The following is a 72,089-nucleotide window of genomic DNA, read 5'->3' on the forward strand; positions in this document are numbered from 1 at the left end:
TTATCTTCTTTTTCTTTCTTCTCGGTAATGGTATTTCCTGCTCTTTCTCAATCTCTCTCTCTTCAATCTGGGATTCAGGCTCTTTAGGAGTAAGTTCCTTTTCCACTACTTTGGTAGCTATCTCATGAGTAGGGTCTTTGACCAAATCAGAAGGAGAGACAGCCACATTTTTTCTCTTTGTTCTCTGTAATGGTATTTCTTGCTTTTTCTCAATCTCTCTCTGTTCAGTCTGAGATTCAAATTCTTTAGGAGTGAGTATTAGCTTCCTTTTCTTTTTCTACTATTGTTTGTCTTTGAGAGCAGCTAGAGTTTCAGCTCTCTTAGGGGATTCTTCTTGTGGAGACCCTGCACCAAGATGTATAAGTGTAAAGGAAACAAACAAAAGAGTCTAAAAGAAAAAGGAACCTGAAAATACTTACCATTTTTCGAAGCAGCTCTAGTAACTCTAGCTAGAGGGGGTGAGGCTGCAGGAACAGTTTGGGCAGCTGTGGAAAGAGAATGAATGTTCTCGACTATTGTTGGTTTAGCCTTAGAAGGCACTCCTAGCCCTATCAGCAAATCATGAGGGTGTACTGCTAGGCGCACTTCCATATTGGGTGTCTACCAGTTTTGAAATCTTTTCAAAGCCAAGCCAGAGGGAAGAAAAGGGACAAATTTGAACTCATTCATTCTTTCAACAGTTTAAATGTTGTCACCTCTAGTTTTGATTTGGGCATTCTCAGGTCTCTGGCCGTAAGATGGACATTCGAGAGGCTGCAAAGTGGAACGGGAATCCCCTGAGTAAACCCAAATTGCCTGGCAAACTGAGAAGGGCAGTATACCTTAGATATACACTTATAAGCTCGAGGGTTTAAAGTACCAATGAACAGCTCCCGTAGTAACAAAATAGAAGCCTACATATCTTTGCGTAGTGGGGTGGAGCACTCTTTATCAGCCAAGAATGTTTGCAGCCAAGCAGGTCCTTTGTTGGCATCAAAGGGGCAAAAAAAGGTGGCAGATGGAGAAATAGGAAGTTGATGGAAAAATGTGAGGTAATAGGCAAAGAAAGTAAGATAAAGAACAATTCTCGCATATTTCTCCCCATAAGTGCTAGGATCCTGAACAAGGAATTTTAAGCATTTGGGATGCAAATCAGTAAAGTAAGCAAAGAGCTAGAGTTGGAGTACCCAAAGGGGACCTCCTTGGTTAATATCAAGCGGTTTTTCACAAAATTAGGAGCAGACTCTATACACATGGCCTAAGAGATATGGGGCCAAGGCTATGCGTTTCTTCAAAACAAGGGCCTTCGCAAGTGGGGCAAACTCAGGCATAATCCGCTGAGATGATGTACAAAAAAGAAATTTACACAACCAGTATAAAATAAAGGAAAAGAGTTCTCTATCTCTCACGGGGCCTTCCTTTTTGTTTTTAACCTTTAGAAAATCACTGTAGGAGGAATTTAAAGGTGGAAGGGAAAACTTAACAGAAAGGTCCGAGTAGCTGGGTGTAAAAGGAGTACCAAGGGGTGAAAGCCCTAGGAGATGGCAGATATCAAGAACGGTGGGGGCCATAATGCCACACCGAAATTGAAAAAAATTAAAAGCCATGTTCCAAAAGCAAAGAGCAGTAGGAATCAAAAAAGGGTCTTCAGGAATGATAAGCCTGGAAAGACAAAGGGCGTCGAGAATACAGAGCTCTTGCAGGTCATCTTCTCTTGCAGGCACAACTCTGTCATACCATTCCTCTCACTCAGCTCTCAACGTTGGCCAGCAACGGTGAGGACAGATCATTCTCTAATTTCCTCAGTCGAGCCCCCCTTCATAGAGAAGAAAGTGGTCCTCCAAGCGAGGGTATAAAGCTGGAAGTTGAGCGGGAGCTTCTCGAAAGATGGGACCTAGGACATATTCTTGTTTATTGCTATGGCGAGGAACAAAGAGGCGTCCGTCTATGGCACTTGACCCATCAACTGTAAGTTTGGCGATCTCTTCCTCAATACATATCTTCAAAGCCATTGTTGGGGTTATACGATCGCCAGTTGGTACTTTTAGAGAAGAAGAATCTATTGGTGGTAAGTAGCAAGGAAGAGAGGGTTAATAGAGGGGAAGGGTTTGTGTGTTGAGCAAACGAGTGATTTCAGAATACGAAATAAAAGGGTTCTAAAAATTTTTGTGTCTGGAAAATATATCGTGTAATTCGTAGAGAAGTACTAAAAGTACAGATACGAAGAGTTTCCTTCAATATTGATACTTTTGGAGGGAAAAACACATCCCAAATGTTGCTGTCAGCTTCGAAATAAAATATTTGGCTTTGAAGCTAGTTTTTAGCGCCATAATGAAATGACAAACGGCTTCGAATGTCGAAAGCCTGCTTCAAAGCACATTCCACACCTAAGGATGTAAAAATGTACAAGTATTTGTTTACTTCGAAGGGGTTTAAAGACCTGTTTTAGGTTTCTTAGTGAGAGTAGTATCCTTCGAAGCAAAACTTGTGATCCCTTATGGATAGGAATTGTTGTTCGAAGTATCAAAACCAATAGTTAGTTTGATAGTATACATAAGAGATTGTTTCTCAGATTAAAACAATACAGCCCTTGAGAGGAGCTTCCATATTTTTGAAAGTATGAACTGTTGTTCGAAGCAAAAACGGTCAATTTAAAACTGATTGATCGTACTAACCATGACCATATGTTGGATATGATTAAAACAAGCTTTAAGGGGAAAGATTATTAAATTCGAAACATTGATTCTAAATAGACATCAGCAAAAATTGTCAACTGTATTCCATAAATTGGAAAAGTTCATGTTGGTTTTCCAGTGTTTCATTTAAGACAATTGAATCCAGATTCGAAGGATAAGATTGTTGAGTTCGAAGCCCTAAATTTGCTTGTAAAGACAAACGGAGATAAGATCAAACAATGCCAAATAAAGGAAAAAGTCTTAATTGTATTGAAAACAAAAGCAATTACATCGAAGGGCCCTCTTTGGGTACAAATTCGAGTTCAAAAAAGTAAGGAATAGAATAAATAACAAGATCATGGAATTTGGTCCAGCTATGGTCAATAAATTTCTATTTTTTTTTTATTCTGTCCTCTATTTTCTCCAAGCTTGGCTGCTGAAGTTGATGTGCTCTCACTTGATAAAAGAGCTCTTCAGCCTTTATTTCGAACGCTGTTTCTCTTAACCCTTGTTCCAGCTCATCCATATCCAAGTCATCCCAGTACGTAGAGTCTTTATTCTTGAAGTCATTATATTCTTCGATGAGGATCTCTGCTTCGTATTGGGCATGAACTCGAAGGGATGGAAGTTGGTCCAAAGATTGGGTGATGGCCACAGAAGTCCAGTGCCAATGGAGAAGCAACGGGAGTTGGTCCAAAAACATTTGAAGTTCTGCTTGGGTAATGGGGTTGAGAACGTGACTCTGAGTCATAATATCACAAGCCCATCGAAAGTTCTTGAGAGGAACATCGTCTTCAAGAACTTTGAAAGGCAAGTGAGAAAAGGCCACAAGATGAAGTTGGGCTTGCTTCTGCTGAGCTGGAATAGGGGAAGGTGGAGGCTTGTAAGGAGGAAAAACCTTGTCCTCAGAGAGGGCAAGCCTCAGTCTCTCTGTCCAGTAAGGATTTTGCGGAGGAGGAGGTATAGGGGCTTCCATCTTGAAAGTAGGAGGAAACTGAGGGGCATTAACATAATCAAGCCAGTCAGAAAGGCAAAGCTTCACCTTCTGGGCTAAGAACGATGGGTTATACCCTTGTACCTCTTATGGGTGTCGGGTAGCTTGTACTATCTTTGTAGATATGGAGGATGTGTACCATGCTACGAGCAGATTGTCCTCTAAACTGCGTCGACGATCGATGGACACGTAAGGATAAACCACCGAACTTCGAGCATCAGAAGGGAATTCTAGAGGATCAGTGAACTCGACAAAGTGATGATTAACTTGCTCCCTCAATTCACATGCCTCAGGTTTTGACCAGCTTCTCCAACCAGAAGCCCTAGAAGAAAAAGAAGCCACGGCCTCATCCCATGCAGAAGATTGTGAATTAGAAGAAGAGCTTCCCAGATCCATATTTGTAAACTTCTGAATTAAGGGATTGTGGACAGTATGTTTGTAATCCAAAGGTTGATAATTTGCGAATGCTTCCATGACTTGAAAAAAGGAAGGTGGGTAAATGTGGCTAATCAATGCATGAAGATTCTTTCGAGGACGAACGGTTTTATCAAACAACTCTTCATATGCTTGATCGAGATAAGAAAAGGTATGTTTCTCCATTGAATTGGACTTTTCGAATACTGAGATAGTAGGCGTGTTTAAGGGATCAAAGAAGAGTTAATGCAAATGTTCATCAATGAATGACGATTGTGTTTCTAAAAATATAAAGCTCATGCACGTTCTAAAACGTGGATAAAAGACCTTGATCCACTAATATCACCAAGTATTGGGCATATTAGTGCGAAGGGTAATGTTGGCTACATATTTTGTATAAGCCAATTACAATTCAACGCGTGGCAGGATAAGGGCAATACATGAAGACTATTCAAGTTTTCAATCATGATCGAACACGTGACAGTTTGTATTGGTTTTACGAGATCTGCGTAGTATTGGATCAACAAAGAGATATAAAGTGATGTGGCTTCAACGGTTACTCACATTCAAATTCAAAATCAAGAGGGAAGCCTAACTGCAAGTGATGGCATAATGGGGCTAACTATAAGGCAACATGATCAGCGATCATGGAGAAGCGATTCGATGGTTGGAAGTGCAATTCGATGGTCATCCTTGAAAAGTATAAATAGCAGAGAAGGCCCTAGAAAAGATCCCCAGACTCAGATCCAAAAAACTAGTCTTATTCTACTTTATTTCCTTTCCAATTTTACATTTCCTGTTCTTTACATTTCTGTACTTTAAAATTCCTACACTGCACTGCGTTTATAGGAGTAGTTTCAAGTAGATTGTTACTGTAAACCTTTACGAGGCTGAATTGGATCGTTGCAAGTTTTTTCTTTTAATGAAATGCTTCAATTGTTCTTCATTTGATTGTTATTTGCTTAATTCTTCTAAATCAAACCACCAGTAAAAGTCCTCTTCATTGAGCCTGAAAGAACTAAAATACAATCGTTTAATAATTGGTTAGCAATTAATTCTCTGTAAAGACTGACTGATCCTTACTGGCACGCTCATAATTACAATAATAACCTTTAAAAGCCAAAAAATCAACACAATTAAAAAGAAAAAGAATTAAAATAAAATTTAAGTGAACATTCAAGAATGAAAATATGTAATTAGGATTTTACAAATGACAATCATTATGTGGCGTTTTGCTTGAGATTTGTCCAATTCATGTGGATGAGGCATTTTGCGTAAATTTCAAAATTAGTTAAGATGCACGTAAGTTGATCCAAACATTCCGTCATTTAAAAAAAAAAAAAGCATAACAAAATGTCAAAATATGAAATCTCGGGTGATTATTGGGTATTCTTGGAGTTCGGTCACGTGGTGTTTTATGATATTATGATTGATGAAAAAAATAGAATATTATAATTTTGTATCTAATAATTAAAAAATCAGCAATGATTGAGGGCCACAATTTTGTGGCTCAAATGGCTCAAAATTGCTAAAACGACGTCGTTTTGGCAATTTTGAGCCATTTGAGCCACAAAAATTGTGGCCCTCAAACATTTTCCTTAAAAAATATGAAAAAAATATAATAAATGATGTGATATCGTGGGAATTATTAATATTTTTCTAACAATCCCACAATAAACACATTCATATATATCTTCTCAGTTCTTTTGACTCATTAAGATAGAGATCACTAAATATATAAGAACAAATCTAGTGCCAAACTCTCTCTTCTAAATTCCCTTCCCCCACCCACCCACCCACCCACTCAATTTCTACAAGGTGTCAGAAGACAGTCAGCTTAGGAGAGATAGAGAGAAAGCGAATGGAAGAGAGTTTGTTGTTATTGAAAGATGGGGAAAAGAAAGGTGGTGGTGGATTAAAATGGCGTGTGTTGGGTGAGGAGGTGAAGAGGCTCGGCTGCATAGCCTCACCCATGGTGGTGGTGGGTCTATCCCAGTATTTGTTGTAAGTTATATCCACCATGATGGTTGGTCACCTAGGTGAACTCTCTCTCTCTAGCAGCTCCATCGCCATTTCTTTCTCCAGTGTCACTGGCCTTCGTGTTATCGTAAGCCTCTTTCTCCCATGATTTTAAATAACATTACCCAGATAAGTATCAATATAGATTCATATCAGTTGATATATTGGTAAAAAAATGTATCAATACATGTTATGAATTGACGGAACATAAACAAATAGGAACAAGAAATGAAAAATCAATCACATGCGAAAAATTCAAAGATTTACCTAGTTTACCAAAAAATTAGAGTTACGTTTTCGACTATAAGATTTTTTTATTGTAATCGCAGAATTATGGTACAAAAATAGTTGTCTCCCCTCTGTTGATGCTTATCCTAGTGAGTTTCTTCGATTTTCATCATTAAGTTTTTCAGAGATGATCCAGACCTCCACTTGGGATGACCCCCACCACGCGCACATATACGCGGGGGGCAACGAGAAGAGGACAAAAAAAAAAAAAAAAAAAAAAAAAAAAAAAAAAAAACTGAATTGGTGGATAAGAATCAATTGAGATAATTAATAATGTGGTGATCCTGTTTATCAAAGGAATTGACAACCTCTTCTTTTTATTCGTAGTGGGAAGAGGGGTCCCCATCGTGCCATCGTGGCCATGCTATGAGTGCTTGGATCAGCCCATTTCGATATATGCCATGTTTTTATGGACAAAATTTTATAATGGGTTAATCTTAATCAATTTAATTATTATTTTTTTGTCAAAAATTTTAACGATGTTATCAATTGAACCAAAATGATACAAAATTTAAATTAAGAATCAAAATTGAGTCAATTAAAAATGTAAAAACTAAAATAACAGAAATTGGAAAATACAGAATTACTGGTATAATTTAGGGCTGTTCAAAAATCCGTTCAAACCGGTAATCCGGACCGAACCAGACCGAATCGTACGGTTTGGTTCGGTTCTATTAAGAATTGGTTCGGTTTTTGATTAAGAAATATAAGAACCGTAAAAACGGTTCGGTTAATGGATTTTATGAAAAAATCGCGGTTCGAACCGAACCGAACCGAACCGAACCGAATTTTAAAAGATATATATATATATATATAATATCAAGTTTTATTTTTATTAATTGGTTTTTTATAATTTTAATGATATTAGGATGGCATAGATATGTAATATTAAGTAATGCCTTAATATTATTAGTTTTTATCATGAGTTAAATGTAATTAGTTTGAGTAATTATTTTGCTAATATTAACAATTTATTCTTATAAATAAAAAATTTTTGAATCGTAAACCAAACCGAAACCAAACCGTTTTTTCGGTTTGTGTAGACGCGCCCGCGTGGGCCTCATGCTACAGTTCGGACTCGATTTGTGTCACGGTTCTAAATCTGAACCAAAGAGTCCAAATCTGGCAAATCGTTTTGAGAAACAGATTTTTGAAAAAGTAGTGCCAAACATGGACTGCTTTGCCAGATACAGAGTCGCCACCTAAATATTTTTTTATGGGAGAATTTAGGAAACCCTGACTCGGTGCCGAAGGCCACATGTCCGTCATCACCGGAGTTGTCTCGGCTCGGGAGCTTGGGTACGATCGGGGAAGGTCAGCTATGAGCACCCCTTTTCGCCCGGTCCGAAGACCGGCCTCTACTAACCGTGATATCTAATTTTGAAAACGTTATGTGTTCTTAATCCGGTTATTAGCCTAGAATTACTATGTTGTGCGCGCAGCAAACAAGTATAGACCAAATCGCCCAAATTGGAACAAAACATTTCATGTTTGTTTTGAAAATGGTTTGCTACTCGCGAGTAGGCTAAAATGCAGATTTTGCCACCCTCAAGTGGGCTTTTAGAAAAGATGATTTTGCCACTATCTAGTGGGCTTAAAACTCACAGTTTTAATGCATTATTCCAATTTAGGTAATTCAACCTCCATCCACAGGCATTCAAGCAGTTATATCACATAAGCAGCTAGCCTCATGGTAATCATATTGTCATGGCAACACTCACACGCATGCGATATGCTAAAGCACGAAAGCTTACCTAGTACTCCGAGCCAAAACAGAAACTAGTCAGTAATCATATGCATGATCCTAGTTCATGTTAAAAATGGCTAATGCAACACATGCAAAGATGCAATCTAAACAGGCTCGGCTAACCCTAAAATGGCATATGAAATGCTACAAGTAACATGTATTCAATTTGGAATTGAAAAGTACAATGTAGTTTGTATGATGTATCGAGCCCGGTGCATGTCAACAAATGCATGAATGCACGCATGCATAGCATAAGGTATGCTAAAATAAATGTGCCCTAATCTACCATCATAAGCAGGTAAATAAAAGGGAAGAAAGAAGTGGAGGTTGGAAGACATGCACACCACGCACACACACTTATTACAGACACGCCCTCACTCGGAGGGACCAAAATAATAATACAAATTAATTAACTACGCAAGCTAATTAAATATTACAAATTGCTTAATTAATTAACAAATTAACTAAACTAAAGAAAAACAGTAAACCGCCTCGGGGCGAGGGCCAGATGCAACACATGCTCGGGACTGGCTCGGAATCGCACTGCCATGCGTAGTTTGCCTCTGTTTTCCCTGCTCTGCTCTTCTGAAAACTGCCAAAGTCTCAGGGATGCCTCTCAGGACACTGGGGGATATCATCGGCTGACCAGAATTTCCACCGGCAGTAGCATTTAGTCACCGGAACAAAATAGATCCATCGGCCATCTATTGACTGCCGGTCGGCACTAAATACTGCCGGCCGGCAATCAATTCCTGCAGAACCTGCAACTCACAGCAGCAGAGGGCAAAGTCTTGCATGGCAATGCAATTCAAACAATTTATGCACCAATCACATTCCTTATCATGTTAATGACTTAAAGGAGGATGTGCCCCGATTCTCGGACCACCAATCACGCATTTCCATGCATGATGGCCCAAAGAATCAAGTGTGCAACTTCAATTTCAAAATGCATGCAAGCCAAATAAACACACAAGGAGGCCTAACCTCTATCATACTCATCTCAAGAGGCAAGGTGATGCATGCAAGATGCAATGCAACTTAGGCATACGAGCTAAGGATGCAACATGCCGATACAAGCAAACATGCAAGGTGAGCATGCAAATAAGCAAAGGATGGTCTTAAACATGAATTAGGTAGCTCTAGTTAGGCCCAAAACAGTGGCCAAAATGCTAAGTGCATGGAGGCAAATGACATGCAAACATGCATAGATACATGGTCCAAGACTTAAGCATAATGAAGCGACTTTTCGACGCATTTGAAAGGCACAAACATGGACAATTCGCATGCAAATTTCAGAGGCGATAGGTGATGCAAAACAGCCCCGAAACATAACAAAACAACACTCACCGCATGGAATGAATCCCGAAATGCGAAATTAGGCACATGAAATGGCTTACAGCTATACAAAGCATGCATAATATGGACATGGAGCATGAAGACAGAAGCAAGGCAGCCTTGAGATAAGCATTTTTACAGTTTATGGAATGGCCAAACAGCAAGCAAAGATGGGGCTAAAATGGCATACAAAAACGGGGCTACCACATGGATTTCAAAGCAAGTAGCACATAGAGTATCCAAACAGTGTTGAGCCCTTCTTCAATGTTGAAGAAGGGCTCAAAATAAGAAACTTCACAGTTTATAACATGCCTCAAAACAGATCACACACAAGCCAAAAATATTATGTAAAATTATGGCATAAAGAGGGCTAATGAAGGAAGTGCTAGCTACTGTCCTCAAACAGCAAGAGGTTCTCAATCAAACATGAAGAGGACCTCAAAATATGATGATTTGAAGGTTGGGTCGGAGCCCAAAGATGTAACCACAAGGGACTAAGATATAGGCCAATAAAATGCACAAAAGAGGGAAAGTGGGACTCACCCTTGTAGAACCAATCTTTAGCAACCTTTGGACCGGGTTTGGGAGCTTTTAACCTCTGGAGGATAGCCTCAAGCTGCTAGAATGGGCGTTGGATGCCTTGTGCTATGAGTTGATGAAGAAATGGCCCAAGAACAAGGGTGTTTGATGGTTGAATGGGAGAGATATAGTGAGATGAAGGGATATATGTATGTATATATCAGATATATCTATATATCTCTGGTTTTTTTGTCCTAAAAATCCAACCTAAACAAAGGAGGAGGAGAGGTGCTTATATAAGGCAAGGAAAGCACTTAACTTACAAGCTAAGTAAAGGGAAAGGGGTCAAAGGGGTTCAAGGCTTATTGGAGAAGCTTGGACAGCTGGTAGGCTTCTTGAGGAAGCCAAGATAAGGGGTCAAGGCTTCCTCAAGAAGCCTTGAGCAAAGGATGCAAAAGAGGGGTCCAAAGGTGGTCAAGGGTTCAAAATAGCAACATATATGCACGGGGGAGTGTGCTGGTGCATTCCAACTGGCACAGCTGGGATGCACCAAGCTTGGAGAGTGCAAATGGTGCAAACCGGCCAGAAAATTTGGTCGTCGGCCAAAATAAAGTGCCGGTCGGCATAATATTTTTCCGTTCAGAAAAATAGATTGCCGATAGATGATTCCAATGTCAAAAAACGGCCGGTGGGTATGCAAATTGAAGCCCCGGAAGTTAGCTTTCCAATGGCGCAAACCTTGCATCAAAATTCCTCCTATGCAAAAAGTTATTCCCTTTTTCGTGAAGCCGCGCAGATTCAATCCAACCGGGATGATGCCCGACTTCAACTGATCATATCTCCCCCACCCGGACTTGGATCTAGGAGATTCTTGAGTGCAAAATCAAGTCCCGGAAGTAAGATTTCCGATGGTGGTGGCCCCATAGCTAAACTCCAAGTGTACAGACAGATAAGCCCGATTCAGCGAGGGCTGCTCGACTCGCTTCTACCCGGATTCATGCCGAACTTCTCCCAAACTAGTTTTCTCCTCTCCTTTCCTCTTTTCTTCAACTCCAAAACCCTAAACAAAGTGTTTTGAAAGATTTTCCTCTCTTCTAGCTGAAGAAACTGATTCTTTGCCCTGCACATCTCTCAACACCGAGCAAACCATCAGTAGTGCCCAAGTCTTAAGGGCGGTCAAAAATGGGGTGTCTACAGTTTGGTTCTGGTCCGGTTTTACAAGTGTAACGGTCTGGTCTGGTTCTCAAAATCACAGAACCGTTAGGATCGGTTCGGTTCTTGGATTTTCACAGAACCGAACCAATCCGGACCGTGTACACCCCTAGTATAATTTGCCCAATATTATTGGTATATTTACAACTAACTCCATTTTCTACTGTCAAACTACAGTTGGGGATGGCTAGTGCCTTGGAAACTCTATGTGGACAAGCTTATGGAGCTCTGCAATACCAAAAACTTGGGACTCAAACTCAGACAACTATTCTCTGTCTCATCATTGTTTGTATCCCTCTCTCTTTAATATAGATCTATATGGGAAAAATACTCATTCTCATAGGCCAAGACCCATTAATTTCACATGAAGCGGGTAAATTCACAACCTGGCTTATTCCATCCCTGTTTGCTTATGCTATTATTCAACCCCTCACCAGATACTTTCAAATGCAAAGTTTGACCATTCCCATGCTCATAAGCTCATGTGCCACTGTTGTTTTTCACATACCTCTCTGCTGGGTTCTTGTGTTTAAGTCTGGATTGGATAACTTAGGAGGTGCATTGGCAATTGGGATTTCGAGCTGGTTGAATGTGATCTTCCTCATACTGTACATGAACTACTCTTCTGCTTGTGCAAAAACTAGGATCCTGGTTTCAATCAAGCTGTTTTGAGGAGTTGGAGAGTTCTTCAGCTTTGTTGTTCCTTCTGCTGTAATGATTTGGTAAATTTTTTTGTTAATTACTTGGAAGAATGTCTTTATGATATGTTTAGATTACAAATTTGGATAACGATTTAGAAAAGAATGGGAATTTGGAAGGGAAAAAAAAAAAGAAGAACTTTATGTTCCGTTCACATTTTGTCCTTCTCTTTCCAAAACCAGATATTATAATGTATAAGAGTTTTAGTAATCAAATTTTTTTTTTCCTAAAAATAAAAATTTTGCTGCAAAAAATATTAGTAGTGTTGAGGAATATAGTTCAGCCAGCTCAGGTTCAAGTAGTGCAGCAGCTCAGGTGCAAGTAGTGCATCCAGCTTAGGTGACTCTGGCTCAGATTGCAGTTCAAGAAATTCATCTGTTTAGGAGTTAGTTACACAGTTGAGAAGACAACTAGTTTGTTAGAAGATATTTTGTTCTAGATGACTAGTTGAGCTCCTTATTATTTTGTATATAAATATAGCTGATGTATTATCAAATGGGTTGTTGAATAAGAAAAGTATATTGGTTTCAGTTTTGTTTCATGGTATCAAAGCCTCTGAGCTCCAACGAACAACTAATCCATGGCATCACCATTATCATCCTTGCTTTTTTCAAATCTCACTCTGTTAATTTCTAATCTTTCATCCTTTGTTACTATCAAACTTGATGGTTCCAATGTCCTTGTTTGGAAGACTTAGCTCTCAAATATTCTTCGAGCCACAAATCTGCTTGGTTATGTTGATGGATCGATTCCATGTCCAGCCTCTACAATCACAGATCCAGAGGGGGCTTCTGTTTCAAAATCAGAATTTTTTCAATGGACTTTGATTGATGCACACTTGCTCAGTTGTATCATTGTAACACTTACACCTTCAATCTATGCATCTGTACTTCAGTTTCATCATTGTTCTGAGGTCTGGAGTTCTCTCCACAAGAGGTATACAACTTTGTCTCGATCTCATATTCACCAATTGAAAAACAAATTAAGAAAACTGAGTCAATGGAAGAATATCTCTCCAAAATTAAGGACCTTGTCAGTCAATTAGCCCTAGCATCTATTAAAATTGAAGATGAAGATCTAGTCTTAGTGACTTTGAATGGTCTTCCTTCTGAGTTTGATTCATTTGCTACTGCCATTCGTGCTAGACCAGACAACATCACCATGGATGATCTTTGTGCTTTACTGTGTTCTGAAGCAATTCATTTAGATTCCAAGATAAACAAATCCACAAAATCAACTATAGCTTTCTCTACAGTCAAAGGATCTCCAACGCCAAATTCTTTTCACACTTTCTCTTCAAGATCTCAGAATTTTGGCTCCAATCGAGGTCGATCTTATTCCAGAGGAGGAAGAGGAGGCCAAACTAGAGGCTATGGTAGATTTATGCCATCTCGAGGTCGAGGAAGGTTCTCAAATCAAATTTTCCAAATCTGAGAAGGCTCCAGTCATTCTGTACTGGAGTGTTGGTATCGCATGGATCTACAATATCAGGCTTCACATCAAAATTTTCAAACTCACAACAACAACAGCAACCACGAGCCTTTGTTACTTCCTCAACAGCCTCCATGTCTCCTTCCTCAATAGGTTCTTCTTCAGTTCAAAGTCCTTGGTACTTAGATTCTGCAGCATCAGATCATGTGACTAATGATCTCAGTCATTTAAATTGTTATCAACCTTATCAAGGCTCAGAACAGATTACCATAGGAGATGGAAACTCCATTCCTCTCCAGCACATTGGTAAAGGCCTTCTTCCAACTCCACATCACTTGTTTAAATTGAATAATGTGCTACATTCATATTCTATTTCTTCTAATCTTGTCTTTGTTCAGAAATTGGCTCAAGATAACAATTGTTTTATCAGTTTTGATGATACTACATTTGTCATTCAGGACAAGCTTATGAAGAAAATTCTTCACAAAAGATCTAATCTTCATGGCTTATATCACTTTCTTCCATCCACTTCACTACCTACTGATCATGATTCTTTAGTAGCTCCCACAAGTTTTGCTTCTCAAAAGTTGTCTAGTTCTGCTTCTGTTTCTAATAATGTTTGGCATAATAGGCTAGGGAACCCTAGTGCTTTGAAGTTTAAGCATCTTAGCTCACACTTGCATCTAAACTCCTCTACTTCTGTAACATCTCAAATTTGTGTAGACTATTGTATTGCCAAAAGTCATAGATTACCTTTCCAATTGTCTAATTCCACTGTAAATAAGCCCCTTGCTTTAATTCACAGTGATGTTTGGGAGGCCTTTTTCATCCACTTCTTGTTATAAATACTATGTTCTTTTTATGGATGACTTTAGTAGGTTTACTTGGTTATATCCATTGGTTTATAAGAGTGAATTTTATGCCAAGTTTCTTGAATTCAAAACTTATGCGGAAAAACAATTTGATACTCACCTTAAGATCCTTCGAATAGATGGTGGTATAGAATTCTTTAATAACAAAATGAAAGCTCTCACTGTGTCACAATGAAGTGTTCATCAACATTCTTGTCCTCATACACCATCTCAAAATGGTGTAGCTAAACGAAAACACAGACATCTCACTGAAATTGCTATTGCTCTTCTTCATCACTCTTCTATTCTTGTGCATTATTGGTTTGATGCTATTGCTTGTGCCACTTACCTCATTAATAGACTGCCTTCTTCTAAATTGGCTTATAAGACACCTTTTCAAACTTTGTGTAGACGTCCCCGACCGTCACGGGAGGAAATCACCCCCGTTTTGTTCATTGGGCTCACTATAGTTCAGGACTCAAAGTCACGGTCCTGTATCTAATATCGCAGAGTGCAATGCAAGACCGATGAATCATCAAAGAGTCCAAATCCGGCAAATCATTTTTGAAAACAGATTTTTTTGAAAGAAGTGCCAAACATGGACTGCTTTGCCAGATACAGAGTCGTCACCTAAATATTTTATTTTGGGAAATTTAGGAAACTCTGACTCGTTGCCTAAGGCCACGTGTCCGTCATCACCAAAGTTGCCTCGGCTCGGGAACTTGGGTACGATTGGGGAAGGTCACTTCGTGAGCACCCCCGCTCGCCCGATCAAAGATCGGCCTCTACTAACCATGATATCTAGTTGTGAAAACATTATGTGTTCTTATTCCGGTTATTAGCCTAGATTTACTACGTGATGCGCACAGTATACAAATATAGACTGGATCACCTGAATTGGAACAAAACATCTCATGTTTGTTTATTTGAAAATGGTTTGCTACACGCAAGTAGGCTAAAATGTGGATTTGCCACCCTCGGGTGGGCTTAGAAAACAGGATTTTGCCACTATCAAGTGGGCTTAAAACTCACAATTGATGAATTGCTCCAATCCAAATAACCCAACCTTCACCCACAGGCATTCAGGCAGGTATATCATATAAGCACTTAGCCTCATGGTAAGCATGCTATCATGGCAGTCACTCACACACATGCAAGGATGCTAAAGCATAAAAGCTTACCTAGTACTCCAAGCCAAAACAGAAGCTGATTAGAAATCATGTATGATCCTAAATATACAGAAATGCCTTATGCAACACATGCAAAATGCAACTAAGATAGGCTCAGCTATTCTAAGATGGCATATGAAATTCTACAGCTAACACATATTCAATTTGGAATTTGAAATACAAATGCAGTTAGTAAGGTGCGCCAAGCCCGGTGCATGCAAGACAGATGAATGAATGCAAACATGCTATCATACTGTATGCTAATTGAAACATGCCCTAATCTAACCATCATAAGCTGGTAAATAAAAGGGAGAAAGACGTGAAGTTGGAAGACATACATCACACTCACGCACACTTATTACAACATTGCCCTCGCTCAGAGGGTCCGAAAGAATAATACAGTCCGAATGAATAATACAGTTCGAATAAATAGTACAGTCCGAATAAATACAAAATCCTAATTAATTAACAAATTAATCTAGGAAAGCAGGTAAATTGGCACGCAAATCCATGAACCGCCTCAGCTCTGTTCCAAATGATGAATGACGCATGCTCGAGTTGCCTTGCGGAGAAATCCATTACGATGCCTCAGCTTGCCTCTGTTTGCAATTGTTTTCGAAATATTGCGCAACGCTCCAGAAGGCCGCTGATTTCTGATTTACTGCAACAGAGAGCAACAAAAGGGCATGGCAAAGTATTTCACATATGTATGCATGACTACTCTTCAGGGAGTGTAGTCCTCGATCCTCGTGCCACCAATCACGCATATCGATGCATGATGGCCGAGGAGCTGAATTGCATGACTCAATATGAAATGAATGCACATGAAAACACAACAAGACCTAAACTCCATCATGGGTAATCCGGAGTGTCGGTGACAGGGAATTGAGACACGTTCCGTCACTCGGAGTACGAAACATACCTCGTTTCCCGTGCTCGGACTAACTCCTATCCCAAACACAATGCAAATGAGATGGCATACACAATGCGACTAACATACAACCTAGCATACGCAATGCTATGATATGACAGATACAATGCTTGATGTAACATGGCATACACAAAGCTCTAACAGGCAACCTAGCATACGCAATGCTATGAAACGAAAAGGCATACACAATGCATAATGGACTTACACCAACATGAGTGGACCTCAGTCACACTCACATCAGTAGCCGTAAGATGAAAATGAGATGACCGAAATGCGTACACACATGCACGCAAACCGAGGACCGAACCTAAGGCATAAAATACCACTCTACCAAAGCATGGAAAGGATGAAGCATGGCATTCAAACATGTAATTTTCAGCACTGAAACATAATGCTAAATGGTCCCGAATCATGCAAACATGGCACCCGATGCATGGAGTAAGCCCCGAAACTCAAAACTAGGCACATGTATTGACTTGTAGCTATACAAAGCATGCATTATTTGACCATGAAGCACAAAGACAAAGCCAAGGCAGTCCAAAATATGAACATTTCTAGTTCAAAGCATGACCAAAAGATGCTAGCATGATGGACTAAAATAGCATGCAACTTTGACTAGCAAACATGATTTACATGGCATGCATATGAAGCTTATGAAATCTCATCAAACCAGAAAAAATCAGTGAATAAAACATACCAAAATATGTCCAAATAATCACTGAAATACAGTCAACATGTGCAAAAATGAGGGGCTTCTTTGGAAGGCCATTCAAGGGGTTGTTAAGCACATACAAGATAGACACTTAGCATGGCATAACCAACTCTGGAAATCAAATATAACAGCCCTAAAACTCACCAAATTGACCCTAAAATTGGTCTAGGGAACATTCAAAGAAAGGCCTCTTTGAAGGGCCCAAATAAGACAAGGAGAGAGGGGGTCACCCCCTCTAATTTTGGCCCTTAAAAATGCACCAAAACCACTGAAAATCCACTGGCTTTCAGTGGCTAAGAGGCCAAACCATGGCCAACGCAAGTGCTCTAATGCATAGCCTTAATCATGAAGGAATGAAGCATGCATAGGGGAAGATGACCCCAAACAGAGAATAGACCTTAATTAAACATAAAGATGATATCAAAACAAGATTTTTTTAGTTTAGGTCGAGGTCTAAAATGGCTCACAAATAAGGCTAATGTATCATGCAAAAACAGCCCTAAAAGAGAGATTGAACAAACAGGGCAGCAAAATGCCTCAAACAGCAAAGAGCCCTTCAACATAGTTGAAGAGGGGCTCAAAACAAGGTACTTCACAGTTTGGCTCGAAGCCCAAAAATGCTCAAAAACAGGTCTAATATATCATGTAAAATAAGTCCCAAAAGAGGGATAAAGCACAAAGGGGAAGTAGAAAACTTCAAACAGAGAAAAGTCCTTAATCAAACATGAAGATGAGCTTAAAATAAGACTTTTTTTAGTTCAGGCCGAAGCCCAAAAATGTAAGCAAAAGGGGCTAAGATATAGAACAAAATAGTACAAAAATGGGGAGAATAGGAGCTTACCCTTGTAGCCCAACTTTCCAGCAGCCTTTGGTCTACGGAAATGAGCTTTCAACCTCTTCAAATGACTTCTAAGGGACTGGAATGGATGATGGTGGTGTGGTGCTATGGGTTGTAGTGTAAATAGACCAAGGAAGTTAGGGTTATGGAGCTTGGAATAGTAACAATGGAGGTGGGAGGTGATGAGCCTTAAGCAAAAGTGTCTAACCTCTAGATACAAAGAGGAGGGCTCTCTTATAGAGAAGAGAGGCCAAAGCTTCTCTTGGAAGCTTCAAAGATCCTCCATACACGTATGGAGGATGCACCAAATGATCTCCAGCTGGCACAGCTGGATTACACTCAAAGAGAGGAAAAGCAACAAGCAGGCCGGCCAGTTCAAGTGGCCGGCTGGCCACTCCCCCTGGTCGGCCGACTAGGGGTCAAAAGGCTCAAGAACAATTGCTGGTCGGCCTACCCAGAAAGGTGGCCTCCCATATGAGTAGAACACAGCCCTGTGGAGAAAAACCAGAAAATGTGACCTAAGAGAGAGAAGAGCTAGCTTTTAAGCAAGGTTCAAAAGGGTCAAAGTGAATTGCTGGTCGGCCTACCCATATTGGTGGCCTCCCAGATGAGCACAACACAATGGTGGTATGAAAAGCCAGAAAATGTGGCTCAAAAGTGAGAAAAACCAGCTTTTGGTCAGAAAAATTGACTTTTCGAGAGAGAAAAAAAGAAAATTGGCTTTTCAGGGGAATAGGCGGTCGGCCACCATCCTATCACTTCCCTAACAATGAAAATAAGGTCCTTACCAAAAATGGACCAAAACGGATGCAAAACGAAGGTTCGAGGGCCAAAACGCGCGGCTCGGGGCCCTGAAAACAGGTTGTTAGGCACCGGAAGCGGCGTATGACCACGAAGGTGGTCTCCAAGGCTACAGTGTTCCTCTAAAGGGAGGAAATAAGATGTGTGCCAAAAACCGGAGCAAACGGAGGTAGTTAAGCGCTCCCGAACCGAGGCACACGGCCGACGGCTCTGAAAACCGGAAACCGGGCTCCAAATGGAAAAAAATGGCCTACGACCACGAAACATAGCCTACGGCCACTGAGAGATGGTCTACGAGACCTCTCCCTCCCTTCGGGAAGAGAAAACGGAGAAAACAGGACTTGGTTCGCAAACCGAGGCAAGACACAAAAAGAGCCCCGAAGTCTGGAGGCAAGGCTCGCAGCCGAGACTCTGAAACCTCAGAACAAGCACTACATGCAACATCACCGAGCGCTCAACTGGTGACATCTAAGTCTTAAGGTCGGTCAAAAATGGGGTGTCTACAGTTGCCCCTCTTTGACAGAACTCGGAAGTCATTCGTGACGGGAGTGAATGTCAAAGCCCAGAGACGACCTATTTTTGACATGGCCGAAGACTTAGACAAACATACAAGATAACAAAGATGTGCCCGCAGGCATGCCCGCAGGCCGGGGCAAAATGCAAAATGATATGTACAAAGCCAAATATAACTCATGATCATGCAAAGCAGCAAGCTGTAATGAAGTGCACACGCAACAGTTTTAAGCAAGAATGCAAAGCAACAACTACATTTCATGCAGTTTAAGGATGCGGAGAATCGTTCGATTCTCGTCATGTCTCACACGGAGAAGATACAATACCTACGCGATTCGTCTGGTTGCGCCAGCTTCAAAGGAACCGTACATACAATATCGTGCCTGAAAGAGGAAGAAACTCAACAAGTACAACATAATTGGCAACACATGTTTAACATTACATCGAATGCAGACAAACAGGATGTTGATGGGAAAGTGCATCGCAATGCGAGAGATACGCGCGTAACAACGCAAGTTAAGCGTGAGGGTATAACAATACCAATGAAACGTGCACAACAATGCAAGTAGTATGCATGAGAATGCAAGTGACGTGCATAACAATGCAAGATAAGTGCAAATTCGAATACATGTTTGGCGCGAAACAACGAGCAAAGAAATGCAAGTTTTGACGAGTACGATTTAATCGCGACCTCCGGTTTACCTCCCGGAAAGGGTCACAGCATACTCAAAAAGGATACATCTTGCTCTTGACGAGTGACGATGAAACACGCATCGAAAGTTGGAGTTGGAGTTCCCGTGAAGGGATTTCGCGACGAAAAGTGCACTTTCCTTGTACTTTCTCGGGTCCCGGGGACTCCAATCATCACCAAAATTTGTAGAGACCTTGAAGACCACCTTGGGAACACCACCGACCAGGTTTGGAGTCCAGGGGAGGCCACCGACCAGGTTGGAGTGCAAGGGGCGGTCGGCCTACCAGAAAAGGTGGCCGGCCGACCACCTAGCCCAAATCCGGGGCAGTTTGGTCTTTTGGCTCTCATTTCTTTAAATACACAAAGCCAAACACTTTTTGCTCATAACATCAGGTCCGAAATCAGTCCCTATCCCTTCCTAGAGCATTTTCTTTCTCAGATCTGCGCTTTATACGCGTTTTCCAACGCCCCACGCCAAGTTGTTTCGCGAGAACTTTCAGTTCTCTTCACTTTGAACCGATTAAAATTTGATTTCGGAGCTTCTTTTCTCATTTTCACCACTTGAGGTAAGTTTGTCTCAATATTTGGAAGATTTTCTCGGGAGTTGATTTTTGTTGACTTTTTCATTTCTCGAGAGTTGACTTTTGTTGACTTTTTCTAATTTTGGCTCATTTCGCTCATTTTTGCTCCTTTTTGCAGATTTCTTGAAATGGCGGGTCAATTTCCCCACGGCGGAGGTTCTCCAGGCACCGGAGGTGAGCCTGACATCATGTCTTTGCATCCGAGGGTTCGCCCTTTTATCCCCAAGAGGTATGATCCTTCGACTCATGTCCTCCCTCGGGCGATTTTTTATCATTTTACCGACATCGACCCTCGAGCTCCTGTAGACCTGTTACTGCGGGAGCCGGAGTCCTATCTCTCTCATGAGGCGCGAGAGGTATGTACTTCACGTTTTTACATTTCCTGCCTTAATTCTGCATTTTCCTTGCATTTCATGTTATGTTTGCTTATTGCTCGTTCTGAACACATTCGCATGCCATGCTTCTGCTCATTTTAGCACACAACTTTTTCTGCACGCTTAGTGTATAACACAATACTCTGTCTTGAACACATAGCTCAATCACTTGAATCTCTGAAATCTGAACACGCAGCCCAAATTTGATTGTGAACACGCAGCCCACATTTGATTGAAATTTGAACACGCAGCCCGAACTTTAAATTTCTGAAATCTGAACACGCAGCCCAAATTTAATGGTGAACACGCAGCCCAAACTTTAAATTTCTGAAATCTGAACACACAACCCAAATTTGATGGTGAACACGCAGCCCACATTTGTTGAAAGTTGAACATGCAGCCCAAACTTTAAATTTATGAAATCTGAACACGCAGCCCAAATTTGATGGTGAACCCGCAGCCCACATTTGATTGAAAGTTGAACACGCAGCCCAAACTTTAAATTTATGAAATCTAAACACGCAACCCAAATTTGATGGTGAACACGCAGCCCACATTTGATTGAAAGTTGAACACGCAGCCCAAACTTTAAATTTCTGAAATCTGAACACGCAGCCCAAATTTGATGGTGAACACGCAGCCCACATTTAATTGAAAGTTGAACACGCAGCCCAAACTTTAAATTTCTGAAATCTGAACACGCAGCCCAAATTTGATGGTGAACACGTAGCCCACATTTAATTGAAAGTTGAACACGCAGCCCAAACTTTAAATTTTTGAAATCTGAACACACAGCCCAAATTTGATAGTGAACACGCAGCCCACATTTGATTGAAAGTTGAACACGCAGCCCAAACTTTAAATTTCTGAAATTTGAACACGCAGCCCAAATTTGATTGTGAACACGCAGCCCACATTTGATTGAAAGTTGAACACGCAGCCCAAACTTTAAATTTCTGAAATCTGAACACATAGCCCAAATTTGATGGTGAACGCGCAGCCCAAACTTTAAATTTCTGAAATCTGAACACGTAGCCCAAATTTAATGGTGAACACGCAGCCCAAACTTTAAATTTCTAAAATCTGAACACACAGCCCAAATTTGATTGTGAACACAGCCCACATTTAATTGAAAGTTGAACACGGAGCCCAAACTTTAAATTTCTGAAATCTGAACACGCAGCCCAAATTTGATGGTGAACACGCAGCCCACATTTAATTGAAAGTTGAACATGCAGCCCAAACTTTAAATTTCTGAAATCTGAACACGCAGCCCAAATTTGATGGTGAACACGCAGCCCACATTTGATTGAAAGTTGATCTGATTTGCACACAGCACATTTCCTTTATTTGCATACAGTTTATTCATTCCATTCTAAAACTGAATACATGTGTTTGTTATGAATGCAGATATCCTCCCGCGTTACACGGGGATACGGTTCTATTGTTGCGAGAGATTGGTACGCGGAGCTCCCGGAGGCTGTCCGCGATTGGGTTGATCTGGCAGGATTCAGGACCTTTTGTATCGGGATATCTCGCTATCCAGCTAGCCGGACATTGATGGGCGCCTTGGTAGAGAGATGGTGGGACACCACAAACTCCTTCCATTTCTCAGCTGTCGGGGAAATGACCATGACCCCATTTGACTTCGCCGTTTTGACGGGCCTTGACATGGGAGGCTGGGCGATCCCTTACGACGAGGACATGGGCGAGTGGGAGGCTGCCTGGATTCATCTGTTGGGGGCTCGCCCACAGGTAGACCGATCTTCGGGCCGAGTCCGATATACTTGGTTCTCTACACAGTTCAGGGGGACTGAGCCCGAGACTCCTGAGGAGGTTGCACAGTACACCCGCGGGTTTTTGATGTTCCTCTTCGGGACCACGTTATTCGCCGACAGGGGGAACACCGTTGTGATATATTTGCTGAGTACCCTGGTAGACCTCACACAGGTTAGTCAGTATGACTGGGGTGGCGCCAGCTTGGCTACCCTCTATTGCTATATGAGTGCAACCTCCCGTGGACGGGGGAACATAGTCGGCGGCTATTGGAGAGACTGGGAGGTACCTTCTGCCCTCTTGATTCACATTTCTGATTTTCATTATCTGTACATTGCACACACGGCACACTTTACATTCTGTACTTACATTCTGCACTCAGCATTCTGTATTCTGATTCTGCACTCAGCATTCTGTATTCTGATGGCTTTTGCCCTGTTTTCCACAGTTATGGGTCTTCGCGTACTTTCCGGCGCTAGCCCCAGAGCTCGAGGTTGAGGCCCCTCTCATGACCCCTTATTCACTCGTCTTCGAGGGCTAGTACCGGTCGCAGCCCCGGGAGACTCTCATCTACCTGCGGCAGTATTTTGACACTGTGCGGGCGACCGAGGTATGTCAGAACTCTCAGTTCTTTATGTGTTCATCTTTTATTCATTTTGGACATTTGCGATTTCTAATCGGCTTATGCATTGGCTATCTGCAGATCTTATGGCAGCCTTGGGCGCCTTTGGGTGAGGATCTCCGATTCCAGTTTGCCGGAGGATGGGCCTCCTCCCGGTATAGGATCTTGTTCGAGGGGCCAGTTGGTAGGGCCTGGTTCTTGGGGGAACGCTTTCTTCGTCAGACTATGGGCTTCCCTGAGCCGAGTGTCCCTTCAGCACCCCCAGACGATATGCGGCTCGCTGATAGGCTTATTCCCCAGGGTGTCATTGATGCCAGGCTGGGCATTGATGCACTGCTGTATTTGGAGGACGAGGAGTATGCGACCTACCGTCACACCTACTTGATGCCTCCATTGACAGGTGTTCGTACTCCCTCGAGGAGGTCTACAGGCATGCCGTCTTCGAGTCGCACCCGAGCCAGAGACATTCCTTCGGCCGGTAGGGCTGGCACATCCAGAGGTGGGGCTGGACTGGTCCCCCCGATTCCCCCGACTTATCATGATGCCGGATGGCTAAGTATCCCGTCTGAGTTGACAGGATAGAGATACGGTGCTTCCTACCCAATTCCGCTAGAGCCTCCTATGCCAGATCATCCATACACCAGAGACCCTGACTCATCGCTGGTATGTTTTACAGCTTTGCTTTATCACTTAGATACTTGGACATTCATTCATTCACTGATGATTTACACTTGCATCTGCAGCCTACCACAGAGTAAGCTGAGGGGTTAGTCGCTCGAAGGCATGGTCTTGCGGAGAGAGGCTCAACTGTCTATCATGGGCGTCTCGGTACTGTTCAGTTTTCTTGCATTTATCATATTTCTGATGACATGCTGAATTTGAACATTTCACTGCATTGATTGACCAACTGTATGCGGAGAGCATATCTGACACACACCACATCTATGTACTATATTTGCATACATCCACTCCATGTAGCTTTTTATCTGTACATCTGATATACATATTTTGGCTGATGTATTCAAATTGCACTCTTTCTTTTCAGATGCCTCCGATATATATCGGACCACAGGCCAGGCCATCTGGGCCTTCTGGGGGAGCTGGGCCATCTAGGCCTTCTCGAAGAGCCGGGAGAGGGGAGTCGTCTCGCGGACGAGGCGGGCACAGAGCACATATCATGAGGAGGAGTCCAGTGAGGAGGAAGAGTCCGCGCATCGTCAGTCACAGACATCTGCTGGCAGAGAAGATGACTTTGAGTTTGGTTCTGAGGGCGGAGATGATGCCGAGGAGGACCTCGAGGATGATAGCTTTGACTCAGATGGCGATGATGGTGTTGAGGCTGTTCCGCAGAAGAGGACGAAGAGGTCCTCTTACTCTTGTGCTTGAGAGCACAGATGTTCCTGCTTTATTTGCCTTTTTTACTAGTAGTTGTAACACATTGTACATTATTAGGCAGTTTTATTTTCTGTAAAACTTGTACCCTTGTTATAAAATGTTGTAACAAAGGAAGCATGATGGAATGAAACAACTTTTGTTCAAAAAAGTGTTGTATTTTATGTTCTTGCATCGCATCGCATTATTTTGCACAAAAAATGAGATTGAATGGAAATCGTGCATTGAAAATTGCCAAGTCAGGTAGTGAACCGACGCAACAATCAAAGCAACTTAACTTACTAAGAAAGAACAGAACCTTAGCAAGTTTACAACTCGATAAGCAAGACATAACAATGTTGATTAAACTTACAACTCGATAAGCAAGACACGACAATGTTGATAAACAAAAAGTAACAACTCAATACACAAAACTCCTCAACTAGACAAAACTTAACAACTTGGTGAACTTGACAACTTGGTAAGCAAAGCAACAACTCGACAAGCAAAAACAACAACTCAATAAGCAGGATTTAACAACAACTTGATAGACAAATGCATTTCGGACGATCTGGGTGGCGGAACGCATCTGAAACAGAGGAAAACTAGCATCTTTAAGGCCCCCAATGCATGGAAATGCTTGGAACTTTCTTCTAGAGGCTAGAACAAGACCAAAGCCACCCTCCTCTTGATGGCCGACCACCTAAGGGAGCTGGCCGACCAGCTTTTTGCATTGGAGGGGAGAGGGGTGGTCGGCTTGCCAGAAAAGGTGGCCGGCCGGCCACCTAGCTTGGCAACCACCAAATTTTTGACACGTGTCCTCCGAACAGTGCCTTATCCTCTTTAAAAACTCCAGCCTCGTGGTTCTCTCATTTCATCTTAGTTTTGCACCAAAATGGAAGCATTTCTTACCCAAAATCTCACAGTTTGGATTGCTTCTCTAGATGGATCGGAAAAGTTGAACTTCCGGGGTTTCGGCTTGAACGCACTATTCACGCTGAGCCGTACTTCGTTGCACATTCTGTTCCTTCATGTTGCAGCAAGGTTTTGGAATCCGGTAACACACGTCTTTAGCTTCGGTAGGCAAGAGATGTGTCCGACCTTCGAAGATTTTCAAGTTTTGATGGAATCTGAGCGCCATGAAGAGATTTTGTCTCAACTTTGCTTCGATCACGCCCAAGCTTTAGGACAGATGTGTGGGCTCACCATGCACGATGCTCGGTCTCTGATTTGCAATGGGGAACTGGATATCCTTGGCTTGATTCACCGCTTTTCTGATGTCGGTAATCGCGGCAACCATTATTGGCAAGGTTTTCGGCAACACGCCCTTTGCTTGTGCATACTATCTCACTTTTTGCTTGCCCCGAGCTTTAGTGGATCTAGCATCTGTTTGATTGAAGTTGCTCAAGGCTTGAAAGAAGGAAAGAGCTGCATTGCCATGACATTGGCCGAGACGCTAATGGGCTTGGATGCTTTCTATCACCGAGAGACGACCAGATTCGTGGGAAGTCCACTACTGCTGCAGGTAATGTTTCCCACCCTTTCTCACATATATATTGCTCACATCACTCGGCCCTCAGGCTCGGTTTTTCTCACATACTTTTCTCTCATCGTACATCTCTCTATCTTTATTCTCTCATTTTTCATCCCTCCCCAGGTATGGTTGATGGATAAATTGCAGGTTGTGGACTCTTGCCCAGCCTACTCAGCTCGCGGCTACTTCTTCCGACAACGACTAGTCATTGCCCTTGATGAGGGATGGTGGTTCGACTGGATGTGCAATTTGTCCACGGATCGCATTGCTTGGCGCTGTCCTTGGCTCAATCTTCCGACAATGAGCTATAGCATGTCCCGACAGACCGGGATCCAGTTGATTGGTCTGACTCACTGTGTGTTTTACTTTCCGTTCCGATTCCGGCGCCAGTTCGGCCATGATTAGACTTGCCTGCCAGAGGGGATAGAGTATCCTGCTGCATTCCCGGTTCGAGGCGCACAACTTGCCCGGTATGCCATAACATGGAGGATTAGAGAGCTCCTGGCCCCTGCTCCCACTTTCAGTTGCACCTTGTCTGATAAGTGTTTGGATTGGCTCAATGAAGAGGCACAGGAAGGGGCCACTTTGGCATCAGAGGCTTCGACCAGCTCTGGGAGGGGGCGCAGGAACACCTGACTTAGCTATGCCCCGGATTTATTGCTTTATTAGAACTTTCAAGTTTTCTTTATGATTGTAATAAAAAGTAACTTCAATTTGTATGCAAGAGCAGGAGAACTCTGTATTGAAATCAATGAAATTGAAGGTTGTGGGTACTGAAAATTTTCCGCTTTGGTCCAAAAATGGTCTAAGTTGTAAAAAGATTAATCTTGAACACAGTCAACTTTTATTAAAACTTTTCAAAACCATTTTCGATATGGATCAAAACTGGGCATGCCTGAAATCTGTCACTGAGATGCACAACCCCAGATCCCAACAACTAGAAAGTTGCCCCTAGTCTGAAGAGTACCGCGGCACTGCACAGCAATGGAAAGTTGCCCCTAGTCTGAAGAGCACTGCACCGGAGATCATAACCGAACTCTTGAATGCTGAATAGACAAAGATAGCTGAGATGATCAAATGGACAAAGTTGATCGGGAAAAAGTTTATGGCTGAACTTCAGGATGAAGTTGCCTACGTATCCCAAAGATGGGAATCAAGCCTTACGTAGTTCAGGCTTAGGTTCACTCGAGTATTTTCACTCTCCTTTTACGCTCTAACTTTTGCCAAGGCCGCCCTTTGTGGGTTTTCAACCTTGCGAGCTCAGTTTTTATATTTTCCAATTTTTCAATGCTCTAACTTTTGCCTAGGTCGTCCTTTCGGGTTTTCGGCCTAGCGAGCCTCTCAGGGGTAATATTTCTTCAACTTGTCCATGTTGATAGGTTGCGAGAACTCGAAGCCATCTAGGTCCATTAGAACCACAGCTCCACCTGACCAGATAGCTTTGATGATGTAGGGACCAGTCCAATTAGGTCTGAACTTGCCCCTTGGGTCGTGGATGGGAGCTCGGTTGTCCTTGAGCACCAAATCTCCTTCTTTTAGATTCCTGGACTTAACTTTTTTGTTGAAGGCCCGGGCAATTCTGCGCTGATAGCCTTGGATATGGTACAGTGCTTTCAGTCTGCGCTCGTCAAAAAGCATGGGTTCTTCAAATCTGTTCTGTTGCCAATTTGCTTCGGCTATCTGACACTCAGCCAGCACTCGCAAAGACGGAACCTCAATTTCAATAGGTAAAACAGCCTTCATCCCATAAACTAATGAATACGGAGTCGCTCCAGTAGAAGTTCTAATTGAAGTCCGGTACCCCCACAGAGCAAACGGCAGCTTGTCTGGCCAATCCCGGTAGGTTTCCACCATCTTCTGCAATATGTGTTTGATATTCTTGTTGGCGGCCTCGACCGCTCCATTGGTTTGCGGCCGATATGTAAACGAATTATGAAAAGTCACGTCGTATTTCTCCAACAAGTCAATCACTTCCTTCTTGAAATGGGAACCATTATCTGAAATGACCTCGTTTGGGACCCCACAGCGACAAATGATGTTGTTCCTGATGAACTTTGCAACATGCGAAGCCTTCAACACCGCATAGGATTGGGCCTCAACCCACTTCGTGAAATAATCTATTGCGACCAGGATGAACTCATGCCCGTTAGATCCTTTCGGAGTGACAGCCCCGATCACATCGATTCCCCAAACTGAAAATGGCCATGGTGAAGACATATTGTACAACTTCGACGGCGGGATATTCATACGGTTTGCATGGATCTGGCATTTGTGGCATCGCCGAACAAAGCCGATACAACCCTCCTCCATGGTGGACCAGTAGTAACCCTGTCTGAGGATCTTCCGTGCCAACATAACCTCGTTCATATGTGTTCCACATTCTCCTCCATGGATGGCTTCCATCAGGCATTTTGATTCTTCAGCTTCAACGCATAGCTTATGCATTCCCAGATGACCTCTCTTGTACAATTTACCTCCGCAGATGATGAATTGAACAGCCATTCTTCTAATTGCTCTTTTATCCTTGGCATTTGCCCCTGGTGGATATGCCTCTTTCTCTAAGAAGTTCCAAATGTCGTAATACCAGGGGTTCTCATCTTGAACCTTGTCTATAGTGACAATTGACTCATATGCTGGCGCAAACTTCTGATCAATGATGACTGGACGCATCCGAACTCCAAATGGGATGTCTATCATGGAAGATAGAGTTGCTAGTGAATCTGCGAACCTGTTGTTCTCTCTTGCAAGATGAGCGAAGTTCAGCTTCTCAAACCGAGGAATTAACAAGTCCAGGGCCTGATGATACATCAACATCTTTTCTTCTTTGACTTTCCAATCTCCTTTCGCTTGAGATACAACAAGGTTCGAGTCCCCGATGACGTCCAACCGTTTTGCCCCTAGTTCCAGGGCTGCTTCTAGACCGACAATGCATGCCTCATACTTTGCTTCGTTGTTCGAGACTTTGAACCAGAGCTTGAAGGCTAGAGGGATACGGGAATTGTCGGGCACTATCAGCAACACTCCTATTCCATACCCATACTGGTTGGACGCTCCGTCGAAATACATCGTCCAAAACTCGTCGTCGATATGCAAAATGGCCTCATCTGGGAATAAGTACTCAACTGCTTCACCTCCTTCCACTGGATGATCGGCTAAGAATTCTGCTACTGCTCTTCCCTTGACCGACTTGCGCGCCACATATTTTAGATCGAATTTGGAAAGCAACAACAACCAACTAGCTAGCCTACCCGTAAGTGCCGGTTTCTCGAAGAGATATTTGATGGGATCTAATCTCGAAACCAACATTACAGAGTGAGCTAACAGGTAGTGCCGCAGCTTCCTGGTAGCCCATACCAAGGCTAAGCAAGCCTTCTCCAATGGTGTGTAGCGAGTCTCATACTCCAGCATCTTCTTGCTCAGATAATAGATGGCCCTTTCCACTTTGTCCTCTGATTCTTGCGCGAGCATGCAGCCCATTGTGGTCTCAGTCACTAAAAGGTACAATATCAACGGTCTTCCCGGTTCTGGTGGTGACAACACATGTGGGTTCTGTAAATATTCCTTGATCTTTTCAAAAGTAGCTTGGCATCAGCCGTCCCACTGGAATTTCATTCCTTTCTTCAGGAGACCAAAAAGTGGTTCACAAGTCCAGGTTAATTTTAAGATAAACCGTCTTATGAATTGCACTTTACCCAGAAAGCCTCGCACCTCCTTTTCAGTCCTTGGTGGTGGCATTTCTAGGATGGCCTTGATTTTAGAAGGGTCGACTTCGATACCTCTCTGTGTAATGAGAAACCCCAACATTTTCCTTGCTGTAACACCGAATATACACTTCTGAGGATTCAGCCGCAACCGGAATTCTCTAATCCTTTGAAAGAACTTTTGCAAGGCGGTGTAGTGGTCCTCTCTTTCCTTGGACTTGACAATTATGTCGTCCGCGTACACCTCAACCACTTTGTGGATCATGTCATGTAATATTGTGGTCGCGGCCCGTTGATATGTAGCTCCAGCGTTCTTCAGTCCAAACGGCATCACTCTGTAGCAGTAGGTCCCCCACGGGGTGGTGAAGGTAGTCTTTTCTCAGTCTTCAGGTGCCATCACTATCTGGTTGTAGCTTGAGAAGCCATCCATAAACGAAAGCAAAGCATGCCCCGCTGTGAAGTCTACTAACTCATCAATGTGCGGCAAGGGAAAGTCGTCTTTCGGACTAGCTCTGTTCAAATCCCTAAAATCTACACATACTCGGATCCTACCATCCTTCTTCGACACTGGAACAATGTTGGCCAACCAAGTCGGGTATTCGGATACCTGCAGGAAACCTGCGTCAATTTGCTTGGTGACTTCTTCCTTAATCTTGAGAGCCTAGTCCGGGCGGATCCTTCTGAGTTTTTGCTTAACAGGTCGAGCCTCGGGGTCAAGAGGGATCCGGTGCTGTACAATCTCAGGATTGATTCCAGGCATGTCTTCGTAGGACCATGCGAAAACATCTTTGAAATCTTTTAATAAAGCGACTAAGCGCTTGTGTTCCTCCGAAGATAACGTGGACCCGATCTAGACTAGCCGCGGGTCCTCCTCAGTACCGACATGCACAGTAGTGATTTCATTCATTAAGGGTTTAACAAATCTTTCCTGCTCTTGTTCAATTAAGCGTCGCAAAACCGGAGGAATTTCTTCCTCGTCGTTTTCATCAAAATTTTAAAAGTCTGAATTAATGCAATAAATCAAGGGCACAGAAAAGTACTCAGAAACCACAGCTACTTGATTCTCATTAAGTACATCCAAATCGTCTGATTCCTCGGTTACAACAGACTCAAAAGAGAAAGAAAAAGACGACCTGGACAAGACTGTGGCATCCGGGTTATCATCCCCAGGATTACCAGACTCAGACTCAGTCGAGCTGGAACCTGATTCCGACTCACAAGATTCGGTGGAATCGGATTCTGGCTCACTACCTGACCCGGTGCTGCTGGACAAAAATCCCTCTTCATATTGCCAAATGAGAGAAGGTGCGATAGATGCATCCAAAATGTTTGATGGTAGGCCCGCAGTCGTTCCATTCCCGATCATGCATACCAAGAAATTATCCCCCAAGCACTTCTGTTCGATCGGAGGATCTGAAAGTAGATATGCCAGCGCTACCCCCATTTCACTTTCGGCGTCCTCAGACTCCACTTTCTTACTCTGCTCAACCTCAGCTAATGGGTCTACGTGCTCTTCGGTAACGTCATCCCCGGGTAACTGCAGGTCAAAGAAGATTTCAAACCCCGGCATGCGCTTCCTCTCCACGTTCAGCCACGGCTTTGGGAAGCCACAGAACGGAAAATCCTCCCCCTCCCGGACGAAGCGTCCGTTTAGGGTACCCTGAATGGGCCGGTGCATTAAGTCAAAAGGCTTCCCCGCCTTCTTCGCTCTGGCTCTCCCAGCCATCTCCTTACCCTTCCTTATCCAATCCTCTTTGGTGGGCAGATAACCCAAACCAAAGGTATATGGGTTATGTGGCACCTCGGCCGATGCTGCGATGCCGCGATGCCTTTCCGGCCGCTCTTTCCCAATTCCATCCCGGGGATATGTTGAAGCTTGTTCATAAGGTATACCGATTGAGCACTGACATACACCCCCTCATTAACAGCTAAAATATCCTGCACGACCCAGGCCTCAGCTAGGGTAAAGCCGGATAAGAACACATCCTCCATACCGTGCTCAATTTCCAAAACTGGCGTAGATACTTCCGGCAGTCGATGGATCGATGAATTCCCAAAAACAATGGCTACTCCCTTTCCATGGGGGTATTTCACCATTTGATGCAAGGTAGAAGAAACTGCCTTCACTTGATGCAGCCACGGTCGCCCCAAGAGCAGATTGAAAGTGGCGGGAACCTCTAGGACGTGAAAATCAATTTCATGCTGCCCCGGCCCAACCTTGGTTTGAATTTTAGCTGTCCCCATGACTTCCCTGCTTGTATTGTCGTAAGCCCGAATCACCTAGGCTGTTGGCACAAAGTCCGCGGTCTTCAAGCCAATTGCATAGGCAGTCCTCGCTGGACATACATTGATGACGGACCCTGTGTCGACAAGCACCACGGGTATCCATTTATTTCTGCACTCCACGGAGATGTAGAGTGGCTTGTTGTGGTTTACACCCTCAGGTGGCAGTTCTTTGTCAGAAAAGGTCAACATCGAGATAGCTCCTTCTGGAAAAACTAAGCCCATCAGCTGTTCGGGCGTGGTGTCTATAGAGAGCTTGGCATTGTCCATGGCCGATAAGATAGCTTGTCGATGCACTCGCGATGCCATAAGCAGTCCCCAAATGGAGATGTCTGCTTGTATTTTCTTTAACTGCTTCAGTACTGCCTCTTCTTCGACTTGCTTCTCTTTCTGTCTCTCAGCTTCCTTATCCTTCCCAGATGCCTCTGGCTGGTCTAGGTGCGGGGGCTTGAAACACCGCCCGCTTCTCGTCATATGATCGACCTCACCGATATACTAGGTATCATCTGGCTGATTACTCCCTCAATCCTTGTCCGTGTGGGCAAGACATAAATCATCGTCTTCCCGCCACATTCCGTCGGTAGCCAACAGACACCTGTTTGGCTCCGGTTCAATTGCACTCGCAGTACTCTCCGTCCACATGCTCGCAGCATTCTCTATCTTCGTGCACACAGCACTCTCAGTCCCCTCAAGGCCTTTAGCTTTCCTAATTCTCTCGGCATCCTCAAACCTTTCTTGTTCCAGCTGCGTCAGTACAGCTGGTTGTTCAACAATTCCTGCATTCATAATGCCCAAGTCTCGAGCGGAATTCTTAGCACCGGCGCTCTCCAGCGATTCATTCTGACTTTCGGCCCTTCCGGCCACCACTGATATGCTCGCCCCTGCCGGGCCCTGCTCCAATTGAGCTTCGTCAACAACATCTGGCAAGTCATCAAGCCACCCAGTAGCCTATGTCAATTCCTCATAACCAAACCAGTCGACTACCGCGTCTCCTGGATCTTAATCGTTGAAAAACTGGAGGTTGGCCAAGTCCTCTTCCACAGCCGTCAAACCATCTGTCCTCTGCTCAAATCCATCTCCTCGGATCACACACAGCTCTGCCCTCTCTGGAAATTCAATATTACGCTCAAGCTGGCTTGTTGGCAGAATGTAATCACTTGGATCGTAGGCTTCCCTAGCGACACTCCTAGACTGCTCAAACCCTGATTGAACAATTCCATCCTCCTCTGAAATCTCCTCTGTTCTATCTCTTCCAGTCACCACCATTGGCTCAAGTTGGATTCTGGAGATGTCCAACATGCACAAAGAGTCAGTGCAGTCAGGAAGGAGCACCTCCGGCTTAGGTAGGTGGGAAGGAGTGATATATATGCTGGGATCGTAAGACATGACCCCAGTCTAGATGAAGTTGATTCTTTTCGGAGGTGGAGCTTGGTTGTGTGGTGGGAGAGGGTTTGTTGTGACATTGGGTTTTTCTAGAGGTACAATCACCTGCTTGTCAATGAGGTCTTGAATCTCATGACGCAATCTATAACATTGGTCAGTGTCGTGACCATATTGTTGGTGATATGCGCAGTATTTTGCCGGGTTATGAGAAGGAGGGAGTGGATTTGGCAATGGCAATGGCAATGGCCTTGGCCCCAGGGGCTTTAAGTGCTCTTTCTTGATTAATACCCCTAGAGCCTTGGACAGTGGCATATACAGTGGGGTGAAGGTTCTTTGGCCTCTGGGTTGGAATCGAGTGGTTTGTGTGTTACTTCCGGACGCGCTGGAGAAAGGCGTAGCTGCCATGGGTCTTGGAAGGGGAGGGGGAATGGTGGTGACCACACTTACTTCTGAAGCTCTGGCATTTGTGGCATTGCTGGTGCCTGTGTTGTTGCGGTTGAAAGTCCTTTGGGGTTACTCTCTATCTTGGTCAATCAGACCCTGTTTCATTGTATCTTCAATTTATACCCCCATTTCATATAGATCTGAAAAAGTGGGAAAGGGGAGCACAATCATCTTTTGCATCAGTTTTGGCTGGAGATTGCGCACAATCATCCTGATTTGGTGTTTGTCGGTAGGCCTCAGGGTCATCATCGAAGCCTTCGCCCTCCACCGAGTTACGAAATCTGAGAAGCTCTCCTTAGGCTCCTGCCTTGTTGTTTCGTGATCTTGGGTCGTAATCTCGATTTGGGTATTGTAAGAGTATTGCGCGACAAAGGCCTCGGCCATTTCATTCCAACTCCGCTTGACGTCATCCTCTAACTTCGCATACCAGATAGCGGCCACACCCGACAGTTGAGCTCTTTATAACTTTGTATATAAATATAGCTGATGTATTATCAAATGAGTTGTTGAATAAGAAAAGTATATTGGTTTCAGTTTTGTTTCGAGTAGACTATTTTTTGTGGTGGAGAGAGTCACCCCAAAAAGTTATAACAAAAAAGACATTTAACGACAAAATTTTGAAAATGTTGATAATATATGTATTTTTAGGGACAACAATTTTTTATAAAAAGATTTACTTTTTTAGACGAAAATTTTGGCTCCAAAAAGGTTGTAATTCATCACTAAATGTCTAATTAGGTTGCTAAAAGTACAATAATGACACTTGTTAACTAAGATATTTTGTTCCTAAAAAATAATTTCTTCTAAATTTTTATCTTTAAAACCTTAATTTGTTATAATGTCCAAATTTACGACCCAAATGCAGCCTTAACGTTTAAATTCCATGCTACAAAGTTATCATTCTTTAATGGAATTTTGAATGGTGATGAATACAGCCTTGAATGGTGGTCCTATGAGCTGATGGTCTTGTTATCCGCACTTCTACCAAATCCGCAGCTTGAAACTTCAGTATTGTCTGTATGGTATGCCCTTTGTCACAACATTTGATGATCTATGTTCTAAAATATAAATGGGAATGGTAATTTTGGTATTATGATAAGCCACTATTTAACTTTCTTATTGATTTTGTGAACAGTCTCAATACCATCTCAACACTATATCAAATTCCACTCGGATTTGGTGCCTGCTGCTAGGTGTGCTTTTGCTCATACAACATGTATACTTTTTTGTTGACTTATGTCTTAGTTGAATTGTATTATTTATTTTTAGGATTCATTTTTTTCACTCAACAGTACTAGGGTTTCAAATGAATTAGGAGCTGGAAATCCACAAGGGGCTCGTGTAGCTGTATTTGCGGTGATGTTCCTTGCAGTCATGGAGACTACAATTGTGAGCACAACCCTCTTTGCCACCCGACATGTTTTTGGCTGCATTTTCAGCAATGAAAAAGAAGTTGTGGACTATGTCACAGCCATGGCACCTCTGGTTTGCTTCTCTACCATAATGGATGGCTTTCAAGGAGTCCTTGCAGGTTACATTTCTTGCTTGTCAACAATAAAATCTATATGGATTTTGATTATAAATGAAAATCTTCATTCCCGTGTTTTGTTTGAGAGAATTCCCTTCTTTTCTTTATAATTCTGCTAATCTTCATATTCAACAGATTTGTAGAAGAGTTGTGAGATTTTTGCTGTTTCAGATTTTGCTCTTCATGTTTCTCCTCTGGATTAGCTATATTTGATCTCGAAAGATAAAATATTGTTAAAATTAGTGTAATTAATGAATATTAGTTATTTTAATCAGGTGTTGCTAGGGGAACTGGGTGGCAGCACATAGGAGCTTATATCAATCTTGGGGCATTCTACCTTTTTGGAATTCCTATTGCTGCGATATTGGGTTTTTGGGTACAATTAAGGGGAAAAGGCCTATGGATTGGACTACAAGCTGGTGTTCTTCTACAAGCAATTATGTTCCCTTTGATAACAAGTTGTACAAATTGGGAAAAGGAGGTTGATTAGAAAATGATTGATTACACGCCTAAAAAAAAAGTATTTAAATGTGTGAACCAGATTCATTATTGATGTGATGTGATGGATTTATAATCTTTGTAGTGCAATTTGTAATACTTTAAAATAAAATAACAAAGTTAAAAACGACATCATTTTAGTATCTTTACTCAAGTTTAAATAGAGATACCAAAACAATGTCATTTTAATTTTAAATTGCAACCCTTGGTTCTTCTTTGTTTTTGACGTGGCTTATCGTCATTCAAGGTACTACAGATTGCACTATAGAGCATTTGAATTCGTGACCTACATTACAACAAATTTGAATCTATACCATACATATATTTTTCTTGATTTTTTATATGCGTTTTCTGAACCTTTTACTGAACCTAAAAATTCATTTAAAGCTATCACTTGATTGGAAGGAAGATGGAAGAAAATATATTAATTAACTATGGGGTCTTTACATGTAGTTTCAAAATATTTTTCTTCCTTTCTCTTTCTTCTAACTAAAAAAATCACAGTAGCAATTAACCAAAGGCAAACCTTAAAACTTCGTAGATTTAGAAGTGTTTCTGTCATATTCTACAATTTTAATAGATTTATTTTGTGTTTTTTTTTTTTTTTTTTTTTTTTTGTTTTGTTTTTTTCAGGCAACTAAAGCAAGGGAAAGGGTGTTTGAGGAAAGAACTCTAGCAAATAAGGTGAATGAGATAGAATAATGATGAATTAGTGTTTTATTTTATTTTATTATTTTTTTTTCCCGCCTCGTCAACCTTTTGGTTTTGTCTTCAGTTGCACGCTTTTATAGATGCCAATATAGTTGAGATAATTGAGCTCTTTTATAGATGCCAACATAGTTGAGATTTATTTTAAGCTATGATGCAGCTTTTAGTTAGGCACTATTTAAAATACTTTCATTATCAGTAAAATTTTTATTTTGTCAATAAAAAAATAATGATGAATTAGTGTTTTTATATACCATTTGAAGTCCAAGTCTTATGATTGTTGAAACAGTGTACATAAGCCATGATGGACTTATGAGAGGCAGGCCCGGGCCTGAGATTTTCGGGATTCAAATTTGATAATGAACTAATAAATATTAATAGATCAGTTGGGATTCTTCACATTTTTTTTTTATTCAACGAAAATGTTTTTTGAAAGTAAAAGACAAGATTTGTGTCAAAAGAGTTAGGGTTAGGAATTAGATAAAAGGAGAGAATGGGCCCTTTTAATTTTGAATGAGCCTTTTAATTTTTTAATGGATTAATTTATTTTAAGTTAGTTTGGATCTTCTTTAATTTATTTTGAACTTAAAACATATTTAATATATTACACTAAACTATAATAAGAGTGGGCTTTTTTTTTGGGTCTGTTTTGAGAGACCTTAAGCCATAGCCTGATAGGCCTATGTTTAGGGCCGGCCCTGATGAGAGGTCATGGCTCCCACCTTATTGTTGAGGGGAAATTAGATGCAAGTGGAAGAATGAAAAAAAAAATTATAAATATATGAGGGTATAAGTGTTTATATAATGAGATATAAATAAAAAATTATGGGGGTGTAAGTGTCACTTTCATCCTTCCATGTGTTGATAATTTTTTTCCCTTCTCTCATTGCATGTAATTTCTCTTTTTTTTTTTAAAGCATTTGCATTTTACTTTTTCTTGATAAATTATTTAATAATGCCACATGGCTATCATGTTTACTGTAAATGAGCTATGTGGCATCTTCGTTGGCAAAAACACATTAGTCACTAATGAACCCCACCACTCGCTAATCAATAATACGAGAAATATTAATTAGTATACAAACAAATGCATAAATACAAGACATGCATGCAAAATTTACAACTTGATGTGGAATCAACTTAAGCAATGTTATGAATCCAGTTTTAACTGTTTAAAAATTGTCATATTGTTGTTCAAATTTATTGTATATATGGACTCTATACTACATAAATTTAATTTCTACCACACAATCACCCACTCATAAAAGTATGAGTGGATAAGTTTGGTTCTTCGACTTATTGACCCACTAAACATTGTGTTTAGTTAATATGTTTATTAGTATAGTAGTTATTGTTTCTAATATTAATATTGCCTACAAGTAGGTTGATTAAATTAAGCGATTTGATGAGTAAAAATTAAAAAAAAAAAAAAGGATGAGAAAAAGAAAAATTTCATGCTTGGTTTAGAAACTAAAAAAAAGAGAAATCGAACTTTCTTATTTATGTCAGTTTTATTTGAAACCAAAAGTTGTGAATTTACAAATTGATTGTGTATTTTAATATTATCGAGATCATTTATTAAAATACAAAGGAAACAAAAGAAAATTTCACTCCTATTTCTGTGACATATGTCATTCATCAAAATACAAATGAAGGAAGTACAAAAGAAAATTTCACTCTATTACACACATCATGTTTTTTTTATTCATTCAAATATAACAATAAGAAAACATAACTATTTTTTTTGCTTTTTCTTACCTAAATAAAATACCACAACTATTTCTTTTCTTCTCTCAAGCCAATGTAATAATAATATATGAGATAATAAATACGTTATAATATATAAGTGTAATTATATATTATAACATTATTATAAATATATAGCTCCAAAGGCTACCTTACTTCATAATTCTTAACATCCTCCACGGGCAGCATCATCACAGACAATGTACCTGTTTTCGGTGACAGGCCTGCAGTATTAATAAAAATTTATTAAAAAAATCAATAAAATTTTATAAAATTTCTTGGTTGGCTCACATTTAAAAAAATTTATTTGTTCATAAATATTTTATCTCATTTTATGATTGGTTTTTATACTCCTAGATGTTTTTAATTAGGGTTGAGAATTATATTGATATCGTATTACTCCTGTTTATGTCATATCATCTTGTATTCATATCAAATTTTTTTTTTTAATAATTTGTTTATTTTTTTAAGTTTGTGTCTAAATCATGTTGTATTAATGTGTCATATTAAACAATTTCACACACTCGACTTGATGTTGTATTAATGTGTCTAAATCATCTTGGGAGATAGACGCCACTTAACCATAAACACCATAGCGGGGCCAATCTGTCTTAAGGACAAAGTGTCACACACTCAACTTGATCTTTTATTATTCATTCGGTTCAATAAAATAAATTCTGTAAGTTATTTATTTTATTTTGTTTGATTTAGTTTCAATTTATTTATTGTATACAGAAGATTGTTCCAACAATACTACCAACAAGCTTCAACCTAAGTCCACGTCTTGTGTCTTCTTGGGATACCATCCTTCTATGAAGGGATATCGATGCCTAGATCCTTTTACTAGTAAAATTCATATATCTAGGCATGTCCTTTTCAATGAGTCTTGTTTTCCTTTCTTCACTCCTCCTTATTCTTCTCCCTTTTCTTCCTCTACTTTAAATATGTTTTTCTGGGGCTGTCCTTGTCCTCCAGTTTCTTCTTCTCAAGATTTTCCTTCTCCGTCTTCTTGTCCTATTTCTGCTCCCACCACTTCAGCTATTTCTGCTCCCACCACTTCAGCTGTCTCTTCACATATTTCTTCTTGGGATACCATCCTTCTATGAAGGTATCACTATGCCTGAAGATGTATGATTATAAGAGTTGTGCAGAGATGTTTTGATATGAACTTAGAATACAATTTGATTACTCTTTGTTGAATATACAAAAATATAATAACATTTTTTACTTTGCAATAATCACCATAACATGTATTTTACATAGAACTGCCTAAAAATTCTAATGAATTGGGACAACTCAAGTGTCATATTTGATTAAAAATATGTAAAACCTTTTGTTTAGGTACGAGATTCTTGGACTCCAAAATTTCATATTCCAATATCTCAAAAATACTTATAGTTATTAAACAATATCGTGAGATTTTTATATCTTAAAAATTTCGCATGTTAATGATCTATTGAAGATATATAATATAAATAATAAAATTATCCCTATTTCTAAGAGTAGATTATTCGGTAGGTGGTGAGATCCTATCAATTAGCTGCTCTACTACTAAATTAAACTATTGGTTAACAACTCATTTTAACTGAGGTATGCTTCGTGCACTTACTTTTCTTTTATTGATATTTGTCTCAATGTTCTACGCATACTTATTTCCATCAATAATTTTTTTTGGGTGATAAAAAAAAAATATGAATTGGTGGATCAGAATTAATTGAGATAATTAATAGTGCGGTGATCCTGTTTTTCAAAGGAGTTGACAACCTCTACTTTTTATTCGTAGTGGGAAGGGGGGGCCCAAATGTGCGCATGCCATGAGTGCTTGGATCAGCCCATTTCGGTCCCAAATTGTTCATTTTCTATTGGCCCATTTAATAGATTACTCATGTAAATAAAAAAAATTAAAACATAGATATCAATAATTACATAATTAAGTTTTAATTATTTATAAAAATAAATGATTTATTATTAAAATTATATTTAGTATTTATTTTTTGAAAGACATTTATTATTAAAAAATTAATACATGAGCGACATATGTCATGTTTTTATAAATAAAATTATACACTTGCTAAACTCAATGAGTTAATCTCAACTAACTTAATTATTATTTTTTTGTTTAAAACTCTAACAATGTTATCAATTGGATCAAGATGACACAAAAATTAAATTTAAAATTAAAATTGAGTCAATTAAAAATGTAAGAATCAAAATAACAGAAATAACGAAATACAGAATTACCGATATAATTTACCCAATATTATTGGTATATTTATTACAACTAACTCCATTTTCTACTGTCAAACTACAGTTTGGGATGGCTAGTGCCTTAGAAACCCTATGTGGACAAGCCTATGGAGCTCAGCAATGCCAAAAACTTGGACTCAAACTCAAACTGCTATTAATTATTGATTTTGTGAACAGTCTCAATACCATCTCAAACACTATATCAAATTCCACTCGGATTTGGTGCTGCTGCTAGGTGTGCTTTTGCTCATACAACATGTATACTTTTATGTCGACTTGTCTCTTAGTTGAATTGTATTATTTATTTTTAGGATTCATTTTTTTCCCTCAACAGTACTAGGGTTTCAAATGAATTAGGAGCTGAAAATCCACAAGGGGCTCGTGTAACTGTATTCGCAGTGATGTCCTTGCAGTCATGGAGGCTAAAATTGTGAGCACAAACCTCTTTGCCACCCGACACATTTTTGGCTACATTTTCAGCAATGAAAAAGAAGTTGTGGACTAGGTCACAGCCATGGCACCTCTAGTTTGCTTATCTACCATAATGGATGGTGTGTGAATGAATTTCTGACCACACTACCAACTCAGGATTCAACTGGAGAGCACTAGCAAAATAGATGGCGCCTGAGTGACCTGTAACAGAAAGAAGAGATTCCGGCGGTGGTTCATCCACCCGGGGGCACTCCGATGATCAAGTCAGTTATCTCTCAAAGATACATCAAGTACTAAAATCACTGTTCAGTATATAAATTGCGTACCTTAGACCCATTGAGGGTGCCTTTCTTTTATAGCCAACTCAATCCTAGTCCCCATAGAAGCCTAGTTTCAATGGACTTCTATTCAGTGCAAATCTTGGACTCTCCAATAGATAAAGATAAACTCTCTAAGAGTTTTATCCTTATCCAGGTTGAGGTCATTCCTCATTCTAGGACTCTTGTCCTTCATCCGCTTATCCCGGACTTCGATATCTTCGGAGATAAGCTCGGCCTAGCCAAGATAACCTCGGTGTCATGACTAGGACACGTGGCCCCCCGGCTGACACGTCGGCGTCACCTTGGCCACGTGTGACACCCGAATGTTTTAAATTTAATTTACAATAAATAGAACTCAAAAATTAAAACATAATAATAATAATAATAATAATAATAATAATAATAATAATAATAATAATAATAATAATAATAATAATATATGTATATATATACATGTAGTGACAATAATAATAAATAAATACATAATTTAGGAAATTGAAAATTTTATGGTTAAAGAAATACGTTGTGAAACACTACACATTAAATATTTTAGTAAGTGGTAAGTGGTGATTTATAGTTGGGTAGTGAGGTTTTTAGACGCGAATCTAACTTATCATTATACGTAATTTTTAGGAATCATTGTGGATTACCAAAGAGGATAGTAACCCTTTAAACTTATAATTCAATTCTCAAGACCTTGGTTGGTACAGGATAAGGATTAAAAAAAAAAAAGAAAAAAAGAAAAAAAGAAAAAAGATAAGACTCTTGAATTAGGATAAGGGTCAAAGTAAAAGGGTTAAATTAGAGGAGAATTGAGAAATGCTGCCACGTATGCGACTATTGCTTGGGCCTCACACCTTGTTTAGGTATAAATAGGGAAGTGAAGTTTGATGGTGAAGCACAGGAACAAGGTGAGCGTAAAGAGCGTAACGTAGCAAGTGAGGTTCTGAAGTGCGAGGAAAATATGGATAAATTTGTACTAGAGGTGAGTTATATTATACCTTGAGCTAGTATAATATGTTTTAAATGTGTCTTGAGTTACCATAATATGGTTTACGTATGTTTTGACTCACCATAATTTATTTATAAAAGTTATGTTTTATTAGTATATTAATAAAAGTTATGTTTTATAAAAGTTTCAGTTACGTGGATTATTTTCTGAACCCTATTTGTGAAAATGAAACTCATAGATATGCTTGTGTATATTTTAAAGAATATTTAAACTATAACATTATAAACAATTATGTTTTGTAAGTACCACCACGGGAGTCCCACGCCTTGGGGGACTTAAATAACCATTGGCCCATGTTTGACCACTTTGTGGTCCCCTGTTTGTCATGGATCCATTGACCCCTGTAGTGATTGTCACTTAGTGACCCCTATTCTATTATGTACCGTTGTTATAGTTAATTATTTCAGTTTCTGGCACTTAATTAATTTGTGTATTCAACTCAAATTATGTTAATGTTTTAGCTTAAATAAATATCCATGGCCATTTTGTGCCCCTACACTCACAGTATAATATTTCTCACTCTGCTATGTGCTTATAGTTGTTACCCTTTTCAGGTGACGAGGTTTAGCGGGATCAAGACAGAAAATGAATCGTTGTGTTGTTTTGTTTTTTTAAGATTTCTATCTTTTTATTTTCAGACTCTTGTAATACAATGAAATTCAAATGACTATGTTTTGTTTCCTTTTAAAGAAACAGTTGGTACCCAATTATTTTATTTAATTTTTCCGTTTGCGCTACGACTATAAAATTTCTTGAATTATTTCATTTTTTATCTTGTTACGATGCCAAGCTTTTGGGTACCTGGTTTGGGTCGTGACACCACGTGTTGGTACTCAGAAAATATATCCCCACAACTGCCCCCTAGGTTCTATTACCTCGGCATCCTGAGGCGAAGGAACCTATTTCATCATATCGTTTAACATGTCGGCTGTCTTGCTGTATCATCCATTCACCGAGGTCATAATACGTCGGCTTCATACGACCTAGAACTCCAAGAGTTTTATCACGCGTATGAGCTGTCACACAAAGTAAATCAACCGTTTCTGCACGCGTCTTCCCCTCACTGGATCGTACTCGATACGCGCCTGTAGGTCGAATTGCTTTTGCATGCGCCGACTGACACATACGTCGTTTTAGGCACATTAATTGCCTTTTTGCCGTTGTTTTTGTGTTTAGACAAAACTTCATTTCCTCTCCGTCTCTTCACTTTACACCACCATTTCTGAAGCTTTTCCTCTCTCTAACTTTTTCTCCCAAAGTCTGCCATTGTCGCTCCCGCAAAGCTTTCTGCAATTACTTCCGTTCACTCTCCTCCGACGGGGATTTTTGCTGCACTTTTCTAGTTGCTGCCACCGTCCGATCTCGGCGAGTTTGATTTTCCCTTGTGTGTCACTGTTCCTTCGTTTTGATTTTTACCCTTCCTTAAACTATCACATATGTATACTGTAATTGCAATGTTGTTCATATTTTTTTTTTTAATCCAACCATGTATGCTAAGCATATTTTTCTCATGATTTTACTTTTTTGCCCAAACCGTTCTTTAGTATACACATAATACCCACATACTTGTTCGTTCTATCACTGTTCTTTGGCCATGTACCCTGGCACACACTCTGTCACAGTGTTCTTGATGATTCACCCCTATTCTTGATTCTGAATCATTGCTCTTGTTTTTGTTTGCCGTGTTTTTTTCCAAATTCTTGCCTCTAATCTTCGTTTCCATAGATCTAGGTTTGGGATTTGTTTATAGAATCCACAAATTCTAAGAAGAACTGAAACGATCCCCACAAATTCTTACCCCAGCTCATATTTAGGTTTTTGTCGAGGTCCCTATAACCTTTACAAAACACATTCTTTCTGAAATCCAACTCCTCCAATTTAAGCCGACGTTATGGGTATGTGAAAGCATAGGGTAGACACCCCGACCAAGTTAGAACACTTTAGGCGGGAGTTTGACATCCCAGCCGACGTTCATCTGAGGTTGGTTGGGGAGGATGACTCCATCATGCCCACAACTGATTCTATGCCCTTTCCTGTTGTAGCTTTTATTGAGTGCGGACTTAGGCTCCCACTCAACATCCTCTTCTATGAGATAATCCATTACTATAAGTTGAACCCAATGCAGCTTGCCATCAATTCCTACCGAGTCATAAACGGTATAATAGCCTTAGCCCAACAAGAAAATGCTAGGGTTACCTTAGCCGACATCCAATACTGCTACACCATGTGCGGCCTTAAAAATGAGAAAGACTATATTTACTACCTCAAGCCGAGGTCCATAGAGTATAAAATCGTCACCGACCTCCCAGACTCCAACAAGGGAGCCGATGATGATTACTTCATTATCTCGGGGAACTGGGAGTTCGCTCCAGATAAGGACCTCCACCTCTACTCTTTTCCTCGAACAGTTTTTGTAGAGGGCAATAGTAAGAGTCCAGTGTTTATACTTACTTGTCTTTAAAGTCTTCAATACTTCGTTTGTTCTAATGTCTGTTTTTCTTGCAGCTCTTTCCCAACCAGAAAAAGGCTTCCGCAAGTCCTTTTTCCCCAGCAAGGGTTTGAAGAAGCTATTGGATTTTCCAGTCCACAAGCGCAAAGCCCCCTTGGTGCTCAACTTCATCCCGACCTACAAGTCGGTACTCCCCGACGTCCCAAAAGGGAAGAAAAGCCATTTTCCCCCTTCTGCCACAACTCCTCTAACAGCCTCTTCATCTCGACCAGATCAAGGATCAACCTCAGATCCAATAGAGCAGCCATCCACCTCAGCCCCACAACTGATCCCATCATCTCAACGCCGACGATGACAAAGAACTGTTTTTGCTGCTGAGATAGGCCGCCAGAAAGTAGTGGCCGAAGACCTCTTGGCCAACACTCCATCCATCGTAGACCCCCAACCAGCGCAGTCCCAGCCTCCACCAAAGTCAAAGCCAAAAAGAATAAAGAAGGCTCAGCCAAAGGCAACCGTGACTCAGATTGATACTGAGCACACCTTGCCAATTTTCAAATTGGCTGAGAGTGATAAGGCCCCATCTGCTACCGAGAAAAGGCCTGCCAAGGCCCAACCATCCGAATCTACAAGATCAAAAAGGCCGAGGTCATCTTCTGCAACAGCTTTGGGCTCCATGAGGTCTGACTCCCCCCTAGGCCCCCCAAATCACACTGGACGACAGGTCGGTTAGAGCTGGCGATAGTGCCGACGACGTCAATGTTGGTGTCGCTCTTAGTACCGCTTTGCTTCTTCCTGGCGATCTTGATCGAAACACCGAGATGAGCCAGTATGAAAATTTTGCTTTGATGCTGCAACACTCCGTTCAAGTAAGTCCCTTCACCTGGTAATTTTCTTTTTCTATTTTTCCATACTTAGAGGATTTTACTAACTTCTGTTTTGTTCACTTTCAAGCCATCCAGCATGCCCATTCCTTCTCAATGCTAGCTTTTGAGAACCGGAAGGAGTTGGCCGACAAGACGAGGGAGGTTGCTGGTTTGCAAAAGTCCCTTAAGAAAACTGAGGCCAAGATGAAAACCTTATCCGATCAGGCTGCGTCGGCCGTTAAAGCTAAGGACGAGGCCGTGGAGAAGGCGGATGTCGCTGAGGCCATTAACAAGGTTCTCGAGGCCCAAAAGAAAGACGCTGAAGAAAAAACTGCCGAGGCCCAAAAAGAACTGCAAGATGCCTTAGCCACAAAAGACGCCGAGCTGAAGGCCGCTGATAAGAGGGCATACAATGAGGGGGTGGCCGATGTCACAGCGGACTACAAGGAACAGGTGAAGCAGGCATGCAACAAGGGTTTCGTCCTTGGTCGGATGGTTGCCCTGAAAAAACTTGAAGTCCCCAAGGACTCCCCCCTCAGGAACACCGAGGTCCTCACCCTGCCATTCCCCCCAACTCCAAGCCAATCCGACGATGATTCTGAGTCTGGGGAGGAAGCTTTGGTGAGGAAGTCAAAGGAAGTTGCTGGGGCTAAGTCCCCTACTCAAAATGAGCAAGTCCTGGACTTGACTCAAGATGAGGAGGGTGAGGAGGTTTCCAAAGATGCTACTCCGGAGAAGACAGCATCAGACGTGCCTATCGCCGACAAGAGCCTCGACCAAACCCTTCAAGAAATAGATGCCGAGCTCGCAATTGAGAAGGCTGTTGAGATGTCTTCCCAGCAGTCTTCCAAACTCCAGACCCAACCATCCGTTGCCGCCGAAGAGTCTTAATTTTGATATCTTTTCTCCTTTGCATTTTTTTTTTCTTTCTTTGAAACAATGTAAGCTCTTGATGTGGCCAATGTGCCTTTTTTTGAATGTAAATACAACTTATTCTTTTGAATGCTTGTATGTTTGTCTTCCCTGTACTGCTTTTGTATGACTCTTATATTTAGAATATTTTGCATACCTTCAATGTACACCTTAACTGTGTAGCCTTCTTGGGGTAAAATACCTCGGTTATACCCACCAATAGTTTATATCGGCAAGTACATAAGTACTTATTTTAATACAACCTTGTCCTTAACTTGTAAATTTTTCACAAATTTCAACAAGTGTCTAGTTCATTTTCAACTTGTAAATTTTTCACAAATTTTAACAAGTGTTTAGTTCAACTTTAACTTGTAAATTTTTCACAAATTTCAACAAGTGTTAAACATGATATCGATTTAACTTTAACTTGTAAATTTTTCTCAAATTTCAACAAGTGTTAAACATGATCTCAGTCTAACTTCAACTTGTAAATTTTTCTCAAATTTCAACAAGTGTTAAACATGATCTCGGTCTAACTTCAACTTGTAAATTTTTTTCAAATTTCAACAAGTGTTAAACATGATCTCGGTCTAACTTCAACTTGTAAATTTTTCTCAGATTTCAACAAGTGTTAAACATGATCTCGGTTTAACTTCAACTTGTTTTCTCAAATTTCAACAAGTGTTAGACTCATTTTCCAACTTTCTGCCCACTAATGTGAACTTAAGTTCCACTTGGGTTCTCATTATGCATGTAGAAACATCATCAATTATTTTATCAGTCACAAGTGTGAAAAATCAAGCTAAAACTTTATTTATTACTTCGGCTAATAACAAAGAACAAGAAAATCTAATAATAAAAAAATTTCAGATTGCAAGTATTCCATGGCCTTGGCAACTCTTTGCCCTCGTTATCTTCAAACCGATATGCCCCATTGCCCAATACCGAGATGATTGTATAGGGTCCCTCCCAATTCGGGCCAAGCTTGCCTTCTCTGGGATCCTTCTTATTGACGACCTTTCTCAAGACGAGGTCACTGACTTGGAACTCCCTTGGGTTGACCTTCTTATTATAAGCCCTGGGAAGCTACTACTGGTATGTCGCCAGCTGAATTGTAGCTCTTTCCCTCCTTTCTTCTAGCAGATCCAGATCTCGGACTAATAATACATCATTGGTTCCATTCTCCACTGCCTGGGTTCTGATTCCTGTGATGCCGATCTTCAGCAGAATGACTGCTTCTGTGCCATAAGCCATGGCAAATGGGGATTCTCTCGTTGATCTTCTCGGTGTAGTCCGATATGTCCAGAGTACACTTGGAAGTTCATCCACCCACTTTCCCTTTGCTGCTTACAGCCTCTTCTTAATCCCATCCAAGATGACTTTGTTGGATGCTTCCGCTTGTCCATTGCTCTGAGGAAAACTTGGGGTGGAAAAATAATTCTTGATCTTGAATTTTGCACAGAAGCTCTTGATTTGCTTACTGTTAAATTGTGTTCCATTGTCTGCAATGATTGCTCTTGGGATCCCAAACCTGGTGATGATGTTCTTTCATATGAAGCTTTTTACATCTACGTCTCGAATCTTGGCAAGGGGTTCAGCTTCTATCTACTTGGTGAAGTAATCTGTTGCTACCAGTAGGTACTTCCTTTGCCCAGTTGCTTAGGGAAGTTTTCTAACAAGATCCATGCCCCATTCGGCAAATGGCCAGGGACTGGATACTGGGTTCAGGTCTGCTGCTGGTTAGTGTATCAGTGGTGCAAACTTTTGGCACTTTTCACACTTCTTGGCATAGGCTTCTGCATCTTTCTACGTGTAGGGCCACCAATACCCTTGGGTAATGGCCCTATGAGCAAGTGATCTGCCCCTTGCGTGGCTTCTACATACTCCTTCATGTATTTCGTACAAAAAATCTTCAATTTGTGAAGGATGTACACACCTCAAAAAGGGCCCAGTGAAGGATCTTCTGTAGAGATGTCCCTTTGCTGTCAGACTGAATCTTGCCGACTTCAATCTGATTTTGTGTGCCTCTTTGTGATCATCTGACAGTTTTTCTTCTTTCAGGAATGTTATTATTGCATTCATCCAGCTTAGTCCTATGTCCACACACATTGCTTCACGCTCTGTGGTCAGTGGTTCAATGCTCGGGCCTGACAGGTAGTCAACCATTATTGTCCTTGCCTTTCCAAGTTGTATTGCACTAGCCAAGTTGGCCAAGGCATCGGCGTGACTGTTATCATCCCGGCTAATCTACTGTAGTCGGTAATTCTGAAACAGGGCCACCAACCTACCGACCTCCTTTACATAGGCTGGCATCCTTTCATCTCAGGCTACAAACTCGCCTGTTGTCTGGTTGACTATGAGCTGAGAGTCACAAAAGACTATCACTTCATCTGTTTCTACTGCTACTGCCAGTTTCAATCCTGTAATCAGTGCTTCATACTCTGCTTCATTGTTTGAGGCCTTGAACCCCAAACAAATGGACTGTTTAATATATGTCCATCTGGAGATACCAGTACTACTCTTGCTCCTGCTTCTTGTCGGTTTGAACTTCCATCAACAAATAGTCGAAAGGAGTCGCCGATGTAAATGCTGCAGGATCTGAGTTTTTCTTCCTTCTTTTGTTTCGTTGTCTTGGGCGGGGCTTCTCTTTGCTCGCTTCGACATTGTTCACCTCGGTCAAAACTTCGCCTTTGATTGCTATTCTGGGTCTATATTCCAGGTCATACTGGCCCAAGGCCACTGCCCATCTAGCTATTCTGCCTGTCAGATCTCCTTGCTGCAATAGGGACTTCAAAGGGTGTTCAGTTAGCAACACGATTTTGTGGGCTTGAAAGTAATGGTTCAGTTTCTTTGACGCCATTACTAAAGCCAGGGCTAACTTCTCCAAGGGTAAATACCTAGTTTCTACATCAGCCAGGGTTTTGCTTACATAGTAAACAGCCCTTTGTTTCCCTTTCTCTTCTCGGATTACCACTGCGCTTATCGCCTGTTCCGAAACTGCTAAGTATAGGAACAACTCTTCTCTAGGTTTTGGATTTGAGAAAACTGGAGCTGTGGTCAGATACTTCTTCAAGTCGGCCAGGGCAACTTCGCATTCTTCTGTCCATAAAAAGTATGTGGCCTTCTTCACTAAGTTGAAGAAGGGTTTGCATTTGTCAAAACTTCTACTTATGAACCAATTCAAGGCTGCAGCTCTTCCAATCAACATCTGTACTTGTTACACCGATGTTGGGCTTTTCAGTTCTAGGATGGCCTTGATCTGATCTGGGCTGGCCTCAATGCCTCTTCTGGTCACCAGGTATCCCAAGAACTTACCAGATCCAACTCCAAATACACATTTCGATGCATTGAGTCGGAGCCGATATGTTTTAAGGATATCAAAGACTACTTTTAGGTCGGCCAGATGTCTTTCAGGTTCCTTGGTCATGACGACCATGTCATCGATGTAAACTTCCACTATTCGACCGATCAGGTGTCAGAACATCTTGGTTACCAATCTCTGGTAAGTTGCTCCTGTGTTTTCCAACCCAAAAGGCATTACTCTGTAGCAATACAACCCTTTTGGGGTGATAAACGCAGTCTTCTCCTCATCTGGGGGGTGCATGGCTATCTGATGGTACCTCCTGTAGGCATCCAGGAAGCTCATCCTTCCATGCCCTAAAGTGGCATCCACCAGTTGGTCAATCTTGGGTAAAGGAAAACTGTTCTTGGAACATGCCTTGTTTAGGCTGGTAAAGTCCACGCAGACCCTCCATTTACCATTCTTTTTCTTCACCACCACCATATTCGATAGCCACGTCGGGTAATTTACCTCTCGAATGGCTCTGGCCTCCAGAAGTCTGTCTACTTCCTCTTCCACTGCCTCAACATGCATCATCGCCGGTCTTCTTGCCCGTTGGATTACAGGTTTGACCGACCTGTCTACGTTTAGTTTATGACAAGTGACCTCGGGGTCAATGCCAAGCATTTCATAAGGCGTCCAGGCAAACACCTCAATGTTTGCTCTCAAGAATGCCTTTAGTTCTCTTTCTTCTTCTTCGATTAAGCCTGAGCCGAGAAGGAAAAAGCAATTCCTCATCCCCTTGTTGAACAAAGATTTTCTTTAGGGCTTTTTCACTCTTTTCGGCTGGCTCTTTACCGACATCCTCTAGGACCTCTACATCCTCGTCTCCGATCTCTACAGCCGTTGGTTCTCGTATGCTATAGGTGGATTTCATTGCTGTCATGGAGCAGTTCTTTGCCTGCAGCGGGTCCCCTCTGACCTTCTCTATCCCATGTTCTGTTGGGAACCGCAATAGTTGATGTAGTATTGAGGGAACAGCCCCTATTGCATGCAGCCATAGCCTTCCCAAAATAGCATTGTAAGGGAAGGATGTGTCGATTATGGTGAACTCTGTTTTTATCCTTTTGGTGCCAGCCTGCACCTCCAAGCTTGTTGCTCTCAGTGGCCACGTCAGCGTTCCATTGAACCCGACCATTGGGCCGTTAGACTGCTCCATATCGTCTGGGTGAAGGCCAAGCTCTTTGTAACACTTGACATACATGATGTCACAAGAGCTGCCTTGGTCAATTAGGATACGCTTCACTTGGCACTCCCCAACCTAGAAGGATACTACCAACGCATCGTTATATGGATGTTGCACCATCTCAAGGTCGGCTTCAGTAAAGGACACTATTGTTCCATGGCACTCCTCGGTTCGAGGTCTTTTATCCCGGACCTGGTATACATGCTGCAAGTGCTTTACCCTCTAGGTCTCCCCCCGTATCTCGTTCTCGTTGACCTCTGAGTGAATTACATTAATTACCCGAGGTCCGCCTGTCTGCAATTGCTGTGTTGGGAGAAATGGAGCTGCTGGTGCCTGAAGAAGTCTTGCTTGCTCTTCCTTTGTCCTGGCTTCATCTACAAGGTCCCTCAAATGGCCCTGCCTTACTAGGTCTTTCAGGTGTGACTTCAGAGCTCTGCAACCCTGAGTCAGATGCCCATCTTTATTATGGTAAGCACAATGCTTACCAAGGCTTTTTCCCATAAACTCTTCTGGTACACTTGCTAGAGCTCTGAAATAAGATTGGGTTCGGATTTTATCTAGGACTTCGTGGATTGGGATTCGGAATATAGTTGTGACTGCCTGTGCAGCCCTTAGTCATACCTCTTAGTTGTTGGATCCGTTATTACCTCGGCCTCGCTTCGGTGAGCCGTTAGCTTTCTCTTGCTTTGTCGCCTTAGTCCCTAGCTTGTCTTCCTCAGCTCTGATATATTTCTCAATTATGGCCATAAGCTCCTCCATGCTTTTTGGCAATGTCTTTGCCAGTGACTTTCGTAGTGGATAATCATTTTTTAGGCCGTTCTTGAAAGACACGACCGCCACCTCTTGGTTGCACTCGGGTATTCGGTTGAACACCTTATAATACCTCTTTGCGTAGGCCCTAAGGCCTTCATCCTCATTAATTCTTAGAGCCATCAGGGCGTCTACCCTTAATAGCTATAGCTTGTTTGTCACGAACCTGGGCACGAACATCTCGGCCAGGCCTTCCCAAGTCTTCACACTTCCTTTCGGCAATTTGTGGAACCAATCCGATGCGATTTCCCCGAAGGATGAGGGGAACACCTTGCAAAGCAACAGCTCGTTCCCAGTGTACAATGCCATCAAGTTCAGGTATAAACCGACGTGAAAGCTGGGGTCCAATTTGCCGTCATATATCTAAAACCTCAGCATACTGAATCTTTTCAGGGCCTCAAATTTGTCCAATTCCACTGAGAATGGTGTTCTCGGCTTAACAGGGGAATTTACCTCGGCATTTTGTTGCTTCCTCTTGAGATAATCTCTTAAGTCCTCTTTGGTCCCCCTAGGAGCTCGGTTATCTCTTGATTTCAGTCTTTTAGGTGCACTACTTTCAGCCTCATTATGAGCCCTTTTTAATCTTTCCCCATTAGTTGAATCGAAGCACAACTCCTGCCTTTGAACATGCCGATGTTCTTTGGGGTCTGCTTCCTTGGTACGATGTGTCTTTCGAGATTCTTTCCCTCTCGACTCTCCTCGCCCGACCTCCCTTAAAGGTCGATGAGAGTGTTTTTCGCTCCGGGCTGTAAACACCCCATTTTTGACCGCCCTTAAGACTTGGGCGTTACTGATGGTTTTCTTTGGTGGTGAAAGATGTGCAGGCTATACTATGCAAAAGGTCGGTTTCTTTGACAAGGAGAGCGTCAAATCCAAACCTCATACCCCATTTTTGGACCAAAAGATTTTGGATCTTAAAATCCTCTCTTTCAAAATATTTTTGAAATAAAGTTCCTACGATGTTCTGAGGCTCGCATTTTGTCAAATGATGCGCTTTTCGGTAAACCGAGCAAGGAAAAAGTGGAAATAAATGAAAGAGAGATGAAGTCTTTGAAAAATCTTTCAAATCACCTTGTTCGGAGGTTCGGAGTTGAAGAAAAAAGGAGTGGAGAGAAGAAACTTAGTTTAGAAAGAAGTTGGGCATGAATCGCTAAAAGAGAATCGGGCGGTCCTCGCTAAATCAGGCTTATCTATCAATGCACTCGAAGTTATGCTATGAGGCCACCACCGTTGGAAAGAAGACTTTCAGGGCTTTGTTTTTCACTCAAGAATCTCCTAAGGCCGAGTCCGGATGGGGGAGATATGATTGGTTGAAGTTGGGCATCATCCCGGTTGGACTGAAACTGAGCAACCTTCACCAAAACAAGAATAACTTTTTGCCTAGTTGGATTTTTGATGCAAGGCTGGTGCCATTGGAAATATTACTTCCGGGGCTTCAATTTGGACACAAGGATGACCTGAAAAGGAGTTCATATGAAGGAGTTATGCCCGTTTTAAGTTGGATCTGCAGAGTAGATTTTTTCCTGCCAGCCGACCAAACAGTGTGCCGGCCGACCATTTATAGTATCCAGCCGACCAATTTTGCTGGCCGGCGGCCTTTCTGCGTATTCTACAGACTGAATGGATGCCAGCTGTGCCAGCTAGAGGGCATAGACTGGATCCTCCATACACGTGTGTGGAGGATCTTTGGCCTTGCTTCTTGGCTTCTTGGAGAAGCTTTGGTCTCCTTGGTCTATAAGGGAAGCCCTCCCTCTCCATTGCAAGGGTTGAGAAATTGGTTCTAAGGCATACAATATACATCTCTCTATATCTCTCTATTTCAAGCTTAAAAGTCCATTTTTCTTGCACATTTACACTACACCTCTTAGCCTAACACCTCCAACACCAACCTAAGCTTCTTGGAAGGTATTGAGAGGTCCTAAGGTCTGAGTTTTTGGCCTCAATGCTGCTGGAGTTGCTAAGCTTCAAAGGTAACACTTCATTTCCTCTTTTTGGCATCTTTTTGTTCCATCTTTTAGCCTAGTTTGCAAGCATATTTGAGCTTTGTCATAAACTTAAAAAAGTCTTATTTTGAGCTTCTTAACATGTTTGTTTAAGACTATTTTTCTATTGGGGGGCATCTACCCCCTTGCATGTTCCATTTCCCTTTGTTTTGAGCCATGCATTAAGGCCTTTGTGTTGAGTTTTGTTGGCCCTTTTGACCACTGAAATCCAGCTAATTTTCAGTGGTTATTATGTATTTTTGAACCCCAAAATCAGAGAGGGGTGACCCTCTCACCCCTTGTCTTGTTTTCTAGCATATTTGGCCTAACAAGGGAGCCCATGTATGCATGCTTCCAAGCCTCATTTCAGGCCCTTTTCAGTGAGTTTTAGGGCCTGCATAACCTCTATCCAGAGGTGGTTTTGCCATATTAGGTGTCCCTCTTGCATATGTAGAACAACCCTCTTTATAGCCTATCAAAGGAGCCTATCATTCTTGCATGCATAGACCATGTTTCAATGGGTTTTGGGGGTTTATTTGGCATGTCATACATCTGAATTTTGCTGGTTTGGTAGCCTCTTTATTGCCTCACATACTTGTAGTGCAAATCCCCTTTATTAGCTCGTGTTGCATGCTATTTCGGTCCTTGATTCTAGCACTTTTTGGCCATGCCTTAAGCTAATTTTATGCATATTTTGGACTGCCTTAGCTCTTTTTTTATGCCTCATGGTCGAATAATGTTTGCTATGCATGGTTGTTGTTCAATACCCTTGTCTAGCTTTGAGTTTTGGGGCCCATTGCATGCTTGTGTTGAGGTGTTTCCATGTTTTGGGGCCATTGTATATCATATTTTAGAGCTTATATGCATGCCATATTTCCATGTTTTCCACTCTTTAAATACGTTTGAGAGTTGTGCATAAATGCCTCGTTTTCGGACCATTGCACGAGCTTCATTTCTATGCATTTTGAGCCACTATTTTAGACCATTTTCCCACTGTCTTGGACCTACATAGGGACTGTTTGGGGCTAGTTTAGCCATTTGTTCATTGCTTTGCATGGCTATGGTGTAATGCACTTCACTAGTTTCGGTATTTGGGCCACCCTACATGCATTGAGTGAGGTGTTTGCATGTTTTGAGACCATCTTGCATGTCATTTCAGAGCTGGAAAATGTCCCGTTGTACGCTATATTTCATCCCTGCCATGCCTTGGTAGAGTTGCATGTTATGCCGTAGGTTTGGTCCCTTGCATTCTTGCATGTTTGCATGTGTGTCATTGTTTTGTTTTCATCATGTTTGGCCACTGATTTGAGTGTGGCTGAGGCCCATTCATTTTAGTTTAAGTCCATCTTGCATTGTGTATGCCATGTTACAATGTGTTATGCATGTTATGTTGTTAGCATTGTGTATGCCATGTCACTCCTTGCATTGTGTATGTTAGGTGGTTAGTTGCATTGAGTATGCCATAGTTCATATAGCATTGTGTATGCCATATAGTCCACAGCATTGTGTATGCTAGGTTGCATGTTTGCATATTTAGGTTGTATGCCTATTGCATATTGCTTGCTAGCATACTCATTTTGCATTAGTTTGTTTGCATGCTTAGGTTGCATAGCATTGAGCATGCATCCCTTGCCTCTTGATCAATCATGATAAAGGTTGGGGCCCTTTATGTGTTTTGTGCATTTCATTCCATATTGAGTTGCACACTTGGCTTTTTTGGCCATCATGCATTGAAATACGTGATTGATGGTCCGAGGGTTGAAGAACTACACTCCCTGGAGTCTTAAACATGATAAGGAGTGTGGTTGTGCAAACATTGTCTGGTAAATGCATTGCCATACTCTGTTTGCCCTCTGCTGCAGCAAAACAGGGTTCTGCAGGAATAAATAGCCGATCGACTTCTTTCAGTGCTGACCGACCAACCATACTTAGCCGATATCCTCACAACTGGTCGATGACCATTTTCTAGTGGCCAATGGCCTCTCACAGCATCCATGAGGTGGATCAGAAGTGTTCTAGATACTTGTGCAATTTTCAGAAGAACAAAACAATGCAAACAGAGGCAACATGAGACATGGCAATGGATTTCCGGCAAAGCTGACCAAGCATGCATTCATCCCTCTTCCCGAGGCTGTTTTACTATTTTTCATAGTTTAATTAATTTGTTTAAATAGTTAAGAATTGTGTAATAATTAGCTGTAGCTGTTATTTATTCGGTTTGTATTATTTATTCGGACCCTCCGAGAGAGGGCAATTTTGTAATAAGTGTGCGTGTATGTGATGCATGTCTTCCAACCCCATGTCTTTCTCCCTTTTATTTAACCGCTTATGATGGTTAGTATTAGAGCATATTTCAATTAGCATCCTCATGCTATGCATGTTTGCATCATTCATATGTCTTGCATGCATTGGGCTCGGCGCATCATACTAACTGCATTGTATTTCAATTCCAAGTTGAATACGTATTAGTTGTACCATCTCGCATGCCATCTTAGAATAGCCGAGCCTATCTTAGTTGCATTTTGCATGTGTTGCATTAGACATCTTAACATGAACTGGGATCATGCATTGATTACTAACTAGTTTTTGTTTTGGCTCGGAGTACACTGTGAGTGTTTATGCTTTAGCATCTTGCATGTATGTGAGTGTTAACATGAAAGCATCCTTGCCATGAGGCTAACTGCTTATATGATATACTTGCCTAAATACCTGTGGGTGAAGATTGGGTTGCTTCAATTGGAATAATTCGTCGAAACCCATGTTTTAGCCTACTTGCGAGTAGCAAACCTCAATCCATTTTCCAAAACAAACGGATATGCGATACTTTGTTCCAACTTAGGCAATCCAGTCTATACTTGTATGTTGTGTGCATCACATAGTAATTCTAGATTAAATAATCGGAATAAGAGCACATGTGTTTTCAAAAACAAGATATCATGCTTAGTAGAAGCCGATCTTTGATCGGGCGAGCAGGGGTGCTCATAGCTGACCTTCCCCAATCGTACCCAAGTTCCCGAGCCGAGGCAACTTTGGTGATGACGGACACGTGGCCTTAGGCACGAGTCAAGGTTTCCTAAATCCCCCAAAATAAATATTTAGGTGGCGAATCTATATCTAGCAAAGCAGTCCATGTTTGGCACTTCTTTCTAAAAATCTGTTTTCAAAACGATTTGCCGGATCTGGACTCTTTGATGATTCATTGGTCTTGCATTGCACTTTGCGAGATTAGATACAGGACCGTGACATTGAGTCCTGAACTGTAGTGAGCCCAATGAACAAAAAGGGGGATTCCCTCCTGGGATGTTCGAGGACGTCTACACGGGCGTGCTGAGGGACTACAAGGATTGTTTTCTACCCTCCCTTCTGGGCATTAGCCGTTGGAATCGGCATGTCCTGCAGCAGGAACGGTGGCTGCATGACGTTGTTTTGCATCATGAAATTGACGACCGATTGCAGGTCTGCCAATTTGTTCGCCATAGTCTTTACCTCGCCGTCCCTCCGCAGGCATCTTTCTTTTCATACCTAGAGGTCATCCTTGTTGTAGTAACTGCTTTGGTTCGTTTTCTTCTGTACGCCGCCCTCCTGGGTGACGTCCTTTCCTTCGTGATTCTTATCGTGATTCTCTCTGTTGCAATTGTCCTCTTCAACGTCCAGGTCAACAGGTCTCTCACACCCAGTAGGAATGTCATCCCCAATCTTCTCTTTCTGTCCGTCATTGGCCATCTATTCTTCTTTCTTTCCCACAGACGGTGTCAAATTGTGTGAGTGAATTTCTGACCACACTACCAACTCAGGATTCAACTAGAGAGCACTGGCAGAATAGATGGTGCCTGAGTGACCTGCAACAAAAAGAAGAGATTCCGGCGGCGATTCATCTACCTGGGGGCACTCCGATGATCAAATCAGTTATCTCTCAAAGATAGATCAAGTACTAAAATCACTGTTCAGTATATAAATTGTGTACCTTAGTGTAGACGTCCCCGAACGTCCCGGGTGGGAAATCCCGTTTTGTTCATTTGGGCTCACTACAGTTCAAACTCAATGTCACGGTCCTGTATCAAATCTCGCAGAATGCAATGCAAGACCGATGAATCACCAAAGAGTCCAAATCCAGCAAATCAATTTTGAAAACTGATTTTTAAGAAAGAAATGCCAAACATGGACTGCTTTGCCAGATACAGAGTCGCTACCTAAATGTTTTATTTTGGGAAATTTAGGAAACCCTGACTCATTGCCTAAGGCCACGTGTCCGTCATCACCAAAGTTGCCTCGGCTCGGGAACTTGGGTACGATTGGGGAAGGTCACTTCGTGAGCACCCCTGCTCGCTCGATCAAAGATCGGCCTCTACTAACCATGATATCGAGTTTTGAAAACATTATGTGCTCTTATTCCGATTATTAGCCTAGATTTATTACGTGATGCACACAGCATACAAGTATAAATTGGATCGCCTGAATTAGAACAAAACACCTCATGTTTGCTTTTGAAACGGTTTGCTACTCGCAAGTAGGCTAAAATATGAATTTGCCACCCTCGGGTGGGCTTAGAAAACAAGATGATTTGCCACTCTCAAGTGAGCTTAAAACTCACAGTCAATGCATTATTCAAATTCAGATAATCCAACATTCACCCACAGGCATTCAGGCAGGTAAATCACGTAAGCAGTTAGCCTCATGGTAAACATGCTATCATGGCAGTCACTCACACGCATGCAAGGATGCTAAAGCATAAACACTTACCGAGTACTCCGAGCCAAAACAGAAACTAGTTGGTAATCAATGCATGATCGTAGTTCATGTTAAGATGGCTAATGCAACACATGCAAAATGCAACTAGAAATAGGCTCGGCTATCCTAAGAATGGCATATGAGATGCTACAGCTAACACGTGTTCAACTTGGAATTGGAATACAATGCAGTTAGTATGATACGCCAAGCCCGGTGCATGCAATACAGATGAATGATGCAAACATGCAAGCATAAGTATGCTAATTGAAACATGCCCTAATCTAACCATCATAAGCTGGTAAATAAAAGGGAGAAAGACGTGGGGTTGGAAGACATACATCACACACACGTACACTTATTACAACATTGCCCTCCTCGGAGGGTCCGAATAAATATTACACAACCAAAATGAATAACTAATTATTACACAACACTAGCTAATTAACAAATTAACTAAGAAAGCGAGTAAACTAGCATGCAATGCTACATGAAGTAGACTGCCTCAGCTCTGTTCGGAATGATGGAAGATGCATGCATGCTCGAGTCGCCTTGTCGGGAAATCCATCGCGATGCCCCGATTTGCCTCTGTTTACAATTGACCCTGGAACACTGTACACAACTCCATGGGAACTTGTAGGGATACTGCCGACCAGTTTTTGCTGCTGGCTTCCAGTTTGCTGCAACAGAGAGCAAGAAAGGGGCATAGCAAAGTATTTGCGACACATGTGTGCACGACCACTCTCCCTATCATTGCACAAGCTCTAGGGAATGTGGCTCTCGATCCTCGTGCCACCAATCACGTATCTCGATGCATGATGGCCGAAAAGTCGAATTGCACGACTCGATATGAAATGAATGCACATATAAACACCACAAGGCCTAAACTCCATTATGGGTAATCCGGAGTGTCGGCGACCAGAAATCGAGGCACGTTTCATCACTTGGAGTATGAAACGTCCCTCGTTTCCCGGTTTTGGACTAACTCTACTCCAAACACAGTGCAATGAGATGGCATACACAATGCGACTAACGTGCAACCCTAAATGCAATGCAACCTAATCATGCTGGCATGCGAGGGATGATATGCACACATGCAACCTAGCATACGCAATGCTATGAACTAAAATAGCATACACAATGCACATGAGCTATATGGCATACACAATCCACACATACGAAGATGGACATACACAAAGGCATAATTAAAGCATACACAATGCGATGGTCAAACATGCAACAACATGAACCAGATGGCATACACAATGCAAGGTGGACTTAAACCAATATGAGTGGACCTCAGCCACACTCAAATCAGTGGCCATATGATGAAAATGAGACAACCGAAATGCATGCAAACATGCACGAATTCAAAGAACCGATCCTAAGGCACAACATGCAACTCTAACAAAGCATGGCAAAGGATAAAATATGGCATAGAATGGCACATGATCCAGCTCTGAAATATGATGCACAATGGTCCCGAGTCATGCAAACACTTCACACGATGCATGCTAGATGGCCCAAATACCAAAACTAGTGAAGTGTGTTACACTAGAGGTACACAAAGCAATGCACAAATGGAAAAACCAACCCCAAACAGACCCTAGGCAGGTCCACGATAGTGGGAAATTGGTCTAAAACGATGGCTCGGAATGCATAGAAATGAAGCTCACGCAATGGTCCGAAAACGGGGCATTTATGCACAACTCTCAAACGCATTTAAAGAGTGGAAAACATGAATATATGGCATGCATATAAGCTCTGAAATATGATCTACAATGGCCCCAAAATATGGAAACACCTCAACACAAGCATGCAATAGGCCCCAAAACTCAAAGCTAGGCATGGATATTATACTACAAGCATGCAAAACAAGCATCATTCGACCATGAGACCCAAAAATAGAGCTAAGACAGTCCAAAACATGCACAAAATTAGTCTAAGGCATGGCAAAAAAGTGCTAAAGTCAAGGGCCAAAGCAACATGTAATAAAAGCTAGTGAAGAGGGTTTACACTACAAGTATATTAAGCATTCAAGAGGCCACTAAACCAGAAAAATTCAGAGATATTATATGCCAAATAAACCCCAAAAATCCACTGAAACATGGTCTATGTATGCAAGAATGATAGGCTCCTTTGATAGGCTATAAAGCGGGTTATTCTACACATGCAAGAGGGACACCTAATATGGAGAAACCACCTCTGGACAGAGGTTATGAGGGCCCTAAAACTCACTGAAAAGGGCCTGAAATGAGGCTAGGAAGCATGCAAGTAAAGGCTCCTTTGAAAGGCCATGAAGAGGGTTACTCTACACATGCAAGAGGGACACCTAATATGGAAAAACCACCTCTGGACAGAGGTCATGCAGGTCCTAAAACCCACCAAAAATGGCCTGAAACATGCTCAAGAAGTGTGAAAATGTGGGCTCCTTTGTAACGCCAAGAATGCTAGCAAACAAGACAAGGGGTGTGAGGGCCACCCCTCTCTGATTTTGGGGCTCAAAACAGCATGCTAGCCACTAAAAATCCACTGGATTTTAGTGGCTAAAAGGCCAAACAAATCACAATACAAAGGTCTTAATGCATGACTCAAAACAAGATGAAAACAAACATGCAAGGGGGTAGATGACCCCCAACAGAAAAATGACCTTAAACAAACTTCAAGAGGAGCTCAAAATAAGAATTTTTTTCAGTTTATGACAAAGCCAAAATATGCTTGCAAGTAGAGCTAAAATATGGAGAAAAACAATGCTACAGAGAGGGAAATAGAGAGTTACCCTTGTAGCCAAAAGGGCCAGCAGCTTCTGGACCAAAATAGCAAGCCTTCAACCTCTGAAAATGAGCTCCAACGTGCTTAGATGGATGATGGAGAGGTTAGGCGAAGAGGTGTAGTGCAATGGTGCAAGAACAATGGAGTTTTGAGGGCCAAATATAGAGATACAAAGGGGGAGTGTATGTATGAGCCTCAACAATTTTCTGAACCCTGACAAGTGAAGAGAGGCCTTTCCTTTATAGAGGAGAGGGGCTAAAGCTTCTCTTAGAAGCTTAGAACCTAGGTTAAACATCCTCCATACACGTGTATTGAGGATGCAGCAAATTCCTTCCAGCTAGCACAGCTGGAACACACTCACTGAGACAAACAAGGAGAGAGCAGGCCGACCAGTTCAAGTGGTCTGGTTGGCCGACCAGGTCAAAAGGTCCAAGGTGGTCGGCCACCCCCTATGATGAAGCCCCAAAAGTTATCTTTCCAATGGCACCAGCCTTGCATTTAAATTCTAACTGTACAAAAAGTTATGCCTGTTTTGGTGAAGCCGCGCAGATTCGGTCCAACCGGATTGATGCCCTACTTCAACCAACCATATCTCCCCCATCCGAACTTGGATTTAGGAGATTCTTGAGTGCAAAATGAAGTTTGGGAAGTATTCTTTCCAACGGTGGTGGCCTCATAGCTTAAATCTAAGTGTATAGACAGATAAGCCTGATTTAGCGAGGACCGCTCGACTCTCTCTTAACGATTCATGTCCACCTTCTTCTTCAACTTGGTTTCTTCCCTCTTCTCCAACAATTTTCGACTTTTTTTATAGATGCCAACATGGTTGGCATTTTATTTTAAGCTATGATTTAGCTTTTAGTCAGGCCTTCATTTTGTAATACTTTCATTATCAATAAAATCTCTATTTTGTCGATAAAAAAAAATTTGATGAATTAGTGTTTTTATATGCCATTTGAAGTCCAAGTCTTACGATTGTTGAAACAGTATACATAAGAGCATTACAAAAAGGTATATCTTGGATGGGGTGCTAATAGCAAATGAAGTTGTAGATGGATGGAAAAAATCTAAGAAGAAAGGCATTATCCTAAAATTGGACTTTGAGATAGCCTACGATTCAATAAATTGGGAATTCTTGTTAGCAATGATGAGAAATTTTGGATTTGGTGACAATTGGATTAGGTGGATGAAGGTTTGCATTTCTACAACCATGGTGTTAGTATTGGTTAATGGTGCACCCACTGAGGAATTTCAGCCACAGAAGGGGTTAAGGTAAGGAGATTCTCTCTCTCCGTTTTTGTTCATTACAGCAACAAAAGGTCTTAACCTATTATTGGCTAGGGCTAAAGTGTAGGGTCTATTTAGAGGTGCTACATCTGGTTCTAATGATGTGGGAATCTCACATCTCCAATTTGCAGATGACACTATCATATTCTGTGAAGGTGATAATGAGGATATTCTAAATATCAAGAGGGTGTTGAGGTGCTTTGAGGTGATGTCTGGGTTAAAAATCAATTATCATTAAAGTGTAGTTTGTGGGTGGGCTTCCAAGATGACCAAACTAAGGATTTTGCTAAGATTTTGAACTGCTTGACTAAGAAACTGCCATTTAATCTTTTAGGTCTACCTTTAGGGGCCAATCCTAGGAGGCAGAGCACATGGAACCTAGTAGTCGATAAGGTGAACAAGAAGTTGTCTTCTTGGAAGAGCTGATTGTTATCTTATACTGGAAGACTGACTTTGATCAAATCAATCCTCACAAACATGCCAATCTATTTCCTTTCTCTTTTTACAATGCCTACGGGTGTTGTTCAGACTTTAGTCAAGCTACAGTTATCTTTTTTGTGGAAAGGGAATGATAAGAAAAGGAAAGTGCACTTGGTTAAATGGAGGAAGGTCACCAAAAGCAAAAGTATGCTTGTTATTAAAATGGTGGTGGAGATATGGTAATGAAGATACAACTCTGTGGAAATCTGTGGTTTGCTCGAGGCATGGTAGGACTGGTGGGGGTTGGGCTCCAGCTATGAGTCTTTCAGGTGTGGTATCCACGGTTTGGCAGGAATTGTGCGGCTTCTTTCAGTAAACCAACACTTGGGTGAGTTCTATGGTGGCCATTTTAGAATTAAGGTTGGTAATGGGAGGAGAATTCAATTATGGTATGATGCCTGGCTCAACAACAGAGGTTTGCAGGATCAATTTCCCAGATTATACATCTTATCCACTGAGAAAGATGAAACTTTACAGCAAATCAGTGCCAAGAAAAGTAACTTAGGGGTGTGGCAGCTTAGCTTTAGAAAACAATTGTTAGCTTGGGAAGAAGAGGAGTTGCAGAGGCTGATAGGTTTGTTGGTCACATCTCCTTTGGTTAGTTCTGATCTTGTAGATTCTTGCTCTTGGCTAGCTGATAGTTCAAGACAATTTTCAGTCTCATCTGTAGGGATGTGGTGGGATATAGCAAAAGGGCCTAGTCTGGTTGTACCTAAACAGGTGTGGGATTGTTTAGCTTCACCAAAAGTGCAGTTCTTTTGCTGGTTGGCTTAGAGAGGTAGACTTAAGACTTCAACCTTCCTACAAAGGATTGGGGTGTTAGATGCCTCAGCAAACATTTTTTGTGTCTTTTGCCAAATTGAGGTGGAAACTTTGGATCATGTGCTTTTGTTTTGTCCACCTGTTTGGGAGTGCTGGCCTCAAATGGTAAAGTGGTGGGATCAGGTTTGAGCAATCCCTGGATCAGTCGAGGGCCTACTGCATTAGTGGTCTGCTGGCAAGCAAAAGCATTGGGTTTCCAGAATATGGAAGATAGTCCCCTCGGTTGTGTTATGGTCTGTTTGGAGATTGCGAAATGATTGTCTTTTCAAAGGGGCACAACCTATTTTTAATGACTTTTGTGAAAAAATGAAGGTACAGATTGCTTTGTGGGTAAAATGGAACTTAGAGGTTGATTATACAGTTCATGATATCGTCTCTAACCTCCATCAGATTAGGATGTCTGCTAGAGGTTCCCTGTGATTCTGGTTTTGGCAATGGTGGGTTTTGTTTAGGCTTGGCAGCAAGGGTTGCTTTGGTGTTTTTCTGTCTTTGTTTGTTTTGTTGGTTCCTCACCAACGTTCAAGGTGTGCGCTAGCAAATGATAGGGTTCCTCTCTTGGTGCCAACCTAATTGGGATTGAGTTGGTGTTCCATGATGTTCTTTGCACTCCCTCCTCCTTTATTGATATATCTCCATACTTTGTATGCTCATTTCCATCAATAAAGTTTTCTTTTACTAATAATAAAAAATAAAAAAAAAGTTTACATAAGACCCATGATGGACTTATGAAAGGTCATGGCTTCCCTCTTATTGAAAGCATTTGCATTTTACTTTTTTTTGATAAATTATTTAATAATGCCACATGGCTATCATATATACTATAAATGAGCTGATGTTGCATCCTAATTGGAAAAACCACATTCGTTAATAATGACCCCACCACTCGCTAATCAATAATATTAGAAATATTAATTAGTATACAAATAAATGCATAAATACAAGACATGCTTGTGAAATTTACAACTTAATGTGGAACGCACTTACAGTAATGCTAAGAATCCAGACTTAAATATTTATAAATTATCATCCTGTAAATTAGATTTATTCTACATATGTACCTTACATTACATAAATTTAATTTTCATCACCCACCTACCCACAAAAATATGGGTCGATAAGTCTGGTTCCCTGACTTATTGACCCACTTAACATTGTGTTTAGTTAATAGATTTAGTAGTATAATAGTTAGTGTTTCTAATATTAATATTGCCCACCAGTAAGTTGATTAAATTAAGCGATTTGATGAGAAAAATTTTAAAAAATGAGGATGAGAAAAAGAAAACTTTCATACTTGGTTTAGAAACTTAAAAAGAGAAATAGAACGTTCTTATTTATGTCAGTTTCATTTCAAACCAAAAGTTGTGAATTTACAAATTGATTGTCTATTTTTCATACTATCGAGATCATTTATCAAAATACAAAAGAAACAAAGAAAATTTCACTCATATCTCTGTTACGCGTGTCATTCATCAAAACACAAAGGAAACAAAAGAAAATCTCACTCATATCTCTATTACACTTTTTTTTTTTTTTTTTTTTGATCAGTAGAAATCCATTAATGGAAGCCAAAAAGGGCATTTACAAGGGCCATCAAACGACCAAACTTACAACAAAACAGAGAAAAGAAAATTACAAGAAGCACTTTGAAGAAAAAATATGAAAATATTCAGACGCACATCATGTGCTTGGGCTCATACTGCAAAAGCAAAGCCGATCAAAATCAACAGTAGAGCCTGTCTAAAATAAATCATATATTTCAACCACAAAGTTTGAAAAGCCACAATCTAAGCACAGATGACCCCAAATCCACAAGCAAAAACCGGAAAAAAAAAAAAAAGGACTTCCATTCCAGGATCCATGGCAAATCTGATGGTGGGGAGGTGGTAGAAGGAGCAGATCTAATGCCCAACATACTTAGGAGACGGACGATCCAACAGATTTGGTAGGGTGGAGGCGGCACGGACGGAAGACGGAGGACGAGATTGGCAGATCCAGTGAGACCCTGGTTGGGGAAGTCTGAGAAGAATGAGAATGAAGAGTAGAGTTCTACCAAGATGGGGAAAAGGACCTCACATGGAGAGAGAAATGGAAAGACTAAGCTTCCAAAGTATTATTGAGCCAAAAAGGACAATAAAAACGAAAAAGATGAGGGGCAAAAATAAAGGGAGAGGTTGCCGGAGATCGGAGCCCCCCTCTCCCGCCCCGAGCAACGCCTTCAAAGAAACCCTAGGAGAGGTAGAGAGAGAAGTGGGAATTGGTAATGTTTGTGCCCTATTACACGTCATTCATCAAAAAAAAAAAAATACTCATATCTCTATTACACGTGTAATTTTTTTTTTATTCATCCAAATATAATAATAAGAAAGCATAACTATTTTTTTTCTTTTTCTTACCTAAATAAAATAACACAACGTTTCTCAAGCTAATATAATAATAATATATGAGATAATAAATCCGTTATAATATATAAGTGTAATTATATATTATAACATTATTATAAATATATATAGCTCCAAAAGCTATTTTACTTTATGATTCTTCACATCCTCCAGGGGCGGCACCATTACAGACAATGCACCTTGCTTCGGTGACAAACCTGCAATATTAATAAAAATTTATTTAAAAAATAAATAAAATCTTGTAAAATTAGTTAGTTGGCTCACATTTAAAAATCCTATTTATTCATAAATATTTTATCTTATTCTATAATTGATTTTTGTGTTTCTAGATCTATGTTTTTAATTAGGGGTGAGAATTATATCGTGTCCTATTTATGTCATATCATTTTGTATTCGTATCATAATTTTTTAATAACAAATTTATTTTTTTGAGTTTTTGTCGGAATCACGTTGTGTTAATGTGTCATATTAAACAATTTCACAAATTAAAAATATCAAATGTATGTAAATATCATTTTTTACAATTTAAATTTCATGGAACTGACATTTATTAAATGAAATTCTTCATAAAAATATTTAATTTCAAACTCAATTTTGTTTTAAAAAAATAAAATCCTACATTTTTTTACATCAAATTATTGGGAAATAAAAACATCATATTGATGCTAAGATTATATTTTACATATATTTTTTTTATTTTAGTCAATGAAATTGCATAAGAAATTTAAACATGTCATGACACTATTTGATAAAAACAATATTGAAAAGGGTAACTAATCCTTCTTAAATAATTTTTTTTTTTTTGATGGTCTCCTTAAATAGATTATAAGTGTCAATTTTATTTAATTAATTTATTAAATTTTAAGTTAATTTTTATGGGTTTACATGGTTAAATTTACGACAAATCAAAAGTTAACACATATCTTGCAACTTTATAATCATGGAAAAAATTGAGATACTTGAATTGTGAGTCTCAATATTGTGTTTGGTTTAATTTTTAAAAATTATTTTTAATTCAAAAACATATTTAGAAAGTAAAATATGAATTTTTTGCACTTAATAATTTTTTAATAAATATTTTATTTTTGTTAGATAAACTTAAAAAGTCAATATATGAATTTTTGCACATAATTGTTTTTTAAAAAATAATTAAAATACAAATATTAAAATATTAAAAAAAACTATTAAAAAATTGAATTTCAAAACCAAATAGAAAAACAAAAAATAAATAAATAAATGAAGCTATATGCACCAATTGATATATCACTTACTGTAGTAACGGATGATGTGGCATAATTTTATTTTATGTCACTATAGTTTATATAATTAGCAGTTGACCCGTGCAATACAAGTGCTATTTTTTTTTCAAAAAATATTTAACAGTACAATGTGTGTTATAAAAGAATAATTTTATTTTTAATTTAAAATTAAAATTAAAGTATGATTTTAATTCTTTATTTTGATAATATTGACGTCATCGTTCTATAAAATTGTTACTTGAATACTTATATATATTAATTTTAGTTAAATTATATATATTAATATAGGAAAGAAAATATAATTTGATATATAGAATCACTATAAAATTTAAACGACAAATTCATAATATATAATAATATATAATTAGTATTGGGTAAGAATAATGCACAGAAAAATAAGAAGAAAAAAAAAAGAGCAATTTAGTATTAAAAAAAATCTTTATACCCTTGAAAGAATTAAAAAGAAAAACGTAAAACACAAAATTGGCATTGGATTTATGGATTATCTCAATTTACGATAAAAAAATATATGAAAAGAAATATTTGTCAAATAGAATACATATAAAATAAGTTAAGTTACTATAATTTACATTAGGTTTGGATTTGTGTAGAACTCTATATGTAATTAAGAAAATATATACTGGCGTGACTCTCATAGAAAAAGTAAACCCTTATAATGTGTCACCTAAGTATGGAAAAAATATTACTTTTAATAATATATTAGCAGTTAACCCGTGCAATGTACATGCTTTTTTTTTTTTCAAAAAATATTTGATGGTACAATGTGTGTTATAAAATAATAATTTTAATTTTAATTTTAATTTAATATTAAAATTAAAATAAAATTGTAATTATTTATTTTGATAATATTGGCACTATTGTTCTATAAAAAACTATTATTTGAATATTTATATATATATTAATTTTAGTTAAATTATTTGTGTATTTTAATAATTTTAGTTTTATCGTACTATAAAAATATAATTATTATATAATAATCTTGTATGATATATATTGAATTATAAAATAATAAAATAAATATTCATTTCGATATTAAAAATAATAGTTAAATTAGAAGAAGAATTAGTAACATAAAATTAAAAGTAATTCCAACAATTTAATTTTCTTTTATATTCATTTGGAAAATAAAATATGTAGAAATAGAAATCATATAAAATTTATTTAAAAAAATTAAATATAAATATGTTATAAATATGTTAAACTTGGATTATCATATAAATAGGTTATATGTTATAGTTGGATTATCATATAATGATTAGTTTGAGTTAAACTTGGTAATTTAATCTAATGAAACAATTAGTGGCCTAAACTGATTAGTCCCTGCAACAACAACAATAACAACAACAACAAAAAGAGGATGGAGAAAGGCGGAGAAAGTTGGAAAGGAACTTTCTTCTTGAGAGTTAGAATAGAAAGTTAGAAAAAAAAAAAAAAAAAGGGAAGAAATCGGGGGGAATTCAAATTCATCTATTCGAACTTGAGAATTGAACACTTATCTTAATTAAATTAAAATATCAATTATATAAAAGAAATTCAATAATGACTTAACAAAGAAAGAATCACATAATATCTAAACCAAAAAAAAAAAATAATGAAAACATCCAAACGGTATATATATATCTCGGTGTATAAAATGATTAATCATTTGTAATATGATATAAAAACATAAAAGAACTTGTTGTTCAACAATTGAAAAAGTAACTTGAGCAGTAAATCTAAATTTTAGAGGTTCTTTGAGAGTATCATTGTTGTGAAAATTTTTCTTCCTGTAAATTGTGATTATATAAAATAATATATAAAATAAATATAATTTTACATATAGAATCATTACAAAATTTAAAAGACAAATTCATAATATAGAATAATATAGAATTGGTATTGGGTATAAAATAATATACGGGAAAATTAGAAGGAAAAAATGAAGGCAATTTAACATTAAAAAAATTCTAATACCTTTGAAAGAATTAAGAAGAAAAATGTTAAACGCAGAATTGGTATTGAGTTTATAAATTTTCTCAATTTACTATAAAAATATATAGAAAGGAAATATTTATCAAATAGAATTCATATAAAATAGGTAAAGTTAATATAATTTAAATTAGGTTTGTGTTTATATACAATTCTATATATAATTAAGAAAATACATATTGACATAACTCTTTTAGAAGGAAGAAAAAAAATCCTTCTAATATGCTACCTAAATTTTGAAAAAATAAATACTTTTAATAATATATATATATATATATGATATATATAATAGGTGGAATCTTAGTTTTTAATAATAATATATAGGGTCATGCTACATCCCCTAAAAAATATCCCCCTAATCCCCCTAATTTTCATATTAAGTAAAAAAAAAAAAAAAAAAAGGAAACAGTTGCCAGAAATGGAAATTAGGGGATTAGGGGTGAGGTTTTTAGGGTTACAAATCATTTCCCTAATATATAATAGATGGAACCAATAATTTTAAAGTGGTAATATCATAAAGTATGCTACTAGTCAGAGGAGGTAACAAAAAGTGGAAGAAGGGCGGGCGAACCGAAAGAATCATCAGGTTTGGGGGCGAGAGGGGACATTGGGGGAGATGATGAGCCCTGAATCTGGGAGCAACAGAGAAACACTGAGGATCGCCCACTTCTCTCCCCGAAAATCGCAGAGAAAAGTCCATCGCGCCGAGTGCTGCTGCTGATAATACCACTATGACCACCACCAGATTCCTCTTTATTGATCTTCTCGTTTTTATTTTCATTCAAGTTAACATTTGCGCAACAGAGCGTCAGTGTCTGCCGCCTTTTGTCTTTCCGATCCTTCATCGATGATGAACACTAAACTCAACACGACCACCACACAAAATTCATAATCTATCAGTATGGATTAGATTACATACATATATATATATATATATATATCTGTTTATGGGGAAGAGAGAGAGAGAGAGAGAGAAAAGAAATCATTGAAAGAGAGTTATAGTTACCTTTTCACACTGACTCCAAGTGTGCCTTCTTCTTCTTCAATGATTTTGCTTTGCTTATGCTCTAAACATGGAATAAATTGGCTATTTAAAGAGAGATTTGGCTTAGTTAGACTTTGAGATTAAAAAAATGTCAATCTTGAATTTCGATGAAGATGATTGAGAAATGCGCGTTAGCAGGATTACGACAGGATTGGCCACCACCGCTTGTTTAGTTTATCAGAGTTTTTTTTCCTTAAAAAAAAAACACTACTCGCCAGCCTTTTTAGGTAGTTTAGGTGCCGTTTGGTAACATTTACGTTTTTAATTTTTTATTTGTATTTATAAAAATTTTAAAAATTTAAATAAAAATTTGTTTGGTAAATTTTTTATTTATAAATCAGTGATCTCAGTTTATAAATTTGACTAAAAAATGCAAACTCAAAAAATGCGTTTTCGTTTTGAGTTTTTAGTTTTTTTTTTTTTACCACCCAACACTAGCCACCACCCACCACCATTTTCCACCACCGTCTTCCGCCGCCACCACCCACCCCCCACCACCACCTGCCACCACCACTCATCACCCGCCATCACTACCCACCTGCCAACCACCACCATCCACTCGCCACCACCACCCATCCCTCGCCGCCACCGCCACCACCCACCCGCTGTCCACCCGCCGCCACCCGCCACCCGCCACCCACCACCACCATCCACCACTCGCCACCACCACTCACAACCCACCTGCCATCACCATCTATCGCCCGCCACCACCAGCCACCATCACCCACCACCCACCACCACCACCACCACCACCCGTCACCGTCACCACCACCACCACCACCACCACCCGCCACCAGCCACCACCACAACCACACACTCGCTACCACCCGCCATTGTCACCCACCCACCCACTATCACCACCCGCCACCACCACCCGCCATCTGCCACCCACCTGCCACCCGCCACCACCACCCACTAGCTTCCACCCACCACCCGCCACTGTCACCCACCCACCACCACCACCCGCCACCACCCACCCACCCACCGTCACCACTTTCTACCACCGTCTTCCGCCGCCACTTGCCATTTCTCACTCTTTTTTATATTTTTAAATTTTTTTAAACATTTTGTCAATTACCAAATACGTTTGTAGTTTATATTTTTCTAAAAATAAACAAAAATCAGTTTATAAAATTTTTGTAAATATAAACTAAAAACGTAAACGTTACCAAACAGACCCTTAGTTTTTGTTAATTTAATTAAGTCACTTCGATCACAAGCTATATAAGTTGAAACTGTATTAAAATAGAAAGGTAAATTATAAAGACGTTCTCAGATTTGCATAAAATATAAATTATTTTTATATTTTAAAAAATTATAAATATTTCTTTGTTATAATTTTTTATTTAACAAAATTAATGAAGAAAATATAATTTATAATTACTCTCTTA

The 72,089-nt window shown here is 40.3% G+C and overlaps 1 protein-coding gene and 1 long non-coding RNA gene across 2 annotated transcripts; one reads left to right on the forward strand and one right to left on the reverse strand.

Annotated features, from left to right (window-relative positions):
* Positions 1-5,923: 5,923 nt before the first annotated feature.
* LOC114319028 (protein DETOXIFICATION 12) lies at positions 5,924-36,725 on the forward strand. The gene is given in 7 exon segments (XM_082870830.1): positions 5,924-6,169; positions 11,360-11,904; positions 34,823-34,909; positions 35,023-35,082; positions 35,180-35,418; positions 35,691-35,896; positions 36,547-36,725. Coding segments are annotated over 7 exon segments (1,452 nt in total). The 3' UTR covers positions 36,616-36,725.
* A 29,598-nt stretch (positions 36,726-66,323) lies between these two features.
* LOC114263790 (uncharacterized) lies at positions 66,324-70,911 on the reverse strand. The gene is made up of 3 exons (XR_003629715.2): positions 70,660-70,911; positions 70,225-70,510; positions 66,324-66,602 (listed from the first exon to the last, which is right to left on the reverse strand). It is a non-coding gene; the product is annotated as an uncharacterized LOC114263790 (long non-coding RNA).
* Positions 70,912-72,089: the final 1,178 nt, after the last annotated feature.

This window comes from Camellia sinensis, chromosome 5 (genome assembly GCF_055761805.1).
Source record: "Camellia sinensis isolate YWXY chromosome 5, ASM5576180v1, whole genome shotgun sequence".
Classification (NCBI taxonomy): domain Eukaryota; kingdom Viridiplantae; phylum Streptophyta; class Magnoliopsida; order Ericales; family Theaceae; genus Camellia; species Camellia sinensis.